Source organism: Triticum urartu, chromosome 5 (assembly GCF_003073215.2).
Source record: "Triticum urartu cultivar G1812 chromosome 5, Tu2.1, whole genome shotgun sequence".
Lineage (NCBI taxonomy): Eukaryota > Viridiplantae > Streptophyta > Magnoliopsida > Poales > Poaceae > Triticum > Triticum urartu.
Window position 1 is genome coordinate 465,477,421 of NC_053026.1, and position 69,633 is coordinate 465,547,053.

The 69,633-nt window shown below is 44.3% G+C and overlaps 2 protein-coding genes across 2 annotated transcripts; both read right to left on the reverse strand.

Annotated features, from left to right (window-relative positions):
• Positions 1 to 35,517: 35,517 nt before the first annotated feature.
• LOC125509879 (oleoyl-acyl carrier protein thioesterase 1, chloroplastic-like) lies at positions 35,518 to 38,936 on the reverse strand. Its single transcript, XM_048674903.1, has 7 exons — positions 38,439 to 38,936; positions 37,567 to 37,700; positions 37,363 to 37,476; positions 36,693 to 36,788; positions 36,405 to 36,492; positions 36,249 to 36,317; positions 35,518 to 36,006 (listed from the first exon to the last, which is right to left on the reverse strand). The coding sequence occupies exons 1-7, from the start codon at positions 38,760 to 38,762 to the stop codon at positions 35,755 to 35,757; spliced, it is 1,077 nt and encodes a 358-aa protein (XP_048530860.1). The 5' UTR covers positions 38,763 to 38,936; the 3' UTR covers positions 35,518 to 35,754.
• Positions 38,937 to 50,392: 11,456 nt separating this feature from the next.
• Positions 50,393 to 54,329, reverse strand: LOC125509880 (probable auxin efflux carrier component 5b). The gene is made up of 5 exons (XM_048674904.1): positions 53,545 to 54,329; positions 51,216 to 51,301; positions 50,952 to 51,109; positions 50,769 to 50,845; positions 50,393 to 50,658 (listed from the first exon to the last, which is right to left on the reverse strand). Exons 1-5 carry the CDS (start codon positions 54,246 to 54,248, stop codon positions 50,586 to 50,588), a joined length of 1,098 nt encoding a protein of 365 aa, XP_048530861.1. The 5' UTR covers positions 54,249 to 54,329; the 3' UTR covers positions 50,393 to 50,585.
• Positions 54,330 to 69,633: the final 15,304 nt, after the last annotated feature.

Here is a 69,633-nt window from a genome sequence, read left to right on the forward strand (position 1 = left end):
CCCTCTGCTCTCATGCCTTTGAAGACATGTTCTAGTGTCTTTGTTCACTCATTTCTGTGCGTATATGTAGTCATACATGGAGTATAATATCGAAAATCATCTTATATTTCTGAACGGAGGTAGTAATAAAATATGGTTTCTGTTTGAATTAGAACCAGGTCCGCGGTGGAGATGAAGTTCTCAAAGTCATGTCATGTGAACTGGAAGACCTGATGATGAGTTCTACTGCTGAACTATCCAGCTGATGTGTCCTTGTCGCCACATGTCCTGAACTAGTGTTTTCCTGTAGCATTGTTGTTAGGAGTGTTCTCGAGGCTGTACTTGACCACAACAATTTCCTGGCTGTGCCTTCGATTACGAAGGGTGTGGTTCTTGTAAAGCTTACCAACAAATCTGATGCGGCATGTCTTCATCATCATGTTTATGAGTGGAAAGACCACTCTGTTAGGTTCTCCAAGGTTGAAAAGATGGTGATGGTGCATGTAGACATCTCACACGAAGTCCATGGCCTAGTCAGTTATGCGGGGTTCATCCCATAGGTCGGTGGCAAAAAATAGTCTGCAGAGTTTAGTTAGTGCAACTTTGCTTGTCTGTAGTAAGTACTATTGTTCAGTACTTGATTTGTGTTTGTGAACCCTGTATTGTTTATTAGTACTGCCGCTTTTGGTGTGTGGTCAGTCCTGAGAACGGTCTATGTTAATGTCTGTCCACTCAATTCAGTCTGTATATTTTGAAGTATCCATATCATATTTTTTGTGAGGGCGGTCTATCAATTATGGTTACACTCCAATATCTGTATGCATTGCAGGGTTTATCGCACCCACCAGGATTTCCAGCCCCATGGATGTTTGGTCCATACGATTTGTCACGACCTTTGGACTGTCCTGCTTGTGGGAGTAGGCGGGGCCCCTACATGCCACACGTAGTTGGACGATCAATCTTCTGTTTAGTACTTCAGCATAGTGATTTCCTGGTAAGGATTCACTCGTGTCACATCAAGTAAATCTTATTGATTTACTATCTAAATCTTATTGATTTAATGTCATGTTTTCTTTCTTTTCCTGCAATTTTACGATGCAGGTTTTGCCATGTGACATTCATCACAGAATAAACCGTTTGGTTTGCTCTACGATGGCTATTTTTGCAGGTTTCACTTCTTATGTCATGTTAGTAACGAAGGCACTGTCCATCACTTATATTATTGGAAAAACTTGGATCAGTTTGTTGTCTGAGTACAAGCTGAATCCCTATGATGAACTATAGTTTGGTTTAACAAAAACGCCACAGTTAGTCCTTCTCGCGTTTAAAAGAAATGAAGAAAAAACCGGATCACGGTCACGGATCCTAGTCAAGTTAGAAAGCTGATCATAGCAGACCAGACACGATCGCCGCTGCCTCGCACAGATCGAGCACCGACAGTTGCTCTAGCACTGACAGCGGCAGCAGCTCAGTCTGATCCAGCTGAGGATTGGGCACCGACCGCGTCAGCGGATCAGTCTGATCTACCGGAGGATCGGGCATCGACATCGGCACCTGCTCCGACACTGGCACCAGCTCTACAAGGAGCACCATCTCCGGCAGCAGCAGCAGCTTCGGCACCTACACCAACACTTGCACTTGCATCTGCTCCGGCCCGTGCAGTTGCACCGGCAACAGACTGGGCTGCAGTTCACACTTCATATACCAAAGTCCTTACAAAAACCGACATGTCCACCTTCTTGGTAAGCATTGGTCGCCCAAGTGCTTCGTTCTTTTTTCTTTCCATGTTGTTTCACATGATTCACTGTGTTGATCTAACTGTTTGGGTATGTCTTCTTGTTTGCAAATAGAGAATTCCTAGAGCAACGAGGGAGTCGTTCAACAATCCGGGCGACCGCGGCCAAGTTTCTCTTACCATGCGCAGCCTTGGTGTGAATGAACCTGCTCAATATATTGTAAGTACAAAGGATGGTCGCATGATGATTGATGCTAAAGGATGGTCAAGGTTCAAATCTAAATCATATCTTGCGGTAGGGGATGATGTCAAAATCAAACTTTCTCGGCAAGGAGAGCTGGTCCAAATCAACTTTGAAATTCTTCAGTAGCAGCACGCAACTGCCTAACTGATCTATCCTCCGAGAGATTTTGATGTAATAATCTGGCATGGTGAAACAAGTGTCCTGTGTGTATAAGTAGTATGATAGTATTATTTATCAGATGGTATATCGTTGATAGAATTGCAACTCTGATTGTTGGTTAGGAACTGTCGTTCGATTTCATTCCAACAACTGTCGTGCTTTATTCAATTTTGTGTATTCGCCTTGCGACAGCATCTAAAACCAGCGCCGTACCGATCGCTTGCAATATGAAAAGCACTGAGGTAGAACGCATGGGCCCCCAAACATGCAGGGTCATCCTGCGGCCCAAAGTCCAGAACCTGGTTTCGAGAAGCACTAGCTCAATGCAGAAGTGGCGTCCTCCTCCTGCTGTGGGTTGGGCGAAGATGAATGTTGATGCTGCGTTATCTCGTAATGGTGAAAGGGAAGCCCTGGAAGTTGTGAGCCGGGATCATACAGGCTTCTTCCTTGGAGCATCGGCACTGGTGTGCGAAAGTGTTACTGATCCAGAGATCCTAGAGGCAATGGCATGTTGCGAGGGGCTATCTCTGGCTCTTGACTTAAACCTGCAACAAGTTCAGATTAGCACCGATTGTTCAGCAACAGTCAAGCATATCGGAGAGGCATACTTGGGGCCCAGCAAAGTTATTATGGACGAGATCAAGATGAAGAAGAATATGTTCCAAACCATGGAGATCATACATGAAAAACACGAGTGTAATGTTGAAGCGCATGTGCTCGCAAAAGCTGCTACTTCTTTGCCCTGTGGACGCCATCTTTCGCTCACAGGAACCCCCGAAATTATTTGTATACCTATGACTGTTAATCTTCAATAAAGCAGGTTTTGTCCCTCAAAAAAATCTGAGTATTATATTCTCAGCTGAACCCCCATAATGCCCGTGCGTTGCAGAGGGAGTATATTTCTCGGCAAGGTGAGCCTGTGATATAAAAGATTTGTATATTTCTTTACAGAGGGAGTATCTCTCTATCAAAAAAATATTTATGTGTAACTAGTTACTCCTATATTTCTAATTCCTTTCGCTGATATGTGGGGCAACCGGCAACGGGGTCCACATGCCATATGCACAAATTAGAGTGCACAACTTCACAGTAGACACACCCCGGTCGTAGCGCCGCAGTAATGCCCAATGAGCGGTCAAATCACAACCCCCCTTTCCAGCTTTAGCAGTAAGCTAGACGGACGAAGCGGCAATATTTCACTGGGCCTGAATCCCCTTCTCCCTCGTCTGCTTGTTCAGAGAAAACCCCCTCTCGGCGATTGCATAGGGTTTTCTCATGGAGAACCAGGTACGAATTCTTCATCCATCCCCGATAAACCCAAGTCCCTTGGTCGCAGGTAATCCTAGGATGGCAGCCGCCGCCATTGATGCATTTTTCTTCCTACTGAATCTAGTGTGTTTCATTTGCAGTGCCCGAAGTGCGAGTACCCTACAGGTTTCTGCGCCCTCGGCGAGACGCCACACTTGTTCCTTCTCATCCTAACACAGCATTTTGAAACGCGCATAGTATGTTCCTAGAATCCTCTTTTCTATCCGGGAGGGTGGGGTTTTTTTGAACATGTTGTGTTCTCATATTATTTTTCCTGCAGTGTATTATTTGCTCTGCCAAAACACATGTACTCAAGATGCTCGGCCTTGCCATAACTGAATACACTAGTTTAATGGTCACAGTGAAGACAAGCCATGGATATAAGTTCCGAGTTGGGTTCATGAACCAAGAAGATCGCTGCTTTTTTTATGGCCGAACTTGGATAAACTTTCTCAAGTGTTACGGACTGAAAGTTGGCGCACGAATGTTGATGGAAATAGCAGAACCTGATCTCATCTTCACTATGATCTTCCACCCCGACGTCGTTCCAATTGTTCATCCATGTTAGTTTTGTATCTGGTTCTTGCTTGTTGCCTCGATTACTTCTTAATCCACCTATTCTGTCTAACTAATCACAATTTAACTTTAGAAGTAGCAATGAATCTCTCACGAAGATGCTACTTCTAACTAATATTTTCTTATAATTGGTGGCACGTGTAGGTTTTTTCAGAGTTAAGCAGTCTGCTCGTTTGTTACTCTGTAATAACTCGGCTGTTACTAATGGCACTGAAGTTGACTGGATCGACATCCACAAGTTCCTACACTTTATTGATCGTCTTGAGGTCCTTGTGGGGCGTTTCAATGGTGGAAGGCCACGTGGGATATGTGTGCCACTGCTGCACTCGTTGAACAGGTCCAACTGTGTCGAGAAACTTATGGTACGAGCTGTTTTCTGTTATATATGTTGTTCATAAACTATTGATTATACACAGTTTTACAGCTGTGATCTTCTTGAAACAGGAACTGTCGAGTTCTATTGTTCCTATACAGATGCCTGACCATGGTCGGGTCAGACCTGCGCTTGGTCACAACATGATGTTTATGTCGACCTACTCAATTCCCCTTGGAGGTGAAAAGATACTTATTCATGGGTGGTCTCAAATAATGAAGTCCCGTCCATCTTGGAGAATAGGACAGAAGATTATGTTCATGCTTTTCCATGGCTCTAAAGCGAATATCCTGTTTATTGACCACGTTGCGAGATGAAACCGCTTTCAGAAGGTTGTGGATGCGCAGGGTGGCGCCTGGGCCTTGTCCTGGGGCTTGGCGGCCTCACCCTTGGTTAACTGTAGGCAAACTAGCATTGTTTGAGGCGTGCTTTGTACGGTTGAACCTGTATAAGTACTCATACTGCTTTTAGCTTTGGTTGTTAAGTGCCCCTGCTGGTTTCAGTTAAGATTGTTAAGTACTCCTGCTACTTTTACAGTCTGTCGTGCTTCTCCGGTCCTGTCTTCCTCCAGCCGCCAAAACCAAACCAGCACCAGCGGGGCCGCCTGCTTCCGCCTCCCACGGCTAGCTGCGCCTCAGCGCATGCATCGCCGCCCCATCGTCTCCTAAATCGTTAACACCGACGTCCTCCGTGCGCTTTGGTGCGCTCGCCGCGGAGCCGCCCTCTCACGTTGTCAACATGGTCAACAAACAATAGGAATCAGCAGAAGTACGTGGAGAGGATGACAGTAGGGGCTCACCACGTCAGCGTATGGAAAAATAAAATGCTTCCTCCTAGTGTTTTCCTGACATCTGGGACCCACGACATTGTGAGCATATATAGTCAATAGACAAGAGAACAGTACAAGATCGGCTGACACCTGAGACGTAGCTACTCGAGCAGTATTTTTTTGTTTGGTATTGTTGAGACGGAGCAGGGTTTGAACTGGGCTGTGGCCCGTCTAGCCCAGGCTTATATTTTATGTTCACCATGTGACCAGCCCAGCTATTTTTTCTTTGTGAAAATGAGCCCAGTTTATTTTTTCTGAAGAATACCCAATCCAGGCCTACTTATTTTTCTACGCCCTGATGGGCTGCAACTCTTTCAAGACGCCTGCAAATCTTGAAAGTAATATGAAATGGGTTGTAAATATAAAAACAGATGACAAATTGGCAATTACTTTATAATTTCTGAATTTTATTACATTTTCATATTCCTATTTCACTGGGCATTAACCTAATTTAAATATATCTTCAAAGTACTTTAAATCTGGCTGGACATTTCGGTATTAAAAATAGTTTGGAACCCACAGAAATATGTGAAATTGGCCCTGGCCAACCAAAAAACGACTGTAATAAATTGCATAAGAAGTTGCCATGAGCTATATATAAATTATTAATAAAAGAGGGAGTGGTCTGACTTGTGGGCCTGTTTAGTTGACGCGTATGCAAGATTTTTTTAGTTATTATACACATCAACAAACGATTCTAGCAGACGTAACCGTTGAATGTCAATCCAACGGCCGTTGTGTTTCTTCAATCTCTGATCTTCTTGCTCCAGCCGCTAAAGCAGCGCCGGCGGGACCGCCTACTCCCGCCTCCCGTGGCCGGCTGTGCTGCTGTGCAGGCCTCAGCGCCCCCTACTACTCCCACCGCTGGCCAGGGCATCCCTCTACTCACCCACACCCCCTGTTATTCTGCGGCGACGGTAGCCTCACACCGCAGCCAAACCGGTGAACGCTCGTACTCCTCTCAGGGTGGGCATCCACTGCCGCGTCTTCCCCGGCTCCGCGTCGTCCCCTTCCTATGCCTCGCTGTCGTCCACCACCGTGGTGCTCTCGGCGCGGCGTGGTTAATGTGGTCAACGACCGACTTCCATCAGAAGAGTACTGTACGTGGAGAGGCTGACAGCTGGGTCCACGGCAGCCGCAAGGAAGTGCCTCCTTATTACGCGGAAAATAATTATTCCTCCACCTGACAGCGGGGACCCACCGGACGGGCCACCAGTATTTTGCGAAAAAAATCATTTCCCCCTGACTGTTGGGACCCACCGGACGGGCCACCGTATTTCGCGAAAAAAATGTTCCCCCCGCTGTCAGCTCGGACCCACCGGAAGTGCCTCCTTATTACGCACAAAAAAATGAATACTCCCCCGGCTAGCTGGGACCCACCTTGGTGGGAGGCTGACTTGTGGGCCTACTAAGTTGACGGGGACGAAGGGCTTTGTCAACTTAGTCAATATGAACGATTCTAGCTCCAGTGACCGTACGATGTCCATCCAACGGCCATAGTGCTTCTTCAACCTCTGGTCTTCTTGCTCCAGCCGCCCAAAGCAGCGTCGGTCGTGCTGCATGCTCCTGCCTCCCATGGCCGGCTGTGCTACCGTGGAGGCCTCACCGCCCCCTACTATTCCCACCGCTGGCCAGGCCCTGCGGCGACGGCAGCCTCACACCGCAGCCGAACCAGTGAACCCTCGTACTCCTCTCCGCGCGGGCTTCCACTGCCGCGTCTTCCCCGGCTCCGCGTCTTCCCCTTCCTAGGCCTCGCCATCGTCCACTCATACATCTCCAACGTATATATAATGTTTGATTACTCCATGCTATATTATCTACTATTTTGGACTATATTGGGCTTTATTTTCCACTTCTATATTATTTTTGGGACTAACCTATTAACCGGAGGCCCAACCCAGATTTGCTATTTTATGCCTATTTCGGTGTTTCGAAGAAAAGGAATATCAAACGGAGTCGAAACGGAACGAAATCAACTGGAGAAGTTATTTTTGGAACGAAAGCCACCGGATAGACTTGGACTCCACGTCAGCAGATACGGGAGGTGCTCACGAGGGTGGGCCTCCCTAGGGCGCGCCCCCCTTCCTCGTGGGGCCCCCGTGGCTCCTCCGACGTACCCCATGCACCCATATATACCTACGTACCCTAAAACTTCCAGAACACAATAGATCGGGAGTTCCGCCGCCAAAAGCCTCCGTAGCCACCGAAAGCCAATCTAGACCCGTTCCGGCACCCTGCCAGAAGGGGCAATCCCTCTCCGGTGGCCATCTTCATCATCCCGGTGCTCTCCATGACGAGGAGGGAGTGGTTCTCCCTCGGGGCTGAGGGTATGTACCAGTAGCTATGTGTTTGATCTCTCTCTCTCTCGTGTTCTTGAGGTGATACGATCTTGATGTATCGCGAGCTTTGCTATTATATTTGGATCCTATGAAGTTTATTCCCCCCTCTACTCTCTTGTAATGAATTGAGTTTCCCCTTTGAAGTTATCTTATCGGATTGAGTCTTTAAAGATTTGAGAACACTTGATGTATGTCTTGCCGTGGATATCTATGGTGACAATGGGATATCACGTGATTCACTTGATGTATGTTTTGGTGACCAACTTGCGGGTTCCGCCCATGAACCTATGCATAGGGGTTGGCACACGTTTTCGTCGTGATTCTCCGGTAGAACTTTGGGGCACTCTTTGAGGTCCTTTGTGTTGGTTGAATAGATGAATCTGAGATTGTGTGACGCATATCGTATAATCATACCCATGGATACTTGAGGTGACATTGGAGTATCTAGGTGACATTAGGGTTTTGGTTGATTTGTGTCTTAAGGTGTTATTCTAGTACGAACTCTAGGGCTGTTTGTGACACTTATAGGAATAGCCCAACGGATTGATTGGAAAGAATAACTTTGAGGTGGTTTCGTACCCTACCATAATCTCTTCGTTCGTTCTCCGCTATTAGTCACTTTGGAGTGACTCTTTGTTGCATGTTGAGGGATAGTTATGTGATCCAATTATGTTAGTATTGTTGAGAGGACTTACACTAGTGAAAGTATGAACCCTAGGCCTTGTTTCCTAGCATTGCAATACCGTTTACGCTCACTTTTATCATTAGTTACCTTGCTGTTTTTATATTTTCAGATTACAAAAACTATTATCTACTATCCATATTGCACTTGTATCACCATCTCTTCGCCGAACTAGTGCACCTATACAATTTACCATTGTATTGGGTGTGTTGGGGACACAAGAGACTCTTTGTTATTTGGTTGCAGGGTTGCTTGAGAGAGACCATCTTCATCCTACGCCTCCTACGGATTGATAAACCTTAGGTCATCCACTTGAGGGAAATTTGCTACTGTCCTACAAACCTCTGCACTTGGAGGCCCAACAACGTCTACAAGAAGAAGGTTGTGTAGTAGACATCAAGCTCTTTTATGGCGCCGTTGCCGGGGAGGTTAGCGCTTGAAGGTATATCTTTAGATCTTGCAATCGGGTCTTTTAGTTTCTTGTTTTATCACTAGTTTAGTTTATAAAAGAAAACTATAAAAAATGGAATTGAGTTTGTCTCATACGCTTCACCTTTTTAATATCTTTCGTGAGTATGATGGAAAGGATAATTGTGCTCAAGTGTTAGAAGAAGAGATCTCTAAAATGTTTGGCACTAAATATTTGAATGATGAGCATGATTGCAATGTTGTTAGTACGAATTCTTTGAATATCCATGATGCTAATGATGATTGCACTAGTTATGATGAAAATGCCTCCTATAAACATGTCAATTTTTGTGGAGTACACTGGGTTTGCAGGTACACACTAAATAGGGAAGATAGATATTGCAAGAGGCATAAGTACTTAGAAACCAAATTGTTGCAAGAAGAGCTAGATGAATGTGCTGAAAGATTCAATATTTTTCGTGCCCCTTGTGAACTTTGCAATGAACATGGTCATTTAAAGCTCCAATACTATTTGTTTCATGATCAAGTCGTGTCCAAGCATTGTGATAATTTGATTACCCTTGAGCATCATAAAGAGCTTAGCCTTCTTTTGGGTTATGAAGAAATGAAATGTATAACTGAGGGTATTCCAAAGTTTAATCTTGATAGATTTCTTGATTTTGATCTAGAGAAAATTTATACGTATTGTGCGGTGAATTGTATTGAAAATCCTCATATTGCCAACTACATAAAGAAAAGAAAACAAATAGAGGATGAAGAGAATACTAATGAAAGGGAAGGGACTTCCCAATATCCTCCTATTATTTCTTATGATGAATCAGGTAACAAGGAGGAGCTTTCTATCCAACCAATCTCATTAATAAGGAGCTCCAAAAAGAGGATTGAACCCACACATGATGTGGTGAAGAAGAAGAAAAGAAAAAGGAAGAGAGGTAAAAAGGTATCTCTCCCAAATAAAGTTGCTCCTATTATTGCTGTGCCTCATGAAAATGATACACTTGATGATCTCATTATGCCTATTGCTTGTTGTGATGATTATGATTGGGAAGATAATGACACTTCTTATGATCTTGAAAATCTTTTTGGCACTTGCTTGGAAGAATATTATAATTGCTACACTATTGGTGCTATCTATACTATTAATGACGAGAGTGATTATGTTTATGATATGAAAAGGCCCAAGCTTGGGGAAACTATGTTTGATGAGGATGACATATTTGAGAATATATTTGCTGCAATTAATGTTTGTCCCAAACTTGGGGATGATATGTTTAATAATGATGATATTTTTAGCCTCTCAAGTTTTGATATGCAAAGTTGTTACGATGATAGCATGCCTTCTACTTACGATGATAATATTTATGAAAGTGGATTTGGAGAGGTCATGACTTTATTTAGTGATGTATCCACTATCTTGGAAGAGGTTTCAATCGATTATGATGAGAACAAAGTTGCTACTTATGATGATTATTGTGATAAAACTTATGCTATAAAGAGTAGTGATGATTATATTTATAAAACTTGTCATGATTATGAGTACCCTTTCTCTGAACATTACTCATTTAACGTGGAAACAATTTATAGTATTCAAGTCTCTTATGATACTCCCACTATTCCGAATGAGAAGAATTTTGCTTATGTGGAGAGTAGTAAATTTTCTATGCAAGTAGATCATGAAAAGAATTATTTAGGTGCTGGTTATATTGTTGAATTCATTCATGATGCTACTGAAAATTATTATGAGGGAGGAATATATGCTTGTAGGAATTGCAATAATATCAAATTTCCTCTCTATGTGCTTAAAATCTTGAAGTTATGCTTGTTTTGCCTTCCTATGCTAGTTGATTATTGTTCCCATAAGTTGTTTTCTCACAGAATCCCTATGCATAGGAAGTGGGTTAGACTTAAATGTGCTAGTCATATTCTTCATGATGCTCTCTTTATGTTTCAATTCTTATCTTTTATGTGAGCATCGTTGAAATCATCATGCCTAGCTAGGGGTGTTAAACGATAGCGCTTGTTGGGAGGCAACCCAATTTTATTTTAGCTCCTTGCTTTTTTGTTCCTGTTTAGTAATAAATAATCCATCTATCCTATGTTTATATGTGGTTTTATGTGTTCAATTAGTGTTTGTGCCAAGTAGAACCGTTGGGAAGACTTGGAGAAAGTCTTTGCGATCATGCTGTAAAAAACAGAAACTTTAGCGCTCACGAGAACTGCTGCAATTTTTATTTGGAGAGTGATATTTAGTTAATTATTCTTGAAGATAATTAATAGATAAATTCCTCAGGTCCATAAATTTATTTGAGAATTTTATGAGTTCCAGAAGTATACGTTTGATCCAGATTACTACAGACTGTTCTGTTTTTGACAGATTCTGTTTTTCATGTGTTGTTTACTTATTTTGATGAATCTATGGCTAGTAAAATAGTTTATAAACCATATAGAAGTTGGAATACAGTAGGTTTAACACCAATATAAATAAATAATGAGTTCATTACAGTACCTTGAAGTGGTGATTTATTTTCTTATACTAACGGAGCTTACGAGTTTTCTGTTCAGTTTTGTGTTCTGAAGTTTTCAAGTTTTGGGTAAGGATTCGATGGACTATGGAATAAGGAGTGGCAAGAGCCTAAGCTTGGGTATGCCCGAGTCACCCCAAGGTAATATTCAAGGATAGCCAAGAGCCTAAGCTTGGGGATGCCCCGGAAGGCATCCCCTCTTTCGTCTTCGTTCATCGGTAACTTTACTTGGAGCTATATTTTTATTCGCCACATGATATGTGTTTTGCTTGGAGCATCAATTTATTTTGTTAGGATTTGCTTGCTGTTATTTATAACAATGTTTTGCATCTCTTATTTCAATAAAAGTGGCATTGATAGCCTTTACTATGCCTATGTTACAAGTATACATGTTGCTGTTTGAGAACAGAAAGTTTACTGCTGTTGCAATAATTCCCTAGAAAAGTCAGAATGTGATAAAATGTTGAAACCTTTTGCATATTAAGATCTGATAAATTTACTACAGTGGGAATTTTATTTAATAATTTTTGGATCTAGGGAAGTATGGATGTTGTAGCATTCTTTACAGACTATCCTGTTTAGGCAGATTGCTGTTATGTTTGCATTGTTTGCATATGTTTGCTTCTTTAATGATTCTATTTGAGGATAGGACTATTAAATATGAAGAGGCATTTAGTATGAAATGTTGAATAATAATTTTAGTGATTTTCTACAGTAGAGTATGATAAGGTTTTTGCAATGGTCACTAACTTATCTCACGAGTCCTTGTTGAGTTTTGTGTGGATGAAGCTTTTGAGATTTAGGGAGACCGTGATATGAGAGGAATTAAGGAGACACAAAAGCTCAAGCTTGGGGATTCCCAAGGCATCCCAAGATAATATTTCAAGAACTCTCAAGCATCTAAGCTTGGGGATGCCCCGGTTGGCATCCCACCTTTCTTCTTCAACAATTATCGGTTAGTATCGGTTGATCCTAAGTTTTTGCTTCTTCACATGATGTTTGCTATTCTTAGATGTAATTTTATTTTGCTTTGCTTGCTGTTTGAATAGAGTACCAAGATCTTAAATTATTAAATGTTAGAGAGTCTTCACATAGTTGCATAATTATTCGACTACTCATTGATCTTCACTTATGTCTTTCGGAGTAGTTTGTCATTTGCTCTAGTGCTTCACTTATATATTTTAGAGCATGGTCGTAGTTTTATTTTGAAGAAATAGATGAACTCTCATGCTTCACTTAGATTATTTTGAGAGTATTAAATAGCATGGTAATTTGCTTAAAATCCTAATATGCTAGGTATACAAGATTAATAATAAAATTCTCTTATGAGTGTGTTGAATACTAAGAGAAGTTTGATACTTGATGATTGTTTTGAGATATGAGGATGGTAATATTAGAGTCATGCTAGTTGAGTAGTTGTGAATTTGAGAAATACTTGTGTTGAAGTTTGTGATTCCCGTAGCATCCACGTATGGTGAACCGTTATGTGATGAAGTCGGAGCATGATTTATTTATTGATTGTCTTCCTTATGAGTGGCGGTCGGGGATGAGCGATGGTCTTTTCCTACCAATCTATCCCCCTAGGAGCATGCGTGTAATACTTTGTTTCGATAACTAATAGATTTTTGCAATAAGTATGTGAGTTCTTTACGACTAATGTTGAGTCCATGGATTATACGCACTCTCACCCTTCCACCATTGCTAGCCTCTCTAGTACCGCGCAACTTTCGCCGGTACCATAAACCCACCATATACCTTCCTCAAAATAGCCACCATACCTACCTATTATGGCATTTCCATAGCCATTCCGAGGTATATTGTCATGCAACTTTCCACCGTTCCATTTATTATGACACACTCCATCATTGTCATATTGCTTAGCATGATCATGTAGTTGACATAGTATTTGTGGCAAAGCCATTGTTCATGATTCTTTCATACTTGTCACTCTTGATTCATTGCATATCCCGGTACACCGCCGGAGGCATTCATATAGAGTCATCTTTGTTCTCGTATCGAGTTGTATCATCGAGTTGTAAATAAATAGAAGTGTGATGATCATCATTCAATAGAGCATTGTCCCAAAAAAAGGAAAGAAAGGCCAAATAAAAAAAGAAAGGCCAAATAAAAAAATAAAAGGGACAATGCTACTATCCTTTTACCACACTTGTGCTTCAAAGTAGCACCATGATCTTCATAGTAGAGAGTCTCTCATGTTATCACTTTCATATACTAGTGGGAATTTTACATTATAGAACTTGGCTTGTATATTCCAATGATGGGCTTCCTCAAATTGCCCTAGGTCTTCATGAGCAAGCAAGTTGGATGCACACCCACTAGTTTCTTTTATTGAGCTTTCATATACTTATAGCTCTAGTGCATCCGTTGCATGGCAATCCCTACTTACTCACATTGATATCTATTGATGGGCATCTCCATAGCCCGTTGATACGCCTGGTCGATGTGAGACTATCTTCTCCCTTTTTTCCTCTCCACAACCACCATTCTATTCCACCTATAGTGCTATGTCCATGACTCACGCTCATGTATTGCGTGAAGATTGAAAAATTTTGAGAACATTAAAAGTATGAAACAATTGCTTGGCTTGTCATCGGGGTTGTGCATGATTTAAATATTTTGTGTGGTGAAGATGGAGCATAGCCAGACTATATGATTTTGTAGGGATAGCTCTCTTTGGCCATGTTATTTTGAGAAGACATGATTGCTTAGTCAGTATGCTTGAAGTATTATTGTTTTTATGTCAATATTAAACTTTTGTCTTGAATCTTATGGATCTGAATATTCATATCACAAGTAAGAAGAATTACATTGAAATTATGCCAACTAGCATTCCACATCAAAAATTATCTTTTTATCATTTACCTACTCGAGGACGAGTAGGAATTAAGCTTGGGGATGCTTGATATGTCTCCAACGTATCTATAATTTTTGATTACTCCATGCTATATTATCTACTATTTTGGACTATATTGGGCTTTATTTTCCACTTTTATATTATTTTTGGGACTAACCTATTAACCGGAGGCCCAGCCCAGATTTGTTGTTTTATGCCTATTTCAGTGTTTCGAAGAAAAGGAATATCGAACGGAGTCGAAACCGAACAAAATCAACTGGAGAAGTTATTTTTGGGGCCCCCGTGGGCGCGCCCCCTGCCTCGTGGGGCCCCCGTGGCTCCTCCGACGTACCCCCTGCACCCATATATACCTATGTACCCTAAAACTTCTAGAACACAATAGATCAGGAGTTCCACCGCCAGAAGCCTCCGTAGCCACCGAAAGCCAATCTAGACCCGTTCCGGCACCCTGCCGGAGGGGGCAATCCCTCTCCGGTGGCCATCTTCATCATCCCGGTGCTCTCCATGACGAGGAGGGAGTAGTTCTCCCTCGGGGCTGAGGGTATGTACCAGTAGCTATGTGTTTGATCTCTCTCTCTCTCTCTCTCTCTCTCCTGTTCTTGAGGTGATACGATCTTGATGTATCGCGAGCTTTGCTATTATATTTGGATCCTATGAAGTTTCTTCCCCCCTCTACTCTCTTGTAATGAATTGAGTTTCCCCTTTGAAGTTATCTTATCGGATTGAGTCTTTAAAGATTTGAGAACACTTGATGTATGTCTTGCCGTGGATATCTATGGTGACAATGGGATATCACGTGATTCACTTGATGTATGTTTTGGTGACCAACTTGCGGGTTCCGCCCATGAACCTATGCATAGGGGTTGGCACACGTTTTCGTCATGATTCTCTGGTAGAACTTTGGGGCACTCTTTGAGGTCCTTTGTGTTGGTTGAATAGATGAATCTGAGATTGTGTGACGCATATCGTATAATCATACCCACGGATACTTGAGGTGACATTGGAGTATCTAGGTGACATTAGGGTTTTGGTTGATTTGTGTCTTAAGGTGTTATTCTAGTACGAACTCTAGGGCTGTTTGTGACACTTATAGGAATAGCCCAACGGATTGATTGGAAAGAATAACTTTGAGGTGGTTTCGTACCCTACCATAATCTCTTCATTCGTTCTCCGCTATTAGTCACTTTGGAGTGACTCTTTGTTGCATGTTGATGGATAGTTATGTGATCCAATTATGTTAGTATTGTTGAGAGGACTTACACTAGTGAAAGTATGAACCCTAGGCCTTGTTTCCTAGCATTGCAATACCGTTTACGCTCACTTTTATCATTAGTTACCTTGCTGTTTTTATATTTTCATATTACAAAAACTATTATCTACTATCCATATTGCACTTGTATCACCATCTCTTCGCCGAACTAGTCCACCTATACAATTTGCCATTGTATTGGGTGTGTTGGGGACACAAGAGACTCTTTGTTATTTGGTTACAGGGTTGCTTGAGAGATACCATCTTCATTCTACGCCTCCTACGGATTGATAAACCTTAGGTCATCCACTTGAGGGAAATTTGCTACTGTCCTACAAACCTCTGCACTTGGAGGCCGAACAATGTTTACAAGAAGAAGGTTGTGTAGTAGACATCTTCCACCGCCGTGGTGCTCTCGGTGTGGCGTGGTCAATGTGGTCAACGACCGACTTCCATCGAAAGAGTACTGTGCGTGGAGACGCTGACAGCTGGGTCCACGGCCGCAGCAAGGAAGTGCCTCCTTATTACGCGCAAAATAATTATTCCTCCACCTGACAGCGGGGACGTACCGGACGGGCCACCGTATTTCGCGAAAAAAATGTTTGCCCCTGACTGCTGGGACCCACCAGCTACATCTTCGCACGCAAGGAAGTGCCTGACAGTCGGGACCCACCTGGTCGAAGCGTACGTAGCGTTGTCATTCTGGTCGTGAACGTGTACGTACATATATACTGGTCGATGTAGAGGCGCGCACGTGTCGTAGTACAGGCGTGCACGTAGCATGTACACGTACGTACAGCGGCCAGGGTGCAAGAAAGAAAATACGGTCACGTATGTGTACATACGGGCGGGGTCTCGAATGCCTACTCGCGCATATGTACGGCCAGGGCTCGTGTACATGGCTGGGTCGGAACGGAGAAACAGCGTCGTCGTCGTGTTCATGGGGAGGCAACGGAATGCATCGTGTTCATGGGGAGGCAACGGAATGCGTCGTGTTCATGGGGAGGGCTTGGACGGAACAGGCGATGGAAACGAGGCCTGGCGTATCGCAGAACGGAGGAAACGGCCTTGTGTTCGACCGGCCATGTTCGAAACGGGATCCTGTTCATCGGGAGGGGTTTGGGGTACCGCAAAACGGAGGAAACGGACCTCCTACGGTCGAAACGGGGGTCCTGTTCATCGGGAAGGGTGTGGCGTACCGCAAAACAGAGGAAACGGACTTGTGTTGGAGCGCTACGGTCGAAACGGGGGTCCTATTCATCGGGAGGGGTGTGGCGTACCGCAAAACGGGACTCCATGGGATACTGTTCATCTCCACCGTCGACCCCCTCCAGCCTCCACGAGCTACTGTTCATCCACCGTCGACCTCCTCTAGCCTCCACCTGCGACTGTTCATCCACGGGATCCTGTTCATCCAGCCTCCAGCACGCGCTACTCCACCGTCTACTGTTCAACCAGCCCTCTCCACGGGCTCCTGTTCAACCACCCCTCCACGGGCTACTATTCATCCTGCCCTCCACCGTCTACTGTTCATCCAGCCTCCAGCACGCGCTACTCCACCGTCTACTGTTCATCCAGCCTCCAGCATGCGCTACTCCACCGTCTACTGTTCATCCAGCCTCCAGCACGCGCTACTCCACCGTCTATTGTTCATCCAGCCCTCCACGGGGTGGTCCTGTTCATCCAGCCCTCCACGGGGTCCTGTTCATCCAGCCCCAACCGGCTCGATCGATCGGGGTCCTGTTCATCCAGAGGCAACACCACGGGGTCCTGTTCATCCACCCCCACCGGGAACTGTTCATCCAACCCCCCCCCCCACAACGCTCACTGTTCATCCAGAGGCAGCATCGATCGGCTTCAGTTAGTAGTAGTAGCGAAGGAATCGCTCGATCGGGTTCAGTTAACAGCCATCGATCGATCGCTCGGGTTCAGTAACGCGTAGCCTGCAGTGCAATCGCTCGGGTTCAGTTAGAGCCCAACGCCTCGCTCGGGTTCAGTCAGAGCCAACGCCTCGCACACATGTGCGTACGTGTACGAGAGAAGCGCGCATCGCTCGGCCCCCGACCTCCCACCGTAACCGGGAACTCCCCGAAATTTTCCTCCCCCTCGCTTCTACCACAGTTTTTTCCGTCATGCACGGCCCAAAGAATGTCATGCAGCTGCGTCTCCAGCCCACCCAGGACGAAAATCCCATTTTCTGTCATGATTTTTTGTCATAGAAGTAGGAGCCCACCACATCTATGATGATACCGGGTTTTGTCACAATTATCGTCATAGAAGTGTCATATGTATGACAGAAAAAAAATACGTTCGGCCCAAAATGTCACGGATGTGTCTTTTTTTGTAGTGAGAGGAGTATGAACCCTCGAAAACTTTCAGGTTCACACAGATTAAGGAAGGCATAGGTTCAACCCATCAGGGCATCTTAGAAACATATGCCACAAGCTTCGAGAGTAATTATCACCAGTTCAAAAGCGGAGCATGGTTGGCCAAATCGGAGAATAGGATTTACCGATGGCATTATGTATCAGGGAAAGAACTTCCAAAGTGATTGAATATGAGGGACGTTGTCAGATAAAATCCAACAAAGGATCCGATGGTCCTCAAGGGATCTGATGTAAACATCGGTACTCAAAGAGAGGAAGAAACAATGCAAAGGCATTGGATTCTAGAAACAACTAACTAATTCAAAGCTCAAATGCAAAGGAATTGTGATTTCCAAATCAAGGGATCAGAAGCAAACGCTCTGATTAAGGATGTATAAGTTGAGTAGGCTTAGGGATACCATCGATGGTAATTTGATTGGTCGAGACCCAGCTCATGTTTAAAATGACGTCTGAGCCGGAAGGATGAACTCTGGGTTGGATCGATGATTGCGAGCATTCGCAAACATATTGGATCAAAGACTCAAAATGACGATGACAAAGGATGCTCGTGAATATTGATGTACATATGGAAAGTAACCATAATGCAAGCAGACAAGTATTTGCAGAGCAATAGTTGGCAATGGGTTATCGGAAGACCGGATAGTATTTCAAAGTATCTTGTGGATCACATGATCAACTAGGAATGAACAATTCCTCGATGAGTGTGAGGAATTATCCGTAGATGTATTAAAGCGAAAATGGAGCTGCAAGGCAGCAGGCATAATGGATTCTCGGGATATTAGAATGTTTCAGGGAATCTTGTAATAACAAGAGCAATTGGGGATGAAGGTCTGAACGACAAATGCAGGTAGTTATCCATAACAATTTATCGGTGGTAGGGATTGCAATGGCAAAGGGCACAAGGGTCTCGGGAAAACATCCGAGAGTATCTTCGGAATCTTCTGGCACAGCAGGCGATCATCTATAATAAGGGGCTCTCCGGGAGGAAGTAGTTACGAGAACCTAGAGTCAGAGTTAGTAAAATCATTTAACCCAAATAGAAGGTATTTCAGAGATCCAGAGTAAAGATCGAGGAATAAAAGATCCTAATACCACCCAATGGCGACGTGGGCCCATAAGACACACAGTCATGTTAGTAAAAGTTTTGCAATGACTAGACTCGACTTCGGCCAAGGAGTTTGGAAGGGGGATTTCTACAGGCAGTCGGCTCTGATACCAACTTGTGACGCCCTCAATTCAATCGTACACTAATCATACACGCAAACGTATACAATTAAGATCAGGGACTCACGGGAAGATATCACAACACAACTCTAAAAATAAAATAAGTCATACAAGCATCATATTACAAGCCAGGGGCCTCGAGGGCTCGAATACAAGAGCTCGATCATAGACGAGTCAGCGGAAGCAACAATATCTTAGTACAGACATAAGTTAAACAAGTTGCCATAAGATGGCTAGCACAAACTGGGATCAGATCGAAAGAGGCGCAGGCCTCCTGCCTGGGATCCTCCTAAACTACTCCTGGTTGTCGGCGGTGGCCTGCACATAGTAGTAGGCACCTCCAGTGTAGTAGGAGTCGTCGTCGATGGTGGCCTCTGGCTCCTGGGCTCCAACATCTAATTGCGACAACCGAGAAGAAAGGAAAGGGATAAAAGGAGGAGCAAGCCAACCGTGAGTACTCATCCAAAGTACTCACAAGCAAGGATCTACACTACATATGCATTGGTATCAATGAAATGGGTAGTACCTGTGGACAAAACTGTAGAATGCCATAATAAAAGGGGGAAAGCTAGTCCTATCGAAGACTACGCTTCTGGCAGCCTCCATCCTGAAGCAGTAGAAGAGAGTAGATGGTAAGTTAACCAAGTATCATCGCATAGCATAATCCTACCCGGCGATCCTCCCCTCCTCGCCCTGTGAGAGAGTGATCACCGGGTTGTATCTGGCACTTGAAAGGGTGTATTTTATTAAGTATCCGGTTCTAGTTGTCATAAGGTCAAGGTACAACTCCATGTCGTCCTTTTACCAAGGGACACGGCTATTCGAATAGATAAACTTCCCTACAGGGGTGTACCACATAACCCAACACGCTCAATCCCTCTAGCCAGACGCACTTTCCTGAGTCATGCCCGACCTTGGAAGATCAACACGTCACAGCCCCACCTAGGCATAACAGAGAGGTCAGCACGCCAGTCTAAATCCTATGCGCGCAGGGGTCTGGGCCCATCGCCCATTGCACACCTGCACGTTGTGAAAGCGGTCGGAAGCAGACCTAGCCCCCTTAATTCAAGCGCAGGCTTACGGTCCAATCCGACGCGCGTCGCTCAGTCGCTGACGCCAAGAAGTCTTCGGCTGATACCACAACGTCGAGTGCCCATAACTGTTCTCGCGTAGTTGGTTAGTGCGTATAGGCCAGTGGCCAGACTCAGATCAAATACCAAGATCTCGTTAAGTGTGTTAATTGATGTAACCACGGACGCCGACCAGGGCCAGGCCCACCTCTCACCTAGGTGGTCTCAACCTGCCTTGTCGCTCCACTACAAAGGTCAACTCAGAGGGCCGTCGGGACAAATGTTCTTTCGGTCCCAATCCGTGAATCACTCGTAGGTACTCTATGAGCCAACCCGACTTTAGTCACCACATGTATCATATATTATGTATATAATATATACCCGTGATAGCATGGCAGACGAACAAGAATGTAAGGCCACTGATGGAATACTAGCATCCTATACTAAGCATTTAGGATTGCAGGTAAAGGTAACAACAGTAGTAGCGAAGACATGCTATGCATCAGAATACGATTAACGGAAAGCAGTAACATGCTACACTACTCTAACGCAAGCAGTAGAGAGAAGAATAGGTGATATCTGGTTGATTAAGGGGGGGCTTGCCTGGTTGCTCTAGCAAGGAGGGATCGTCAACAACGTAGTCGATCGAGGCACCAGCAGCGGCGTCAGTCTCGTAGTCTACCGGGGAGAAGAGGCGGAAGAAACAATAAATACAATGCAAACAGATGTATATCAATGCATGACATGACAAGTAACGGCGTCAGGTGTGCCCTAACGCTGTAGAAGGTGATACCAGCGAAGGGGGGAAACATCCGGGAAAGTATCACCGGTGTTTCACGTTTTCGGATAGACGAACCGGAGGAGGAAAGTTGTGTGTTCGCTATGCTAGGGATGTGTGGCGGACTAACGGACTAAGTATCCGGATTCGTCCCGTCTTTCTGGGTAAGTTTCATGTATGAAGTATTTTCGTCAGAGTTACGGATTATTTTATATTAATTTTTAAAGTTTTAATTCAATTTTTATAATCTATCTTAATTTGAAACTAAAAGAAAAAAATGCTAAGTGTACCCAGCAGGGTACACTGTGGCTGACATGTGGGACAGGGGGGTCCACTTGACTAGTCAAAATTTGACTGGTCAACAGGGGGTGGGGCCCCTGTCATACACTATTTTAACTAAGTAATTAGTTTACTTAATCAAAAAATTTTAAGTTGATTACTTATTTAATTAACTAGTTAATTTACTTAAGTTAATTCTTTAATCCTTTTTTATTTCATTTTTGTTCTTTGATCTACACAGGGGTGGGGCGGGCGGTAGCGAGCGCAGCTAACGGGTGCGAGGGGCCGCTGCCGGGCGGAGGCCTTAGCCCGACGCGGGACAACGGCAAGTGGCACCGGCAGCGGTCGGGGCGGCCCCGGGCAGAGGCAGCAGCTGCTGCAACAGCAGCAGCAGTAGCAGGCGACGACAGCATGATGGAGCGGAGCGGGAGGCGGCAGCAGCAGCAGAAGAAGTGGGCGGAGCAGGAGGCGGGCGCGCGGGGGGGGCAGGCCCAACGTGCGAGCGTGTGCGCGGGCGTGGGCTGGTGGCCACAGGGGGCAGAGGGGCACCGGGGAGGCGTGGCCTCGAACGCGGCGAGGGCAGGTGGTGCGGCGACAAACGGAGCAGGGGGGGTTGTCGGGCGAGGCCACGGCGGAGGGGCAGCGTGCGTGGCAACCGCAAGCGGAGGCAGCAGGTCGACTGGGTGCGTGCGGCGTGAGCGGCTGCAGGCGAGGCGAGCGAGCAGCGGGTGACGGCGGGTGCTCGGGCGCGAGGAGCGGTGGACGGGGACGAGCGAGGGAGAGGGGAGGTGGAGGCCGGGCCTCACTTGCGGTGCAGGGGAATAGCAGCGGGCTCGAGGAGGAGGACTGGGACGACGGCGAGGTCGAGGCGGTGGTGCGACGACGGGGCGGCGTGGAGCTCTGACCGACGGCGACGAGCAGCTACGGCGGGGTGGTCCGGCGATGGGGAGGTCTTTAGGAGGCAGTGGATGGGGCAGGGAGCGCCGGCGATGGCGGGCGGCGTCGGGTTGGGCGCCGATGTCTGGCTCGGGGGCGACGGGATTGGGGCGGTGTGCGTTGGGGCGCCCCTGATCTAGATCGCATGGGGGAGTGGGGATCGTGTGGAGTGGGGGAGTTAGGTTAGGGTTCCTCGGGGTGGGGGTATGTGTAGGCCGGGGTGGGCCGGCCTGGCTGGGACATGGCCTAGTTGGGTCGGGGGCTTTCTTTTTCTCCCTTTTTTTAGTTTTCATTTTTCTTTTCTGTTATTCACTTATCTAATGTTTCGTATATTATTTTGCTAGCTAATGAGTTTTGTTTAGTACAAAACTTCACACATAAATGTTATGCAATATTATTAGGTTGTACAAAAAGTTTGAAATATTTTTGATTAGTTTAAATATTTGTTCAATCGTAAATGGTTAAGTTAAATGAAGTTGGTTCTTGTTTTAATTAATTTAGAGACACATGATTATTTCAAAAATGTTGATTGATGCTCTATAATTAGTTAGTGAATATTTACAACCCTTTGAACATTTTTAAATCTCTGTTTGTTGAATTTTATAATTTGACTTGTTATTTAAATTTCAAATTGAACTCGGTTTGAAACGAGGTTTAGCAAAAATCAATCATGATGACCTGGCATCATTAGCAGGGGTTTATTGTAGCTTAACTATCAAGGTGTCACATACCCCGCTAGTGCCGCCGATTCTTGCTGCTGCTGCTTCCCAGGCTGATCGGGATGCAGCCAAGGCTCTTGATGATGCTGAGGTTGAGGCCTATGATCAGCAGGTATCCGCCTATTCAGATGATCTTTCGGTCTACCGCGATGATTTGTCTGCTTACACTCAGTGGTGCAATGATGATGCTCGAGCTGCTGTCGTTCTCACTGCGAGTGTCCTCCCTCAGTTTGCTTCGGAGTTTATGGGACCCGGCATAGTTGCAGCGATGTGGCCTTATCTCTGTCAGCGCTATCAGCCCTCTGGTGATGCTCTCTACCTATCTGTGGTGCGTCAGGAGCACGCACTCCAGCAAGGTTATTCCTCTGTTGATGAGTTCTATTCACAGTGCTCTGTCATTTGGCGCCAGCTTGATTCTCTTCGCACAGTTGTTTGTGGAACTTGTCATTGCTTCCAGACTACGCGATCTGATTTGGAGTTTCAGAGGGTCCATGAGTTCTTATCTCGTCTCCGTTCTGAGTTCGAGCCTCGACATGCTCACTTGCTTTCTCGTGGTCGTGTGCCCATCTCGGAGGTACTTGCCAAGCTTCGTGATGAGGAGACCCGCCTTCGCTCTACTGGGTTGCTTGCGATTCCATCAGTGTTGGCTGCCCGAGCTCCTGTGTCCTCTGCTCGTCCCACAGCTCCACCACTCCTGCCCACACCTACAGGGGGGTTGGTCGCCCTCTCTATGTCGAGAAGGGTCGGTCGTGCCGTGACACCTTTTGCGGCTACTACCCTCGGCCAGGTCACCCAGAGTCTGATTGCCGTGAGAAGAAGCGTGACCAGAGGCGCTCCTCTTCCAGTGGGACTCCTGGATCTCCCTCGACTCAGTCAGTCACTGACCAGGACATCGTGCGGCTCAAGCGCCTTCTGGCTTCCTCCAGTTCTTCATCGACGGGTTCTGCTACTGCTGTGACTGCTTTCACCACCTCATCACCGCCAGCATCTACACCGTCAGGTACATCGTCGTGGGTTCTGGACTCTAGAGCTTCCTCTCATATGTCCTCTGATCCTTCAGTGTTGTCTTCTCTTTGCCCTCTTGATTCTCTTATTAATGTTCTTACTGCCGATGGCACATCTCTCCCTGTTGCTAGTCTTGGTATTCTTTCTACTCCATCACTTTCGGTTCCTAGTGTTTCTCATGCTCCTTGCCTTACCATGAACCTTTTTTCCGCTGCCCAACTTGTTAATTCTGGTTGTCATGTCATTCTTGATACCGACTCTCGCTCCATTCAGGATCATCGCACCAAGGTTTTGGTTGGTGCTGGCCCCCGGCGCCGTGAGCCAGAGGGCCTTTGGGAGGTTTACTAGCTTTGTGTTTCTTCCGCTACCACCACTTCTGCCAATTCTCATGCTCTTGTTACCTCTTCGTATGTGTCCTTCCGGCAGTGGCATCATCGCCTTGGTCATATCTATGGCTCTCGCTTGTCATCATTAGTGCGTCAAGGCCTCTTAGGGTCTGTATCTGGAGATGTTTCTTTACATTTTAATGGTTGTAGACTTGGCAAACGGACCCAGTTACCTTATCCTATCAGTGAGTCGGTATCTCAATGCCCCTTTGACCTCGTTCATTTGGATGTCTCGGGTCCTTCTCCCTTTGATTCGAAAGGTGGTCATCGCTACTATGTTCTGTTTATTGTTGATTTCGCTCGCTACACTTGGCTCTACTTCATGAAATCTCATAGCGAGGTTCTCTCTATGTACAAACGATTTGCTACCATGGTTCACACCCAGTTTTCCACACCTATTTGTACTTTTCATGCTGACTCCGCTGGAGAGTATATCTCCCAACTATTGCGTGGATTTCTCGCGGAATAGGGTACTCTTGCCCAGTTATCTTGTCTTGGTGCTCATGCTCAGAATGGTGTTGCGGAAAGTAAGCACCGTCATTTGCTTGAGACGGCTCGTGCATTGATGATTGCTGCTACCTCTTGAGCATGCGTTGGTTTTCCCTTGAAGAGGAAAGGGTGATGCAGCAAAGTAGCGTAAGTATTTCCCTCAGTTTTTGAGAACCAAGGTATCAATCCAGTAGGAGGTAACACGCAAGTCCCTATTACCTACACAAACAAACAAGAACCTCGCAACCAACGCGATAAAGGGGTTGTCAATCCCTTCATGGTCACTTACGAAAGTGAGATCTGATAGAGATAATAAGATAAATATTTTTGGTATTTTTATTGTATAGATTGGAAAATAAAGATTGCAAAATAAACAACGATAGAAATAGCAAGTAAATAGTAAAATAGTATGATGGAAGATAGACCCGGGGGCCATAGGTTTCACTAGTGGCTTCTCTCAAGATAGCAAATTCTACGGTGGGTGAACAAATTACTGTCGAGCAATTGATAGAAAAGCGCATAGTTATGAGAATATCTAGGCATTATCATGTATATAGGCATCACGTCCGCGACAAGTAGACCGAAACGATTCTGCATCTACTACTATTACTCCACACATCGACCGCTATCCAGCATGCATATAGAGTATTAACTTCATAAGAACAGGGTAACGCATTAGGCAAGATGACATGATGTAGAGGGATAAACTCAAGCAATATGATATAAACCCCATCTTTTTATCCTCGTTGGCAACGATACAATACGTGCCTTGCTGCCCCTGCTGTCACTGGGAAAGGACACCGCAAGATTGAACCCAAAGCTAAGCACTTCTCCCATTGCAAGAAAGATCAATCTAGTAGGCCAAACCAAACTGATAATTCAAAGAGACTTGCAAAGATATTAAATCATGCATAAGAGAATTCAGAGAAGAATCAAATATTGTTCATAGATAATCTTGATCATAAACCCACAATTCATCAGATCTCAACAAACACACCGCAAAAAGAATTACATCGAATAGATCTCCAAGAGAATCGAGGAGAATTTTGTATTGAGATCCAAAGAGAGAGAAGAAGCCATCTAGGTAATAACTATGGACCCAAAGGTCGGTGGTAAACTACTCACACATCATCAAAGAGGCTATGGTGTTGATGTAGAAGCCCTCCGTGATTTATTCCCCCTCCGGCGGAGCGCCGGAAAAGGCCCCAAGATGGGATCTCTTGGGTACAGAAGGTTGCGGCGGTGGAAATAGGGTTTCGTGGTGCTCCTGGATGTTTTCAGGGTATATGGGTATATATAGGATGAAGAAGTAGGTCAGTGGAGCTGCGAGGGGCCCACGAGGATGGGGGCGCGCCCTCCTGCCTCGTGGCCTCCTCGCTTCTTTCTTGACGTCCACTCCAAGTATCCTGGATTGCATTTGTTCCAAAAATAACTCTCCCGAAGGTTTCATTCCGTTTGGATTCCGTTTGATATTCCTTTTCTGTGAAACACTGAAATAGGCAAAAAATACAGCAATTTGCACTGGGCCTTTGGTTAATAGGTTAGTCCCAAAAATATTATAAAAAGGTATATTAAAGCCCATTAAACATCCAAAACAGATAATATAATAGCATGGAACAATCAAAAATTATAGATACGTTGGAGACGTATCAAGTACCCCCAAGCTTAATTCCTGCTCGTCCTCGAGTAGGTAAATGATAAAAACAGAATTTTTGATGTGGAATGTTACCTAGCATAATTCTCAATGTAATTTCCTTTATTGTGGCATGAATGTTCAGATCCGAAAGATTCAAGACAAAAGTTTAATATTGACATAAAAATAATAATACTTCAAGCATACTAACAAAGCAATCGTGTCTTCTCAAAATAACATGGCCAAAGAAAGTTATCCCTATTAAATCATATAGTCTGGCTATGCTCTATCTTCATCACACAAAGTATTTAATCATGCACAACCCCGATGACAAGCCAAGCAATTGTTTCATACTTTTGATGTTCTCAAACTTTTGCAATCTTCATGCAATACATGAGCGTGAGCCATGGACATAGCACTATAGGGGGAATAGAATGGTGGTTGTGGAGAAGACAAAAAGGAGAAGATAGTCTCACATCAACTAGGCATATCAACGGGCTATGGAGATGCCCATCAATATATATCAATGTGAGTGAGTAGGGATTGCCACGCAACGGATGCACTAGAGCTATAAGTGTATGAAAGCTCAACAAAAGAAACTAAGTGGGTGTGCATCCAACTCGCTTGCTCATGAAGACCTAGGGCATTTTGAGGAAGCCCATCATTGGAATATACAAGCCAAGTTATATAATGTAAAATTCTCACTAGTATATGAAAGTGACAACAAAGGAGACTCTCTATCATGAAGGCTTGCTCACGAAGACCTAGGGCATTTTGAGGAAGCCCATCATTGGAATATACAAGCCAAGTTATATAATGTAAAATTCCCACTAGTATATGAAAGTGACAACAAAGGAGACTCTCTATCATGAAGATCATGGTGCTACTTTGAAGCACCAGTGTGGTAAAAGGATAGTAACGTTGTCCCTTCTCTCTTTTTCTCTCATTTCTCCTTTTTTCTTTTTTTTATTTGGACCTTTTCTCTTTTTTTATGGCCTACTTTTTTCTTTTCTTTTTTTCTTTTTCGTTCGGAGTCTCATCCCGACTTGTGGGGGAATCATAGTCTCCATCATCCTTTCCTCACATGGGGCAATGCTCTAATAATGATGATCATCACACTTTTATTTAGTTACAACTCAAAAATTACAACTTGATAATAGAACAAAATATGACTCTATGTGAATGCCTCCGGCGGTGTATCGGGATGTGCAATGAATCAAGAGTGACATGTATGAAAGAATTATAAAGGTGGCTTTACCACAAATACGATGTCAACTACATGATCATGCAAAGCAATATGGCAATGATGTAACGTGTCATAACAAACGGAATGGTGGTAAGTTGCATGGCAATATATCTCGGAATGGCTATGGAAATGCCATAATAGGTAGGTACGGTGGCTGTTTTGAGGAAGGTATATGGTGGGTGTATGGTACCGGCGAAAGTTGCGCGGTACTAGAGAGGCTAGCAATGGTGGAAGGGTGAGAGTGTGTATAATCCATGGACTCAACATTAGTCACAAAGAACTCACATACTTATTACAAAAATCTATTAGTTATCGAAACAAAGTACTACACACATGCTCCTGGGGGATAGATTGGTAGGAAAAGACCATCGCTCGTCCCCGACCGCCACTCATAAGGAAGACAATCAATAAATAAATCATGCTCCGACTTCATCACATAACGGTTCACCATACGTGCATGCTACGGGAATCACAAACTTTAGAACAATTATTTATCAAATTCACAACTAATCAACTAGCATGACTCTAATATCACCATCTTCATATCTCAAAACAATTATCAAGTATCAAACTTCTCATAGTATTCAATGCACTTTTTATGAAAGTTTTTATTATACCCATCTTGGATGCCTATCATATTAGGACTAATTTTATAGCCAAAAAAATTACCATGCTGTTCTAAAAGACTCTCAAAATAATATAAGTGAAGCATGAGAGATCAATAATTTCTATAAAATAAAACCACCACCGTGCTCTAAAAGATATAAATGAAGCACTAGAGCAAAATTATCTAGCTCAAAAAGATATAAGTGAAGCACATAGAGTATTCTAATAAATTCCGATTCATGTGTGTCTCTCCAAAAGGTGAGTACAGCAAGGATGATTGTGGTAAACTAAAAAGTAAAGACTCAAATCATACAAGACGCTCCAAGCAAAACACATATCATGTGGTGAATAAAAATATAGCATCAAGTAAAGTTACCGATGGACGAAGACGAAAGAGGGGATGCCTTCCGGGGCATCCCCAAGCTTAATTAGGCTTTTGGTTGTCCTCAAATTTTACCTTGGGGTGACTTGGGCATCCTCATGATTAGGCTCTTGCCACTCCTTATTCCAAAATCTATCAAATCTTTACTCAAAACTTGAAAACTTCACAACACAAAACTCAACAGAAAATCTAATGAGCTCCGTTAGTATAAAAAAACAAACCACCACTTATAGGTACTGTAATGAACTCATTCTTTATTTATATTGGTGTTAAACCTACTGAATTCCAACTTCTCTATGGTTCATACCCCCCGATACTAGCCATAGATTTATCAAAATAAGCAAACAACACACGAAAAACAGAATCTGTCAAAAACAGAACAGTCTGTAGTAATCTGTAGGTTTCGAATACTTCTGTAACCCCAAAAATTCTGAAATAAATTGGTGGACGTGAGGAATTTGTCTATTAATCATCTTAAAAAAGAATCAACCTAATCGCACTCTCCAATAAAAAAATGGCAGCAAATCTCATGAGCGCTAAAGTTTCTGTTTTTTACAGCAAGATCGCGAAGACTTCCCCCAAGTCTTCCCAAAGGTTCTACTTGGCACAAACACTAAATTAAAGCATAAAACCACATCTAAACAGAATCTAGATGAATTATTTATTACTAAACAGGAACAAAAAACAAGAAACAAAAATAAAATTTGGTTGCCTCCCAACAAGCGCTATCGTTTAACGCCCCTAGCTAGGCATAAAAACATGAATAGATCTAGGTATTGTCATCTTTAGTATGCAATTCTTCGATATAACACTTATAACCCTTAGGAGTTTCCTTCTTTTTATTAATGATCAAACTCCTAAGCAAGAAATCAAGAAATTCATTTGTAGCAAAAGGTTCCTTAATGATAGCGAAAAAGTTGGGGTGAACACTTATTGCTTTGAGAGCCGCATTTTGCTTACTAGAAGATTCACCTTTATTTTTAGGCACATACATAAACTTGGCAACTCTAGTAGTAGGAGGATTTGGAGTATTTTTCACGGAAGAAAAGGCAGGCCCTAAGTTGGTAATAATATCCTCAAGTTTATCAATTCTTGTGGAATCTTGATCTATCTTTTCGTTAACTATGGGTTCTTTTTCTTTAAAAAAATTCAGAGTAACTCCTACCTTAGATCCATATTGGGTAATCTGGTTGTGGATCCGTTTATCCAAATTCTCAATCAACTCTACAGTGGCAAGTTTATTTTCAATAATTTCAAGCCTTTGCATCACATGTTCCAAAGTTAAAATAGTTCCATTAACCAAGAGAGGTGGTGGCCCAAACAAAGTATGGCTACACAAGAAATTCCCTCCGGTAATGGTATCAAAAATATATCTATTCCAAGGGGTGATGCCTACATAAAAATTGTGAAGAAGAACGGAAGTGGATTGCTTCCTAGTGGATCTATTCTGAGCATTGCAAATTCTATACCAAGCATCTTTTAAATTTTCTCCCTCCCTTTGTTTAAAATTAAGAACTTCATGATCGGGAGTACTAACGATGATAGAAGGGCTAGCCATAATAGCAAAACCAATGATCTAACACACGGATACACAAGAAGCAAGCGAAAAGAGACGAACGGAAAAGAGGGCGAATAAAACGGCAAGGGTGAAGTGGGGGAGAGGAAAATGAGAGGCAAATGGCAAATAACGTAATGCGAGGGATAAGAGTTTGTGATGGGTACTTGGTATGTCTTGACTTGTGCGTAGATCTCCCCGGCAACGGCGCCAGAAATGGATTGTTGACGGGAGGTCAAATCTTGACTTGACTTGGTGCAACCTCCCCGGCAACGGCGCCATAAATCCTTCTTGCTACCTCTTGAGCATGCATTGGTTTTCCCTTGAAGAGGAAAGGGTGATGCAGCAAAGTAGCGTAAGTATTTCCCTCAGTTTTTTAGAACCAAGGTATCAATCCAGTAGGAGGTAACACGCAAGTCCCTAGTACCTGCACAAACAAACAAGAACCTCGCAACCAACGCGGTAAAGGGGTTGTCAATCCCTTCAAGGTCATTTACGAAAGTGAGATCTGATAGAGATAATAAGATAAATATTTTTGGTATTTTTATTGTATAGATTGGAAAATAAAGATTGCAAAATAAATAACGATAGAAATAGCAAGTAAATAGTAAAATAGTATGATCGAAGATAGACCCGGGGGCCATAGGTTTCACTAGTGGCTTCTCTCAAGATAGCAAATTCTATGGTGGGTGAACAAATTACTATCGAGCAATTGATAGAAAAGCGCATAGTTATGAGAATATCTAGGCATGATCATGTAAATAGGCATCACGTCCGTGACAAGTAGACCGAAACGATTCTGCACCTACTACTATTACTCCACACATCGACCACTATCCAGCATGCATCTAGAGTATTAAGTTCATAAGAACAGAGTAACGCATTAGGCAAGATGACATGATGTAGAGGGATAAACTCAAGCAATATGATATAAACCCCAAATTTTTATCTTCGATGGTAACAATACAATACATGTCTTGCTGCCCCTGCTGTCACTGGGAAAGGACACCGCAAGATTGAACCCAAAGCTAAGCACTTCTCCCATTGCAAGAAAGATCAATCTAGTAGGCCAAACCAAACTGATAATTCGAAGAAACTTGTAAAGATATTAAATCATGCATAAAAGAATTCAGAGAAGAATCAAATATTGTTCATAGATAATCTTGATCATAAACCCACAATTCATAGGATCTCGACAAACACACCACAAAAAGAATTACATCGAATAGATCTCCAAGAGAATCAAGGAGAACTTTGTATTGAGATCCAAAGAGAAAGAAGAAGCCATCTAGCTAATAAGTATGGACCCGAAGGTCTGTGGTAAACTACTCACACATCATCGGAGAGGCTATGGTGTTGATGTAGAAGCCCTCCGTGATCGATTTCCCCTCCGGTGGAGCGCCGGAAAAGTCCCCAAGATGGGATCTCACGGGTACAGAAGGTTGTGGCGGTGGAAATAGGGTTTCGTGGTGCTCCTGGATGTTTTCAGGGTATATGGGTATATATATAGGAGGAAGAAGTAGATCGGTGGAGCTGCGAGGGGCCCACGAGGGTGGGGGCACGCCCTCCTGCCTCGTGGCCTCCTCGCTTCTTTCTTGACGTCCACTCCAAGTCTCCTGGATTGCGTTTGTTTCAAAAATAACTCTCCCGAAGGTTTCATTCTGTTTGGATTCCGTTTGATATTCGTTTTCTGCAAAACACTGAAATAGGCAAAAAAACAGCAATTTGCACTGGGCCTTCGGTTAAGGTTAGTCCCAAAAATAATATAAAAAGTTATATTAAAGCCCATTAAACATCCAAAACAGATATATAATAGCATGGACCAATAAAAAATTATAGATACGTTGGAGACATATCAATTGCCGCTTCCCTTCCATCCCATTTTTGGGCTGAGGCTGTTTCTGCATCTACCTACCTCATCAACATTCAGCCATCGACTGCTCTGCAGGGTGGTATTCCTATGAAGTGTCTCATTGGTCGTTCTCCTAACTACTCCGCCCTTCACATGTTTGGATGTGTGTGCTATGTCCTTCTTGCCCCACGAGAAAGCACCAAACTGACTGCTCAGTCAGTTGAATGTGTTTTCCATGGCTACAGTGATGAGCACAAGGGCTATCGCTGTTGGGACCCTGTTGGTCGTCGCTTGCGCATTTCGCGTGATATGAACTTTGATGAGTCTCGCTCCTACTACCCACGTCCTTCTTCCTCGAGCTTCTCTGTGGATGATATTTCTTTTCTTCTCCTTCCCGATACACCTTGCTATGTGCCTCATGTTTCACCTCTCCCTCCTGCACCTCTCATTCATTCTCATTCACCATCGACACCATCTTCCCCATCCTCCTCTTCCACCTCTCCACCATCATCTCTAGTTTGTGGCCCTCTCTCCCTGTTTACTCTTCACTATACTTGTCGCCCTCGTGCTGAGGATGTTTCCTCTGATGCGCCTTCCATCTCTGGTGCACCTCTGTTCCCGCCTCCCCCGATTCATAACCTCCGTGCTCGGCATCGCCCCCTCCCCCCCCCCCCCCCCCCCCCCCCGCCTGATCGCTATTCTCCTGATCGGTACAGTCTCTCTGTTATTGTTGAGCCCACTTCTATCAGACTGCCATGACTCAGCCTGAATGGCAGCTTGCGATGGCCGAAGAGCTTGCTGCCCTTGAGCGCTCTGGCACATGGGATCTGGTTTCTCACCCTTCCGGAGTTCGTCCCGTCACCTGCAAGTGGGTCTACAAGATTAAGACTCGCTCTGATGGTTCTCTTGAGAGGTACAAAGCTCGTCTTGTGGCTCGTGGTTTTCAGCAGGAGCAGGGAAACGATTATGATGAGACATTCGCTCATGTGGCCCACATGACCACTGTCCGCACTCTCCTTGTTGTGGCTTCTGTTCGTCATTGGTCTATCTCTCAACTTGATGTCCAGAACACCTTTCTCAATGGCAAGTTGCGTGCTTAGGTTTATATGCAGCCACCACCGGGGTACTATGCTCCTGATGGTATGGTATGTAGACTTCGCCGCTCCCTCTATGGCCTTAAACAGGCTCCTTGCGCATGGCTTGAGTGCTTCGCCTCTGTGGTGACTGCCACTAGTTTCTTGCCCAGTGATCATGATTCCGCATTGTTTGTTCACAAGTCTCCTTGTGGTCAGACTCTTCTCCTTCTCTATGTTGATGACATGATCATCATTGGTGACGACTCTAACTACATTGCCTTTGTTAAGGCTCGCTTTCGCGGCCAGTTCCTCATGACTGATCTTGGTCCACTTTGCTATTTTCTTAGGATTGAGATCTCCTCGACCTCTTATGGCTTCTGCATCCCCCAAGAAAAATATATTCAGGATCTTTTGTGACTCCTATGGAGCTCAACGTTCAGCTTCGTGCCTCTGATGGTGACCCTCTTCATAATCCCACTCGCTATCATTACCTTGTTGGCAGCCTTATCTATCTTGCTGTTACGCGTCCTGACATCTCCTATCCTGTCCACATTCTGAGTCAGTTCGTTTCAGCCCCCACCTCTGTCCACTATAGTCACCTTATCCGTGTTCTACGATATCTTCGTGGCACGATCTCTTAGCGCCTTTTCTTTCCCCGCTACAGCTCTTTTGAGCTCCAGGCCTACTCTGATGCTACCTGGACTAGTGATCCCTCTGATCGACGCTCGCTGTCTGCTTACTGTGTCTTTCTTGGTGGCTCTCTTATTGTCTGGAAGACAAAGAAATAGACTGTTGTTTCTCGCTCGAGTATAGAGGCTGAGTTGCGGGTCATGGCTATGTTGACGGCTGAAGTGATCTGGTTGCGGTGGTTACTTGAGGATTTTCGTGTGTCTGCTACTACCTCGACTCCCTTACTGTCAGACAATACCGGTGCTATCAGTATTGCGCGTGACCCGGTGAAGCATGGGCTCACTAAGCATATCGGTGTGGATGTCCACTTTGTGCGTGCTGCTGTGCAGGATCAGACTCTCGCTCTCCACTATGTGCCCACTGAGTCGCAGTTGGCGGACTTCTTCACGAAGGCACAGACTCGAGCGCAGCATGGTTTTCTTCTTTCCAAACTCAGTGTTGTTGATCCACCGTGAGTTTGAGGGGGGGTGTGTTAGATGTGTATAGCCCATTTTCGGTTTATCCCCATTGTATAAGGGGTTTTCTGCATTTTACCACGCATGTATATGTAATGGCCTTTGGCCCTCCGTAAATACTAGTTGTTGTTTATCCAACAGATGTCATGTCCGGTACGGACTAGGAGCAGTCACCGATACCGACTAGGTATTGTAATAGGCTAGGTTAGCTAATATAAATACCTGGGTAGCCCTACGTTGTAATATCAGATCGAAAAGCAATAAACACATAGGACCGACACGGTCCTATTAGCCATCAATCTCAAGTTCTCGTGTGCGTGTCTTGCATAGCCAGACGTCTCGTCGGATTGTTTCTGGTGTGCCTGGTTAGCTACGGCTGCTGCGTACGTGCGCGTCTCCGCGGAAAGTACTCGTCGGAGTTAGTACGTACGGGACCAAGGCCAACACTATTAACAATGCCAAGAGGCCAAAGTTACAGATTCAACGGTCTCCCATGAATAAGAAGAGAAAACCAATGATAAAAGCATACTGTAAATTTTTAGAAATGCTGAATAAATTGTGGCATGCACATTTTAAAACATGCTAGTTTGTGTTCTTCGCAAAGAAAAGAAAAAAGAACAAGAGTTACTTAGTGCCTAGAGTCGCAACTTCTTTTGTGCAGTTAATTTGTCCATTTTCCACAGGCCTCACGAATACATTTGTTTGCATCAAGCTTAAAATCTGCACATGATACTTTAGTCATGTGTATGTATGATCTCCTGGGACTTGAAAAAACAGAAGAAGAAAAATACAGCCAGGCGCCCAAGCTCACCTAGTAGTTTCCGGCTACACGGCGCCAGAGACAGAGGCCCAAAGAAAGGCTGATTGCTCCAGCAAACGGCTGTAAGCTGCTCCACCGACCCTAAAACGAACCACGGGCTGGAAGTGTCCTGCTTTTTTCTTTCTTTCTTTCTTTCTTTCTTTAAACGGATGTGTCCTGCTTCTGGTGTGTGGTCAATTGGAGACGCTTCAGCATAGCAACTTATCTTCGATGTGTTTTGGTGCTGCAAAACACCACTGAGTGACCCAGTAGCTGTGATTATGGGGTTCCTTGATGGAACTGAAGTTACCCTGAAGGCATGTGATTGCTGAAAATGTCTTGCCCATTTCTCACGAATTTGTTGGCAGTAGCACACTCTGCTACTGTTTTTTTGCTTCAAACTTTTTTGCCAGTCTCTATGTTTTGAACCTACCTTACGACTTTGCTAGTTCCATGGAGGATCTGAGACGATGAATAATAACATGGCAAAAACATATGGACCGACCAAGTGGCACATTTTGACACCAACCTCGGTGTTATCCCAGAGAGAAACGAACAGAACACACCAGCATTTGGCAATGACCATAAGATCAACCCTTGATGCAATGATATACTTGTGGCGAACTTGCAATCAAGAATTGGACCAGCATGTCAATGGACCTCTTGTAGTCTTGTATACATACATATATTGCATAGTCCAAAACGGATGAACACCAGCTGAGGTCCAACATTTGCCACAGGTTGGCATTGATTGTTACACATGTCACAAAGGTAATCACAAAATTCCGGGTACAATTGATCCTCTCCTGATGCGGCGCCGGTCGCAAAGAGCAAAACGGTAAAACAAATGGAACAGCACAATACATATGAGCAAATACATATCACTTTCTATCTAGCCAGTTTCCTCCACACGGTGCGACCACGGTTGATCTCGTCCCCAGCCCCAGCAAATCTCAAGCAGTGCAAGAACTGACGCTGCTCTTCTGGGTGCGGCGCTGAAAACAGAGATCCATTAGAATTTATCTCCTCCTCCTCTATATAGGTGAGAGAATCGACTATGTCATCATGCTGGCATTCTCTTCTGTAGTCAAGAGTGATTGTTTGCAACTCGTGGGTATCAATAATATCTTGAGGTATGCTCTGTGGTTTGAGAGGAAAAAGAAAAGAGATATCAGAAACTATCACAAATCAACAAGGATACATTTATACATGATTCCAGCAAGTGATTGTTTACAGAAGGGAGTGTTAAGAAATAACCAAATAAGTGATAGTGAACTACTCGAGATATCTATCTCAATAAAGGAAGTTTGGAAACAGGATAACTCAGGCAAAAGGAGGAACGGTGAACTGATGATTACAAAAAGGGCTGCTGGAAAACTCACTTCGAGGACCCAACCAATGTAAGTGACATTATTGACATGTTGGTTCATGTCCAGATCAGCTCTTCTAGGCTGCAATTCAGAAGTTAAGGCATGTCAGCATTACAGTTGCTCAAGTGCAGGTCATAACAACCATCCATAAAGGGGAGAAAAACTAACCACTAGACCGAGCCTCGAGTGCTGTGCAGGATCTGTTAGAACAGGAATCTTCTTCAGACTACCATTATTTTCCTCAGGGAATGCTAATCTGCAGAATGGTAATTTGTTATCTGTGACTGACTAAAATGGGGAAAAAATATTACAGCAATTTTCAAGTTATTCAAGAACATTTATACATTGAATCACATAAGACCATAAGAGTGTGCAGTGGAGCACATTTGAATTATAAAAGAGGCGATATATCTCAGTTCAAGCCTAAAGAAGAGGAAAATATGAGTACCGACTTACCTTGGACTCTTTGGACAGTGGATAAACACCTCATCCCTGACTTCGTCACTGACTCTTTGAAGTCTGCGTGTATTTTGGTTCATCATGACCCACTTGCTGGAAAAACAAGTGATACGACTTCATTACTTGTGCTGAGCACAGTGAGAGATCTAGCTCTGTACTAAACTATTAAACTTCAGTTATGTAAACATATGTTGAACAGCCAAACAAAGTCCCTAACCGATCCTCCTTCTTAAGCATGGATCATTAGGGCTGCTATTAAGTCAACAAGCAGCAAATAAGTACAGCAGACCACATCAAATAAAGTATACTGCAAGAACAACTGGAAAGTCTGATTACTGTCATAGAAACTTACTTTGCCAGATTTGCATGGAGAAGTACATATTTTCATTATTGACATACTTTAATTTTAGTTGCTGAAACTCTGATGACTGTCTTAGAAACTAACTTTGCTAAATATGCATGGAGAAGAAAAGGTGCAGATAACAAGGTGGAGATGAAGTTAAAAAAGGCAAGACATATAGTTAGTTATAAAACAGGTACAAAACAATTACTTGTCTTTTTTTTTCTTCTTCCATTACACATAACAGTGGTTCTAACTGTGAACAAGCATGATGAGTATCTCTAACGGAACAAAAAAGCTTAAGCTTCACACTTGAGCAGTATGTACCTGGTAGCTCTACCAATAACTTCACCATTAGCTAAATCCTTAAGGATCCAATCACGCCGAGTACCGATCTTTCCATCAGCTTGGCACCATGTTTCGATCTCAACAACATCACCCCTATACGTAGAAGAATTACCCAAGTCAGGACTAAATCATGCTTCAAGGAGAACGGCGGGAACAAATATTATCTTTCTCTTGCAAATTTACCAAGCAGGGTATTTGTAGATCTCAATGTGCATCCTATTTGTCACCCAAATGAGTCCAAGTTCTCTCATTGTTGTAGTCGTGGCAAAACCGTCGGTGGAGAACCCAACGCTTTGTGCATGATTACACCCTACCTCCTGCAGTTACAAGAAAGCTTATCACAAATAGGCCATAAAAGAAAAAATAATGAGACAGTTATCGACAAGCCCACCATTATGCCATGACAGATGGATCATCCAGGACGTTACATTTCGTAGCGTACTTATAATGAAATGTTACTTGATTTATTTATTGTGAGAACGGAGATTAGTTGACTATATGGCAAAGCAAGCAAATCCACGAGATTCGGTAACAGCCCCACTGAAATTCTTGCAGCACGCAGAATTACTTAGACTGACTCGATCCACAATAGCACTGGTGTTCCCTATCAGATATTTGAGCACAGGATTTCAAGAGCCCAGGCTTTAGTTAACCATGGACAAAGGAAAAGTCACACTAGTTTTGAGCGTGACGCGCAATTCTGTGGGTGATATCACGGGCGCTAGGATAGCTAAATTGTTCAAGCTCGAGCTCTCAACTTAGGCAAAGGGCACCCAGCACATTTTTGAGCATAATGGCACTAACTAGGAACTCCCCTTGCTAAATTCTAATGGCGGCCCAGCAGCAGGAGCTCTGAATCTGCCATAACTCTGAAGGTACGAAAATTCAGATCCGAACCCCTAGCTAGCTCTTGAGAGCCCCAAGGGGGTGGGCGATGGCATCTCATTTCGCAATCTATAGCAGACAGGCCGGCAGGAATCGAGCTTCCTCCTTCCCGGATCTCCTCGGGGGGCGGAGAGAGAGAGGGAGAGAGAGTTGAGGAGCCGCGCGCGTACCTGGAGGAGGTTGGCGATGGTCTCGACGGTGGCGGTCTTGTTGATGCCGACCTCGTAGCAGCGGACGATGAAGCTCTCCTTGTAGGAGAGGCCGTCCTCGAGGAGGCTCCCCATCCGCAGCCGCTCCGCCAGGCCGGGCCGCTCCGCCCCCTCGCGCCCCTCGGCCGTGGCCACCGCCGCCGCGGCGACCTGCGCCGCCGCCGCCGCCGCCGCGGCGACGGCCCCACGCGACGGGGCCCGCGCGGCGCAGCGCACCGCCCGGGGCAGGCCGCGGCGGCCGAGCGGGGCCGGGCCGCATTGCGGCGGGATGTGGCAGCGCAGCATGGGGGGGTCGGTCGCGGGGGCGGTCCGAGATTCGGCCGCCGACGGGTGGGGTTTAAATGGAGGGGCGAGGGGTGAGGGTCGGGAACTCGGGATGGCGCGGGGGGGGCGGGGGGCGGTGGAGATGGGACGGGCGAAGGAACGAGGAAGGAAAGGGAGGCGCGGTGACGATGGGGAAAGAGAGAGCGAGCCCGAGCCCGAGGGAGATGAGATCAATTGCGGTGTCTTCTTTCTCCTGCGGCGTCCCTTCCCTGTTTTTCCTGCCTGCACCGTGACGCGCGGCGCGGTGCGGTGCGGACAATGGTTTGCGTCAATATTATGGCCCTTGTGATGGATGGACGGACGGACGGATCGCGGCGAGCACGTGAGCGAGATCTCGACGAGCTCTTGCCTAGCGCAGGCACGTGCCTCCGCACCTGAGTAATGGCTACACACGCTCGAGGCGAAGGCCAGTCGTCGATCGGTGTTAAGTAGTAGTAGTACTTAGACTAGCCACAATAGATAGTAACATATATAAACCTAGGAATAGTTTGACGTTCAAACTAAACCCAGCCCAAACCATATGACTACACCTACAGCAACCAAACCAAACCAAACCAAACCAAAATAATTAAGCTAGCATCCAAACCAAACCAAACCACATGCGTTTTCCACCCAGACCAATCCAAACCATATGTCATTTATGGATTTAACCCATAGTTTCAATCCATGGACAAGGAATATGAGTAGTAACCCAGTTTTACTAGGAAAAGGATAGCTTGCCCTTTCAGGACGAGCTAAAAGCACATGTAAAACTTACATTTTATCTGAATCTCTATTTTGTTTAATCTCTCACAAGAAGACCAGTTGCCGATTGCAAAAATACGATGGAGAACAATAATGGAGGCAGTATTTGATTTGGCCTCTGAACAAGAACAAAAATTGACCACTGCAATTTCCTTACTGCCATCTTACTTAAGCCTCTCGTCTTGATTTTATGATTTTATCGATCGTTGGTGCTGCTATTTCTCACTGTTCCTTCAAATGCAGAATCATCGATCATGTAGTTGGAGCTTCAGACCCAACACACGATTAAAGATAAGAGATTCAACAAGATAGTGATATGACAAATTATGGAGCTTTCTTGCTAACAACAAGAGAACAACTAGTACGGACATGAATCGATTAACATCAGCCAGAATGTACTTACTGGGAACATATACTTGAATGTGACTTAATTATCAGCACCAATCAAACATGGCTACATTAAGCACACATGCAGGAGTACTGTTCATCGGTTTTACATGGATTTAACTCACATCCTACCACGGCTCCATACTTTCAGGACGAGCGGTCACCGGCGACGGCCTCTTGATCGGCGGCGTCTCACCCTCACCTGCAGAGACGGGTGGGGTTCCGAGACAGAGAAAGAGAGGAGAGAGAGAGAGAGAGGGAGAGAGGGGGAGAGAAGGCTGGTGATGCATTGACCTGCCGAGCTCCAGCCAGTGGCAATGGCAGCGGCAAGTCGGCAACCGGTGCATCGTAGCGGTGACCGGCAGCCAAGCTCCAGCCAGGGAGGGGAAGACGGCGATCCACTGGACCTGGACGGATGGTGTCAGAGGGATGGGAAGGCCGCGACCAAGCTCCAGTCGGCCGGCGGGCGGCGGCGGAAGATCCCGGTTGGCGGCGGAGGGCGGCAGGCAGTGGAGGCGTTCCTAGCTAGGTCAGGCTGCGTTGTCGATTTGGTCCTCGATCCGGTTTCAGACTATGGATCGAAACGGTTTGAGGCCAGTTCGGTTCCTGTCCAGACCGGGCCAACCCAGTCCAACAATAGTTAAAGCCCAGACCAAATTAAACTAATTTAGGGATTTAGCCCATTTCATCCAATCCAAAAGCAGTCCAATACGAAAACTGACTGAAACTCTGGTTTCAGTCCAAACCGTTCCCAGCGTTAAACATATATCCCTAGATTATGTCACTATCTTCATAGTGGATAGTAACTTAAGTGTGGTAACATGTAAAGATTAATTTATTAGATTATAGACTCATATTGCATTGGGACATGTGATGTTACAGTAACTAGCTAAGTTACTATAACTACCTCTCTCTTCATTAACTCATTGTCACATAAGCAAATTTACTGAGTTGGACTCGATGTTACTGTTGAAGTTACTCCCATTGTGACTAGTCTTAGTAATAGTAATGGACGCAGAGGGTGGGCTCCTCCCGTTGTGCCATTTTGGTTGCCAGTGTCATTTTCAATGTGGGATTTAGTTTTTCATTTTTCAATGTGGGATTTAGTTTTTCATTTTTCAATGTGGGATTTACCCATTGAGTATCAAACTAAAGATTGCCATTGCTTCTTCCTGGTGAAAGTTTTACTACTCCAGTACTACACCGCTCTGGTAACGCCCGCGCACGTACGCCGTCGTCGGCGGCCCCTTGCCCTTACTCTGCCCCCGTTCAAGCCCTCCTTGCCACCTCCCGCATCCAGTTCTCTCACGCCGTCGCGCCCCTCCCGCGTGCGAACATCAGGGTCAGGTCAATCAAATCCAAATGTGCCTTTGTTGTCGCACCCGAGGCTATCCTCGTCTTTCGAGATGGTGGCCGACTCGCTCCCACCCTCCCCGTCCACCGACTTGGCTCCCTCGCCTGCCTTTGCCCTTTTGCATAGGCGCCTTGCCTCAAGTCCCTGGTGGTCCGGGAGCCCACTGCCACGATGTGCGCTACTAGCTGTCGCCCTGTTGCTTGGCTCGCTGTTGGCATGCCACTAAGTGCTTGTAGCGTGCGGGCTAGTACGAACGAAGATGTTGCTGCTACTTCGCCCTCCCCTCCGCATCCCCAACTTAATTCGATGGTAGTCTGAGACGACGCTATGGTGACTGGAGGAGGGGATTCGTCAGCTGACGCAAACCATGGAGGATGGGTTGACGTGCAAGGGAGCAGGGGATGCGTGCATGTTGCTAGGGGCAGTGGGTTACGTCATCGAAGTTGCATCCGGTGGTTAGACTGGCTGAGCGTGTCGCCTACCTCAAATGGATGGGCGGACGGTGTTTTTGTTGTCTCAGGCGCAAGCATTTCACCATGGACTACTAGGAACCGCTAAGTTATGGCACTCCTACAAGGATTTCCATCTTGCCATACAATGCCCTGGCCCCTTTGTTGAAGCAATCCTCGTCGGTGCCTCCCCCCGGCCGTTGGCTCAGTGTTGGGGTTGGCGGTGACGTGCTAGCCGGCCTTACTTCTAGGACACATTCGTGCGCCGAGGCTCTCTTGGTGCCGCCCCTTGGAGATCGCTTAGCTCATCCTACGGACTCCTGCATCTACCCTCACGTTCTCGACCAGGATATCCTTGTTGCTATGCTCTCGGCTAGGCCAGTGGGCATCGATCCCGTGGCACAGTGATCCTATCCTTGATGAACGAAAACAAGCAATGGAGCCTACTGTCTTGTGGGTATTGCCTACTGTCAACTGTCTTGTGGTTTGCTGTGCTTGGGGAGATGAGGTGTGGTTAACCAATGTTGTCTCGTTGGTGGGGTGAGGAATGTTAGAGATACGGCAGGCAGATCAACACAACGAAGAACGAAAACAAGCAATGGACACAAGATTTAACGTGGAAAACCCTCCAACATGGAGGGGGAAAACACGGGCACCAGCCAGCAAATCATCACTATATCATGGGAGGTTACAAACACTGGGGATTTACAACCGATAAACTTATTCCATGTGGTGGCTTACAAGAAGTATATATAACACAAGTGACCTAGGTCAATACTTACCCGCTTCGCCCAAGCCTACTGGCGACGGGCCTCGCTCCGCTCACTCATCAGAAATTAGTCTTTCACTTTATACTTGAATTTGGAGCATAACATAACAAGGAATTCGTTGGTCCAATGTGCTCGGAGGCTAAGTTCTGGTCATCCCACCTCAGTGAATGCTCCTCGTCTTTCGATGTGCAGTCCCTTGCACGTCTAATTGTTAGTTTAGAGGAGTCGCTTGGTTTCAACACGGGGTGCATGATGGGGGACTTCGACGAGTCTAGCGTTCTGGTTGAGGTGAGCAGTGTTATTGCGGAGGTGGCGCATGCTAAGGCACTATCATTATCTCCGGAGGATGTTCTCATCAAGGTTACTTGTGCAGTCACACACCCTCTGTTGGGGACCCCAACGCGTTTGCATGGGGAGAAGGATGACGGGTTGACGAAGCCGGCGTCTGGAAAAGAAGAACAAGGCGTGCAACATCCATACGTCCAAGCATGTGGAGCATAGGTTGTCGGAGACTTTTGGTGAGCTGTCAGAGGTTATCAAAGCGAAGCATGGCAATTGATCGTGTTTGAATCGGGTTGAGCAATATCAAATCCATATCCATATCCATGAAGGTAGTCCCTGCCCATCCATGAAAAAATCTATGGGCAAAAAATTATGACCATGTCCAAACCCCATGGCTCTCAAGACCTATACAAAAAACCGCTCTCACCACAAGTGATCAAGGCATTGAGAACTTTGCCAGCATCGCAGGGAAGTCAAAGATTGACCTTTCAGGATGATTTTTACACGATAATGTTAGCACATCATGCTTTCAGACCGAGACAGAAGAATCATTCGACATGGATGGTTAGTCACGATGATTTTCCACCACACCCTTTTTTCCTTACTAGTGGGCTTGTTTGCATATGTGCTAGGACTACTTCGTCATATGCGCTATACTTCCTTCGTTGCAACATACAACAGCACACATCAATGTACATGTCCATCCCGAGTTTAATTAGGTTCTTAGCATAAGTCAGCGGCGACAGAGAACATAAAGGAAAGAGAAAAGCAGCGAAATATTGAACGGTTCCATGCATCACTAGCTACTGTAGATGCCCATGTTTTCGTGGACTGGTCACACTAGCTACAGATCGAAATTGTCGATCGCCCGTACTCCAAGTTGGATTAATGCATAGCTCCATTATTTCAGGTCAAGGGCAATAAATAAATCTCGATCTGACGCTGCCTCTGGACCAAGTACATATACAGAGTTAAAATGCAGTTAATTTGGACGTATCTCTCGCTAGCGTACTTACTCTGAGTCTCTGACAAGCTGCCAATTAACGTATGCAGACAAGCAAAGCTAGCCGGCACATGAATTGACTGCAAAATGGATCGACGGCTCAGATATGCTGAATTCAGTCCCGATGGATACGGTCAATCCGATATGGTCGCATGCGGGCTGGCGGCTAAACCGAGTGCATATTCACTCTGAAAGAGATATTCCTGGCTGACGCCGGTATTTAGCTATGTCTATGTCAACCAACCAATCGATCTGCAGCCGGCTGCAGGCCTGCATGTTATACCATGCCACTGTTTTGTGGCGTGTGTGGACGCCATGCCCATGCATATACTCCTTAGTTTTCTCTTTTACTTTTACTCCGCGTATAAGATTTGTCTTATAAGTCAAATTTTAAAGTTTGATCGAATTTATATTAAAAATTATCAACATCTATAATACTAAATATATACAATATGAAATTGGTTTCATAATGCATCTAATGATACTGATTTCATATTGTGAGTGTTGGTATTTTTTACAAGGTTGGTCAAGCTTCATAAAGTTTGACTTTAGAAAAATCTTATAACAAGAGTAAAAGGGAACGGATGGAGTAGTTATGAATGTGTTACACGCATACGCTTTCACAGTCAGGACTTGTAGACAAGCTTAGGTTGCAAAAAAATAGAAAAAAAATAGGCCGCGGAAATCCAATTCGGCTCCAGGTGCACGTGCTCCTATGCGCGGAAAATGATTTTTAAAATGTCAAAGAAATCCCAACAAAAAATTGGATGTGTTCATAGTCACATCCAAATGCTATATGCAAATTTTTAGGTAAAAAAGTTAAGCATTTTGGCCTGCACAAAAAAAATTGAACCCCAAATGTTACAACCAAATTTGTTTTTTCACCGACGAAACACTGCTACTCCGTTTCACATGAAAATTGTCAAGCATGCTTGTGACACTAACAAGAACATCTACAAAAAAAAATACTATGTTTTTACTGTTCATGCGGGAGCAAATGCACCTGGAAGCCAAAACGCCCTCCCCGTTGGGCTGTTGGATTTCTAGTGGATGATGGTCAAGATTGGTCATGCAGAACCTAGTGTGGAACTCCTTTTTGTATATAGCAGTTAGTCATTTTTTTAAATGTATAGAACCCCTCCTGCATGATCACTTCAGGCCATCCATCGGAGATCCAATGGCCCACATACATTTTTTTTCTATTTTTGCACCTAGGAGTTGATTGAATTATAGTCGTTTCCACAAGCTGTAAGGTTTTCGATGAGGTTACATGAGTAAATTTGTGGCATCAACCATCTAGTCAAGGCATGTCAAAATGTCAGCCATCTGTCGCTGGTCAGTAGAAGGTTGGTGATAAAAAAGCGGAAGTGGAAATACTAAAGTTTCGTGTTTGTTGAGGCTATGTTATGTCAATTTCATTTGTTTTATTTGTGTTTTTATTTATTTATGAGAGAAGTGCATATTACACCCCCAACTCTAGCCCTAGTCTAATATACACCCCTTAACTCCAATACCGTCTAAAATACACCCCCAACTCTTAAAACCGGCTAGAATTCAACCCTCCCCTCCCCGTTGACCGGTTTTGACCCAGTTTGATCGGTTTTGACTGAGTGAACAGTAAAAATAAAAATTTTAAAAACAAAAAATTATTTTTTTGACAAAATTCAAAAAGTTCCAAGTTTTTTCACCGCATGAACAGTAAATTCAAAAAAAATCACCTTTTTAGCATGTTTGGACACCTGAGTAAATTTGAGATGTCCGTAAATTTGAAAAAAAATCAAAATTTTCAGCATTGTGAATAGTAATTCGGGAAAAAATCCAAAAAAAATCACCACGCGCTCAAACATCATCCATGCAAAAAAAGGGTTTGTTAAAAATATCGATTTTACTGTTCACCAAGCTGAAATTTTGAAAAAAAAGTCGAATTTACGGACATCTCGAATTTACTCAGGTGTCCAAACATGCTGAAAAGGTGATTTCTTTTAATTTACTGTTCACGCGGTGCAAAAAACTTGGAACATTTTTGAATTTTTTCAAAAAAAAGTATTTATGGTTTTTAAAATTTTATTTTTACTGTTCACTCAGTCAAAACCGGTCAAACTGGATCAAAACCGGTCAACAGGGAAGGGAGGGTTGAATTATGGCCAGTTTTGAGAGTTGGGGGGTGTATATTAGACGGTATTGGAGTTGGGGGTGTATATTAGACTAAGGCTAGAGTTGGGGGGTGTAATATGCACTTCTCTCTTTATTTATCTATTTTTAGTAAACCTAATGTAATTAGCAAAGAGAGATTGATGGTTAAACTGATATATAAAGTCAATTTCCTCGATTTCTTAACATGGTCATATTCATTGATTGCTTACTGGATGGTTGAACTACTGCCACTATTGTCGAAGAAAGATCTATGATTGGAAACCAATGCATATTCAACCAATCAGTCGGCATAGATTTGTTGCGTACATCATATGATGCATACGCCAAAGGTACTCTTAAAAACATTGATAGACATAGTAGCATAGATGAAATGACCGTTAAAAACTATTCAACGCAGCAGGCTACGTACGCGACCTAGCCGGCCGCCACCGCCCAAAAAGCTAGGGTTCTCCGCCTCCCGCCGGCGCCGGCGCCGATCTGTCCCGTCTCCGGTGGCCTTAGGGCCATGGAGGCGGAGTGGATCTCAGCCCTTACCGGTGGGAGGGCTCCGTTTTTAGATTTTTTTCAAGCTTTGTTAGGGTTTGTATCCTGCTCAGGAAGACGAGACGACGGCGGCTCCCTGAAGATGGAATAAAGGTCTCCCCGCCTAGCCCCCGTTCCGGTGATGCGTCGAGCATCATCGGTGGGCGTGTGGAGGTGTGTCTCCGGCGGATCTGTCTTTGGTGGATATGCTCGGATCTGTTCGTCGTTTGTTTTCGTTCATGTGTCTTCAGGTTGGTTCCTTCTGATCTACACTCTTCATCCGCGGCGGTTGCTGTTCTGGTGCGTTGGTTCTATGGGGCCTTAGCACGACGACTTCCCGACTGTCTACTACAACAAGGTTTGCCCGGCTTCGGCGAGGGAGGGGCGATGACAGCGGCGCGCCTTCGGCTCGCTTCAGTGCTTGTAGTCGTCGCTAGGTGGTCTATGGATCTGCATGTAATCTTTATTATTTCTAGTGTTCGTTGTACTATCTTGATTGAAGATGAATAGATTGAAAGTTTTTTCCGAAAAAAAAGAAATGACAGTTAAAAAAGAGATATACACAACTGCATTCGTACTTTAAAATTAATTAGTTGGTAGGGTTGCCGAAGAGAGTCGGTAGTTAAGGCTGGTAAACAAAGTCAATTTGGTCGATCACCTGCTAGACGGTAGACTGTCTGAGAGAGATTCATCCTTGATTATGTTAGGATTAATTAGGTCTTCATCACTTGCATAACAACAAACAATCTAGCTAGCGCGGCGGTAAGACATATAAACTTCTAGATAGAGGCAGTAGCTTTGTTCTAAGTTTCTAATTAATATTTAATATAACTAGATAGGAGTAGTACTAGCTGAATAGCTGTTCCCTAGCTTTTGCAGGTTTTCTTGAGAGATAAGTGGATGTTCTCTGGTGGGTTAGACTGCGACTGATGCGATCCGAGAGTTGGGTCGATAATATGAGCATGCCCACCGTACGGGACAGATGGACGGTGCCCATCCACCGGTCCTCGTGAGTGAGACGCGTCTCAGAGAAGGAACATAGTGATGACCGCCAGCGCAGCCCATCTTAAAACGTCATCAGGGTGGCTAGCATGGAACGGCTACTGCCCCCATTTAGGCCCGTCAGCGTCGATGCAGTTGCAACCAATTTGTGCGGTACATCATCAAGGCAGGCAGAGGCAGGTGCGTACGCGCACGATCATCTGAGAGGCACGTACGCAAGGAGAAGCATGCATCCAAGAGAGACCGCATTGCCTGCGATGCGATATTGCGAGCACGGCAATGGGGCGAGGGACGGCGATCGACCCGGCCGGGCAGTCGGCGTGGTAGAGACGAAAAACGCCACTGGCTAGTGGCTTAGTCTTTGAGACGCGCGCAAATGTGCTGACACAAATCATCATGTTTGGACGGACCCTACGTAAGCAAATGTGACCGAACATGTGTTCAATCTGCTAGATCGATCGTCCTCGATCATATCGATATATATATAATATAGCGCGCGCACGTAGCACGATCGATCGAGCTCATGCCTCGTGTTTCTATGAGAAATGGAGCCGGGGAGGTTGCCTCTCTGTTCATCTAAAAAAAAGCCCATGCATCGTGCAGTGCACAAAAGAACATAAAGGGCTCCTGAGCGTGAGAAGGCGAGGCGACACGCCGACACCGAGGCAAAACGGCGCGCCGGCCCACCGCCATGGCAGGGGTTGGTGGTTCAGATGGCAGGGGCGACGGCAACAGCGACGCGGCTAGAGGGACAAGAAGATTGCGGCCCATCAAATACGGATTGGACAGCGAACCAATCTGTGGTTGGATAGTCAGAGGAATTGTGGTATCCCAATCTATCAGTGTACAAATCCTGGTGCACGCATTTATTTCTGGATTTTCGGCAATGCGCATTCAGTGAGAGGGGACGTTCCTGTCAACGACGATGCGCCTATGATGACTTCGTAAATCTTAATATGATATGCCGGCTCAGTTTTTCAAAGGTGCTCATAGAGATAAGGTGTGTGTGTTTTCATAGCGGTGAGTGTATGCATGTGTATTTAAAGAAAATACGGATTAGACCATGAAGAACAAAGTGACCAACGAAAAAAAAAAGATGCTTCTCGTGCGCGGACGCAGCGACCCAATGCTAGCGGAGACCTCCTATTCCGCGTCCTACATGCGGGATAGAGATTAAAACGTGCACCCCGTCACGGTAGGCCGGCCCATTTACACATTTTGTGTTTTATTCGCATTATTTAGCTTTATTTATAGACATTAAAAAGACATTATTTATATAATAAAAATATAAAATAGTCAAAAAACTAATTTGAGTGATCTAAACACTCTTACATTTTTTACACAGGGAGTACTACAGAGAAAAAAATACGAATGTGCACATAACATGTCCAGCATGTATTTTTTAAAATATTTGTCACACTTTACAAAAATATTCACCACGTGTTTGAAAATTATTTATCACATATTTAAAAATATTTTCTGCATATTGTTTCAAAAAATTATCACAGTTTTTTAAAAAAGATATCATCACATATTAAAAAAATATCCATTAAGTATTAAAAATATCTCATGCATTTCTTAATGTTCACCACGTATTTAATTTTTTTTAGCATATATTATAAAAAATTAATTGGGTGTTATTTTTTCCACGTATTTTAAAAATAGTAATCGCTATTAAAAATGTCTACGGTCCATGAAATAATGTTCATTGTGCATTACTAGAAAGTCCATTTTTTAGATGGCTTGAAAAGCAAAATTATAAAAAAATAATAATAAAAAGAACGGATCGCGAAAGAGAAACTAGAAGATGCACAAAAACTGGGGGGAAAAGGAAATCAACGTCACCACCCAATGTCGTCCACACTCTTTTGGCAACGGGATCCACGGAAGGATAAATGCCATTGCTCAATAGAAATTGGGGAGCTCTAATTTGTTTCTACCGTAAATCTATAATCGAATCAATGGACGACACTTGCTGGATGCGGGTCGTGGTCAGATGCTACCACACTATTGCTGTGATTGAAGAGCCGAGATGCGAGGCGGAGCCCTGTTTAGTTTGCTTCTTGGCGGTACTACCTGGCGTAGGGCAACCACTAAAATGGCGGCTAGGCTGAGGGAGCCTTGTGTAAGATCCCACATTAGGTGAGATCTATGCGATCGATTTTTTTGAAAAAAAATACATGTTCAAACATTCTTAAAAATTTTTATAGACACACATCAATGTTTGATGTATGCCCCCAAAAAGTTTCAACTCCCAATTCAACTCACATTAATAGAAAGAAAAAAAAGACAAAATAGGATGTGATTAGTATAAAAGTACTATTCACCAAAAGTTGTCACTATTCACATTCGAATTTATCTTTTTGGAATCTCCAAATGTACATTGAGTTTTGAGCTGAATTTTCTCGGAGTTGTAGACATACCCTACATAGATGTTGTCAAATAATTTCGGATTTTTTTTGAGATATCTAAATATGAAATTTTGAGGTTGATCTCATGATCTCACGTAAATGTGAGATCTCACACAAGTCTCCCCTCGGCTAGGCTTTACAACTCGATTACAATTTGATGCCCTCTCCGGCAGGACTCTTAGGTTTTATATGGAGCCATTACACCGAAGAAGTAAAAGGTGAAAAAGAGAAAGCTCAATGTGACATGATCAGAAACAATAAAAGGCGCCAGCTAGGTAATTAAATGTAGGCCGTTGGATGAAGATCGGATATCGCTCACATCATCTCTGTAGTGGCCCGTGTACCGGTTCACTAGCTTCATCCGGGCCGTTTGATCTCGATCGGAGGGTCTTCAGAGCGTGCTGGAACTGATACAGCTAAATAAAGATAATAACAAGTGTAGATTCAGTAATGAGCCTGACACTCACGCACCCCACAAGTTCTTCGCCCCTACGATAAGTTTATCAATGAGAATAAACAGGTACATATGGAGCTCCATTTATTAACGAGGGACCTATGTGCGCAGTTCAGAGGGTGTTAGTTGTGATCATTATTTGCAGAAGAGCAAGTTACAACTTACAACCTAGTACACGCAGTTTACTCATCAGTTAGTCAGTCCCTAGGGTTAGGGAGATATATATAGAACTTGTATATAAGCCCTAATTAACTATCCAACGAAGCCTAGAACGATGTAGTACACGATCAACACGGGCAACGACGCCAGCGTCCCGAATATAACCCTGCAAGATTCAGCAAGGCACGCACAGTTTCAGACAACACGTACTACGCATTCAGAAATCAGGAGTAATTAACCAAGCGGACGTAGTTATAATACTACTCCATTACTTACGCGGTGCTGAGCACATCGGCGTGCAGGCCGTACTCCTTGGCGAACACAAACGTGGTGATGGACTGGGGGAGCGCAGCCTGCCGGTACATCGATCGAATCGCCAGGTGAAGCAACATGCGTGTCAGTCGATGTAGTGTACATCATTCAGAAATGAAAAACTTTTGAAGTAGATTGTGCTGTGACCTGTATGATGGCGAGGCGCAGGACGTCACCGCGGAGCCCCAGGGCGACGGCTCCGGCGGCGGTGGCTGCCGGGCCGGCGACGAACCGCAGCGCCATGCCCAGCGCGGTCAGGCCGGCCCCGCAGACGATGATCTTCTCCTGCAGCGCCATGAACAGGCCTGCATGCAACCAACCAACTCATAGCATCGACACTTCGACAGACAGAAAACACGCGCTGTCGGTAATTCCGTGAGTTCTGTTCCAAAAATTTGGTAGCTAGCTTACCCATGCTGAACATGGCGAGCCCGACGCCGGTCCTGGACATGATCAGCACCGAGCCTTCGATGATGCTCGGCGTCACGATGTGCCACCTGTATATGCACGGAACTAATTGAGGAGCGGCCGATCAAGAGTAGTACGTTCAGAAGGATGCCAGGTGCCAGTGTGCCGGCGTTCGGACAGGTCTATGTGCTACTTTGTGTGCAGCAGTGGTATGAATGCAAAGTGCACCGGATGCAACAAGAATCAATCTGATTTACCTGAAAGTTGATTTAATTATAGATTGTTGAGCACATGGGTGTTTATTCGTCTGTTCCACTAACAAGGAGTATTTGTTCTACCTCAATTATTTCTTAGTGTGAACCACCTAAGCTTGCTTAACACTTTGGGAGGGAACGACAGAGGGTACATGTTCCATTAACTTGGTGCAACTCTGCGTGATTATTATATGTTGGGATTATATTGTTGTGCTGTGAGTCGATCGTTCACAGTTTAATTGCAGGCCTACAACTTTTCAGTTTGTACCGCTCTTGCTACAACATTTACCGGTCTCTTCATAGAAAAAATCACATCCGACAGTATTAGAACATATTATTTTTTAAGTGATGCATTTGTGATTTCATGCGTGTTAAATTATTTGAGATATTTCTTGAATTAATTGATTTCCAACATAAATTTGTGAACCTTTTGGTTTTTAACATTAACAATTCCCAAATTGTACGTAAATACTTTTAAAATTTTACATATTTTGTTTCCTGTTTTTACCTTTCTACCTTTAATTTGATTTTGTCATCAGTTTTATTTATTTTTCATTTTCCCCTTCAAATCCTCCTGAAAATTTCTCTCCGTTTTCTAACTTGTCTTATTTTGTGTCTTGACGGGGCTACAATGTGTATGGTTGCCTCATATGACTGTGATCGTCACAAAACCAAATACGGCCAGCATTGAAAGTAAAGGGTGAAAGCTATATTGCATTGGATTCTAGACAAAAACTAAAAGTGGCCTCGAGACATCAAAAAAGGATCGATTTTGGAATAAATAAGGTTTGGATTCATGTTTGATTTTCCATGGAACTGATGTCAAACAGATGCATTCCTTTGGAATTTCTACTGTCATCCTAGCTATGATTTAAAGTCCTTTATTTACAAGACCTTTTTGCATGTCTCTATTTTTTTACCATTCCTTCTTGACTTTCTTGCGTGTTATGTTTTCCCTCCCTTCTTCGGCGGCACGTTGACGCCAAACATGCATATAAGGTTCCCCCGAGTCTCCCCATCACAACGATGTCGTCTACGACTGTGCCAGTGACTCGATGGCGTATTTTCAGGTTGGCCATTCTGGTCGATGAGATTATAGTTTGAAGGGCTTGTTGGCGCGGCGACAACGACTTCCCTTTATTGTTTGGTTCTCCGGCTTCGCCTCCACCACATTGCTACGGCCTCCAGTGCTTGTGAGGCTTGTGAGAAATAATGGAGGTTTGACTCTTGTACCCGTGGCTCTTTCAACGGTAACGGTTTCTTCTCCGCGATGTTGGCCTTGATGACTCCCCGTTCGCGATCGAAAACAACAAGCTGGCTCCGATGATGGAGCGGCATGAGGCAGGCGTCGTCTGCCTGTTCGGGTGATAAAGGCAGTCAACCCTCATGGACTTTGATGTACAATTATTCAGTGGTATTTGTAGTGGTTTATTTGACCCATATATCTTTTTTCAGAAAAAATAGACATAGCAAAAGAAATCTACCAAAATTCGATATAACTGCAAGAGTGGTTTGCTATCCTTAACCCAACCAATAAGTGTTTTTTCCATGACACATCCCAGTCACATTTTCCCATCATGTCATACCAGTCTTTGAATATATGTCAGCACCAAAACAAGGATGCGGACCAATATGTGGTTAGATGGTTAGGTGAATCGTGGACGGCGGTATCCCCAGGCCACTAGGGTTCAAGTTCTGATGCTCGTATTATCATGGATTCATTTCAGGATTTCCGGCGATACATGCTCAGTGGAAGGAGACGTTCCCCTTGACTACGAGGTGTCTATGGTGATTTTGTCAATTTCAAAATGATTTGCCGGTTCAGTCTTTCGGAGGTGCTCATAAAAATAGGGTATGCGTATGCCTTCACAATTCACAGGGATGAGTGTGCACACATGATCGCCTGTGTCTGTTCTTTGTTCTCAAAAACAAAAGGCACCAAAACGAGGATGTGATCCTGCCACACTATCGAGACCGTCTTGACGTCCGACTCGTGCGTAACAACATCACATCCTCCCAGAGAAAAAGTTGCACGTAGCTAAGTGTGGTCCGTGCATGCAGAGAAATACGGATCGTACCTGTTTGTGACGCAAGACCAGGCGACCCCGAGGACGCCCGCGTAAACGTTGGGATTCCGTGCCACCTTGAGCCAGACCGCTCTCACCAACGGCCATACCGGCTCGCGCCGCCTCCTCCCCTCCGCGCCGCCGTCCTCCACGTCGTCGTCGCTCGCTGAAACCGCCGCCGCCGCGTCAGGCTTCCCTGCGCCACCACCGCACGCACGCCTCGCCTCGAACGCCAGCAGCAGCAGCGGAAAGTAGACGATGATCTGCACCACCGATATCTGCACGACGAGGTCTCGCGCCCACCCGCCGTACATGGCGTCCAGCAGCGGCACGCCCACCACGAGCGTGTTGTTCAGCGTCGCCAGCGAGAAGCCGGTGATGCACCACGAGGAGGCCAGCTCCCCGCCGCGCTTGGCGCCGGCGCGGCAGCAGCGCGTGGACGCGGCGGCCCAGGCGGCGAGCGCCAGCGCGACGGCGAGCTTGGAGAGCGCGTCGGCGGCGAGGACGCGGTAGTTGAGCGCGTAGGGGTCCATGCGCGCGGCGAAGTCGAAGGCGAAGAAGGGCACCGCGAAGTAGGCCACGAGGCGGTTCACGGCGTCGCACTGGTCCGGCGTGAAGAGCTTCCACCACCGCACCGAGCCGTAGCCGAGGCCCAGGGCGAAGTAGAGCGGCGCCATGGCGGCCACCACCTTGTACACGTCGCCCCATCCGATCATCTCCTCCGCCACGCTCTGTTCGTGTGTCACAACTCACAACTCACAAGCGGGCGATGTGTTTCGGTGCCGTTTCTAGGTAGGTGCCTATATGTGGGGCTCGAGGTTGCAGTTGCATGCATGTATACGGAACATATTCTGATTTGCAGAACTTTGGCATCGAACAGAAAGTAAGAAAGGGATTCACAGTCAGCATCAGCATCATTTCACCAAGGATAGCCGTAGTGCGCAGCGCAACCTCCGCACTCTACCGCTATCGCTCATTCTTCTCCCTCCTCTTGTCTTTTCTTCCTCGCCGCCCACTGCCCCCTCCACTCCCGGTGATCAGGGCATTCTCTGCTTATTTTTCCATTCACGTCAATATGGAAACAATGATTATGTCTCAAGCATGGGAAGTATTAAGGCTTCTTTGGGAAGACCATCATGATTCATGCATGGCTAGGTTTATAAAATTAATCTATTGGAAGAACTTTTTAGGTCTCTTTTTATTTGCGGGTGAACTTTTAGGTCTCTTTGATTCAAAGGATTTTGAAAGAAATCTTAAAGGATACTAATTCTTAGGACCTTTTTCCTACATGGGTTGTTTGTTTCGCAGGATTATAATTCATACTATTTTTTCCTTGGGATTGCTTCATAATAGATTTCATAGAAAAATTTCCATCCACCTCGACCTTGTATGAAGATTACTATGTTTATCCTGCGCATAATCAAATGTCTATACAATCTCATGAGCCGCTCTTTTTATTTCTCTTGGAGAATGCTTAAATCGGCAAAGCAATCTGCACTGCCGCCGCACTACGCCTTGCACTGAATTACAGCCAATAAAGTTACGACTTAGAATAGTACACGCAACTCTAGAATTGTTGATCGAAATTAAGAAACAAAAGGCATATGTGCTTACTGCTTAGTAGTCGTCATGGCTCCTATTATGAGCGTCAAACGGGAATCCGGATTGTGCACGATGCTCCTCATGTCTGCCACTCGCAGGGTGCATGCTTGAGACAGATGCAGCTCCTACGGCATCCCAAGCAGTGAGAGCCACTGACCCTCTTGTACCATTCGACTGAGCTCACGGTTAAGATCGAGAATATATTATTCCTCCATCAGTGCGTTTTATTCCTGTAGATATCACAGAGCATGACAGAAGGAATCGTACAAAAGGTTTTTGTATCTCTGTAGCTATACGTTTTGCAGGTTCTTTTTAGACTTTTTACGGATTTTGTTAGAATTCACGAACTGTCAGGGGAATATGTAAGCGAGAGAACTGAGCACGCACAAACGAGCGAGTGTCATCACTGTACATCTCTTCTGCGCCAATTTTCTCCTGTGGAAGGCACAGGTCATGCTCGTTCTGTCTGCGCAGAACCCTCAATGATGGTCAAGGTGGCGCAGCAGCGGTACCATCAGGGTACCCAAGGAGGTTCTATCGAGCATAACCTGCATTTTCCAAGGAGAGAATTGGCACAGGTGAGATGAACGGTGATGAAGCCGATGAAGGGATGGTGGCGGCAGGGCCATATAGATGGAGCACCAGTAACGTGGGAGGTCATGCCACTCATGGATGATGGACGATGTGGCACGGGAGACATGAGATGAGGCCGTGGCTCTAATGTTAAATTGACAAAGATGGTTTTGCTCTCAGATGCTCCTTGGGAGTTTGCCTCCATTTATAGTCTCAACTTGAGAATCAAGATACAATCGAAACGAATAAATTACTAGGATATTGCGATCCCTACACAATCAAAAAATATCTCTAATTCATCATATGCCGAATACTACGAGATACTTACGCTAGCAACATGAACAAGGTGCACAAGTCCTGAGTCCAAGGAGAGCCTTCTTGTAAGTGAAGTAGATCATGGAAGTGTATGTGTGACGCATCCGTGTTTAGCATAAGCAACGAGTACAAGGAGTCGGTTGGTTTAGATTAGGCTTCGGTCTCATCATCAACCTACACAAAGAGGAGAACATACCTTACCCTAACAAATCAGATTACAACAAATTGAATGAACGCGTGCTACCCAAAAGCTCTAGAAGGTTTGGTTTATAATCCGCCATTCCTTCGCCGCCTCGGTCCCCTTCCTCTCTCCCTCCGGCGGTTTGTCCCCGGTTAGAGGGGTGGAGACTTGTCCCTTTTGTTCTTCTTCTTTTCCATAGATGTTTATTTCCCTAATTTCATCGGATGAGGTGGTGGCAGCAATGATACATTGAAATAAGGTCTCTCGGGCCTCTCCTTACCTTATCGACGTTTGGTTCGATGCCGATGAAGGGCAGGTGTTGTCATATTTGTTGTCTTTCTTTGGACCATGGTAGTTGGTGTGCAAAGTATGGGAGGCAGTTGGCTGGATCTTGGTGCGACGACTTTAACCTCCTTTTTGAGTTATTACGTAGCTTGGCCCGGTTTTCCAACCATCTAGACTAGTGGTGAAGGACTATATAACCTGGAATGTGTGTGTAGGGGGGGGGGGTGATGCCCCAACCGATATTACTTCAGCAGTTACTAGATCTCATTTCTAGTGTCGAGTGGCTATTTCGGCTTCAAAGTCTTGTATGGCTAGGGCATTGGTAGGTGTCCTTTTCCCTTACTGATTCTTCTTTGCATTTTTCAAGCTCCGACAGACAGTGTACAATTGAAGGAAGATGACGGCTAGGATGGTTTTCATTGTGATACTATTATTTGTTGGTCACATTTCATCTTGTTGTATTTCCATTGTATTGCATATTGTTTATATTGATCATATTCAGTAATAGATGCCCTTTGGGTGTCTTTTCTGATGAGAAAAGGCGGTGTTCCTTGATACAATGGTTAACACGTCCAATTTAACATGCCCACTCACATATTTACCATGTTGAGATTGGTTTTAAAATCTTCTAGTTGTTGTCTTTCTAAGGCTTTGGTGAAACCATTTCGAATTTAACCAACTGTGGAAACAAAATCACATTTTGGGTCAAGATGGCAACGGGGATGGAACCCGCAGGGTTTTGCTTGCTCAAACCCTCCGGAACATGCAGAAAACAGCAACCGGCACTAGGCACTGAGTTAATAGGTTAGTTCCCAAAAATGATATAAATATAACATATAAAGCACACAAGATTAATAATATAATAGCATGAAACAATCAAAAATTATAGATACGTTGGAGACGTATCAATAAGCCCTCTGAATTTAGAGTCTAACGCATAGTAATGGATCTATTAAATGACAAAGATAAAAATGTTTTATAAAGCTTGACTTGTTACTAATAGTTTATGACAAGATCAAAGGAGTTAGCTACTCCCTCCGTCTAGAAATACTTGTCATCAAAATGGATAAAAGAAGATGTATCGACGTATTTTAGTTCTAGATATATCTTTTTTTATCCATTTTGATCACAAGTATTTTCGAACGGAGGGGGTATAATGAAATTGTCTCGTCATGGCAATACTTAAAGTAAGTTCGGGTTAAACTAGCAGTTACTATATATTTCAGTTATGAGATATAATAGGTGGATGTCAAAAGGATTTGATGTAGGGTAGAACCCTAGTGGCCCGATCTTTCACGAAAGGAGCGGATCCCGCGAAGAACGCGAAGAACACGAGGAGGGAAACGAGGGGAAAATCACGAGGGGAACACAAGAGAACACTCAAACCAACAAGTATGATCACACATGTGCTAGATCCTCGAAACACAAAGAGAGATACAAGATCCAAAGTCAACAATGGACGATACAAGAGGTAACCGGTTCTTCTCCGTGAGGAGGTCTTGAATCCACAAGGGGATCTTCCCATGAGGGGTCTTGAATACAAGGTGGATCTTCTCCGTAGAGGGGCCATGGTCTCTCTCGTGGAGTAGATCCGATATGGATGATCAAAGCTCTATCTCACAAATGAGCAAACACAACGCTAACCCTAACTAGAAGGAGGTGGATGATACGTCTCCAACGTATCTATAATTTTTGATTGCTCCATGCTATATTATCTACTGTTTTAGACATTATTGGGCTTTATTATCCACTTTTATATTATTTTTGGGACTAACCTATTAACCGGAGGCCCAGCCCAGAATTGCTGTTTTTTGTCTGTTTTAGGGTTTCGAAGAAAAGGATTATCAAACGGAGTCCAAACGGAATGAAACCTTCGGAAACGTGATTTTCTCATCAGATAAGATCCAGGAGACTTGGACCCTCCATCAAGAAAGCTACGAAGTGGTCACGAGGGTAGGGGGCGCCCCCCAGGGCGCGCCCCCTGCCTCGTGGGCCCCTCACAGCTCTACCGACGTACTTCTTCCTCCTATATATATCCACGTACCCCCAAACGATCGGGGACGGAGCCAAAAACCTAATTCCACCGCTGCAAATTTCTGTATCCACGAGATCCCATCTTGGGGCCTGTTCCGGAGCTCCGCCGGAGGAGGCATCGATCACGGAGGGCTTCTACATCATCATCCAAGCCCCTCAGATGAAGTGTGAGTAGTTTACTTCAGACCTACGGGTCCATAGCTAGTAGCTAGATGGCTTCTTCTCTCTTTTTGGATCTCAATACAACGTTCTCCCCCTCTCTCGTGGAGATCTATTCGATGTAATCTTCTTTTTGCGGTGTGTTTGTTGAGACCGATGAATTGTGGGTTTATGATCAAGTCTATCTATGAATAATATTTGAATCTTCTCTGAATTCTTTTATGTATGACTGGTTATCTTTGCAAGTCTCTTCGAATTATCAGTTTGGTTTGGCCTACTAGATTGGTTGTTCTTACCATGGGAGAAGTGCTTAGCTTTGGGTTCGATCTTGCGGTGTCCTTTCCCAGTGACAGAAGGGGCAACAAGGCACGTATTGTTGTTGGGGAATGTAGTAATTTCAAAAAATTTCCTACGCACACGCAAGATCATGGTGATGCATAGCAACGAGAGGGAAGAGTGTTGTCCACGTACCCTCGTAGACCGTAAGCGGAAGCGTTAGCACAACGCGGTTGATGTAGTCGTACGTCTTCACGATCCGACCGATCAAGTACCGAACGTACGACACCTCCGAGTTCAGCACACGTTCAGCCCGATGATGTCCCTCGAACTCCGATCCAACCGAGTGTTGAGGAGAGTTTCGTCAGCACAACGACGTGGTGATGATGTTGATGTTCTACCGACGCAGGGCTTCACCTAAGCACCGCTACAGTATTATCGAGGTGGACTATGGTGGAGGGGGGCACCGCACACGGCTAAGAGACGATCAACTTGTGTATCTAGAGGTGCCCCCCTGCCCCTGTATATAAAGGAGCAAGGGGGGAGGCGGCCGGCCTAGGAGAAGGGCGCGCCAAGGGGGGAGTCCTACTCCTACCGGAAGGAAAGAGGAGGAGAGGGAGAAGGAAAAGGGGGCTGCACCCCTTGTCCAATTCGGACCAGAGGGGGGGGGGGGGCGCAGGCCTCCTTCCTTTTGGCCTCTCTCCTCTATTCCCGTATGGCCCAATAAGGCCCATATGCTCCCCGGCGAATTCCCGTAACTCTCCGGTACTCCGAAAAATACCCGAATCACTCGGAACCTTTCCGAAGTCCGAATATAGTCGTCCAATATATCGATCTTTACGTCTCGACCATTTCGAGACTCCTCGTCATGTCCCCGATCTCATCCGGGACTCCGAACTCCTTCGGTACATCAAAACACATAAACTCATAATATAACGGTCATCGAACTTTAAGCGTGCGGACCCTACAGGTTCGAGAACTATGTAGACATGACCGAGACACGTCTCCGGTCAATAACCAATAGCAGAACCTGGATGCTCATATTGGCTCCCACATATTGTACGAAGATCTTTATCGGTCAAACCGCATAACAACATACGTTGTTCCCTTTGTCATCGGTATGTTACTTGCCCGAGATTCGATCATTGGTATCTCAATACCTAGTTCAATCTCGTTACCGGCAAGTCTCTTTACTCGTTCCGTAATACCTCATCCCGCAACTAACTCATTAGTTGCAATGCTTGCAATGCTTAAGTGATGTGTATTACCGAGTGGGCCCAGAGATACCTCTCCGACAATCGGAGTGACAAATCCTAATCTTGAAATACGCCAACCCAACAAGTACCTTCGGAGACACCTGTAGAGCACCTTTATAATCACCCAGTTACATTGTGACGTTTAGTAGCACACAAAGTGTTCCTCCGGTAAACGGGAGTTGCATAATCTCATAGTCATAGGAACATGTATAAGTCATGAAGAAAGCAATATCAACATACTAAACGATCGAGTGCTAAGCTAACGGAATGGGTCAAGTCAATCACATCATTCTCCTAATGATGTGATCCCGTTAATCAAATGACAACTCATGTCTATGGTTAGGAAACATAACCATCTTTGATCAACGAGCTAGTCAAGTAGAGGCATACTAGTGACACTCTGTTTGTCTATGTATTCACACATGTATTATGTTTCCGGTTAATACAATTCTAGCATGAATAATAAACATTTATCATGATATAAGGAAATAAATAATAACTTTATTATTGCCTCTAGGGCATATTTCCTTCAGTCTCCCACTTGCACTAGAGTTAATAATCTAGTTCACATCGCCATGTGATTTAATACCAATAGTTCACATCATCATGTGATTAACACCCATAGTTCACATCGACATGTGACCAATACCCAAAGGGTTTACTAGAGTCAATAATCTAGTTCACATCGCTATGTGATTAATACCCAAAGAGTACTAAGGTGTGATCATGTTTTGCTTATGAGAGAAGTTTAGTCAACGGGTCTGCCACATTCAGATCCGTAAGTATTTTGCAAATTTCTATGTCAACAATGCTCTGCATGGAGCTACTCTAACTAATTGCTCCCACTTTTAATATTTATCCAGATTGAGACTTTGAGTCATCTGGATCAGTGTCAAAACTTGCATTGACGTAACCCTTTACGACGAATCTTTTGTCACCTCCATAATCGAGAAACATATCCTTATTCCACTAAGGATAATTTTGACCAATGTCCAGTGATCTACTCCTAGATCCCTATTGTACTCTCTTGTCAAACTCAGGGTAGAGTATACAATAGGTCTGGTACACCGCATGACATACTTTATAGAACCTATGGCTGAGGCATAGGGAATGACTTTCATTCTCTCTCTATCTTCTGCCGTGGTCGGGTTTTGAGTCTTACTCAACTTCACACCTTGTAACACAGGCAAGAACTCCTTCTTTGACTGTTCCATTTTGAACTACTTCAAAATCTTGTCAAGGTATGTACTCATTGAAAAAAAACTTATCAAGCGTCTTGATCTATCTCTATAGATCTTGATGCTCAATATGTAAGCAGCTTCACCGAGGTCTTTCTTTGAAAAACTCCTTTCAAACACTCCTTTATGCTTTGCAGAATAGTTCGACATTATTTTCGATCAACAATATGTCATTCACATATACTTATCAGAAATGCTGTAGTGCTCCCACTCACTTTCTTGTAAATACAGGCTTCACCGCAAGTCTGTATAAAACTATATGCTCTGATCAACTTATCAAAGCGTATATTCCAACTCCGAGATGCTTGCACCAGTCCATAAATGGATCGCTGGAGCTTGCATATTTTGTTAGCACCTTTAGGATTGACAAAACCTTCTGGTTGCATCATATACAACTCTTCTTTAATAAATCCATTAAGGAATGCAGTTTTGTTTATCCATTTGCCAGATTTCATAAAATGCGGCAATTGCTAACATGATTCGGACAAACTTAAGCATAGATACGAGTGAGAAACTCTCATCGTAGTCAACACCTTGAACTTATCAAAAACCTTTTTGCAACAATTCTAGCTTTGCAGATAGTAGCACTACTATCAGCGTCCGTCTTCCTCTTGAAGATCCATTTAATCTCAATGGCTCGCCGATCAATGGGCAAGTCAATCAAAGTCCATACTTTGTTCTCATACATGGATCTCATCTCAGATTTCATGGCCTCAAGCCATTTCGCGGAATCTGGGCTCATCATCGCTTCCTCATAGTTCGTAGGTTCGTCATGGTCAAGTAACATGACCTCTAGAACAGGATTACCGTACCACACTGGTGTGGATCTCACTCTGGTTTACCTACGAGGTTCGGTAGTAACTTGATCTGAAGTTACATGATCATCATCATTAGCTTCCTCACTAATTGGTGTAGGAGTCACAGGAACAAATTTCTGTGATGAACTACTTTCCAATAAGGGAGCAGGTACAGTTACCTCATCAAGTTCTACTTTCCTCCCACTCACTTCTTTCGAGAGAAACTCCTTCTCCAGAAAGGATCCATTCTCAGCAACAAATGTCTTGCCTTCGGATCTATGATAGAAGGTGTACCCAACTGTTACTTTTGGGTATCCTACGAAGACACACTTCTCCGACTTGGGTTTGAGCTTATCAAGATGAAACTTTTTCACATAAGCATTGCAACTCCAAACTTTAAGAAACGACAACTTTGGTTTCTTGCCAAACCATAGTTCATACCGTGTCGTCTCAACGGATTTAGATGGTGCCCTATTTAACGTGAATGCAACTATCTCTAATGCATAACCCGAAAACGATAGTGGTAAATCAGTAAGAGACATCATATATCGCATCATATCTAATAAAGTACGGTTACGACATTCGGATACACCATTACACTGTGGTGTTCCAGGTGGCGTGAGTAGTGAAACTATTTCACATTGTTTTAACTGAAGGCCAAACTCGTAACTCAAATATTCTCCTCCACGATCAGATCGTAGAAACTTTATTTTCTTGTTACGATGATTTTCCACTTCACTCTGAAATTATATGAACTTTTCAAATATTTCAGACTTTTGTTTCATCAAGTAGATATACTCATATCTGCTCAAATCATCTGTGAAGATTAGAAAATAATGATACCTATCGTGAGCTTCAATATTCATCGGACCACATACATCAGTATGTATGATTTCCAACAAATCTGTTGCTCGTTCCATTGTTCCAGAGAACGGAGTCTTAGTCATCTTGCCCATGAGGCATGGTTCGCAAGCATCAACTGATTCATAATCAAGTGATCCCAAAAGCCCATCAGCATGGATTTTCTTCATGGGCTTTACACCAATATGACCTAAACGGCAGTGCCACAAATAAGTTGCACTATCATCATTAACTTTGCATCTTTTTGGCTTGAATATTATGAATATGTGTATCACTATGATCGAGATCCAACAAACCATTTTTGTTGGTGTGTATGAACATCGAAGGTTCTATTCATGTAAACAGAACAACAATTGTTCTCTAACTTAAATGAATAATCGTATTGCAATAAACATGATCAAATCATATTTATGCTCAACGTAAACACCAAATAACACTTATTTAGGTTCAACACTAATCCCGAAAGTATAGGGAGTGTGCGATGATGATCATATCAATCTTGGAACCAATTCCAACACACATCGTCACTTCACCCTTAACTAGTCTCCGTTCATTCTGTAACTCCTGTTTCGAGTTGCTAATTTTAGCAACCGAACAAGTATCAAATACTCAGGGGATACTATAAACACTAGTAAGGCACACATCAATAACCTGTATATCAAATATACCATTTGTTCACTTTGCCATCTTTCTTATCCACCAAATATTCAGGGAATTTCTGCTTCCAGTGATCATTTCCTTTGCAGTAGAAGCACTCAGTTTCAGGCTTTGGTCCAGCTTTGGGCTTCTTCACGGGAGTGACAACTTGCTTGTCATTCTACTTGAAGTTCCCTTTCTTTCCCTTTGCCCTTTTCATGAAACTAGTGTTCTTGTCAATCATCAACACTTGATGCTCTTTCTTGATTTCTACCTTCGTCGATTTCAACATCACGAAGAGCTCGGGAATCGTTTTCGTCATCCCTTGCATACTATAGTTCATCACGAAGTTCTAGTAACTTGGTGATGGTGACTAGAGAACTCTGTCAATCACTATCTTATTTGTAAGATTAACTCCCACTTGATTCAAGCGATTGTAGTACCCAGACAATCTGAGCATATGCTCATTGCTTGAGCTATTCTCCTCCATCTTTTAACTATAGAACTTGTTGGAGACTTCATATCTCTCAACTCGGGTATTTGCTTGAAATATTTAACTTCAACTCCTAGAACATCTCATATGGCCTGTGACGTTCAAAACGTCTTTGAAGTCCCGATTCTAAGCTGTTAAGCATGGTGCACTAAACTATCAAGTAGTCATCATATTGAGCTAGCCAAACGTTCATAACGTCTGCATCTGCTCCTGCAATAGGTCTGTCACCTAGCGGTGCATCAAGGACATAATTCTTCTGTGCAGCAATGAGGTTAATACTCAGATCACGGATCCAATCCGCATCATTGCTACTAACATTTTTCAACATAGTTTTCTCTAGGAATATATAAAAAATTAAACGGGGAACAATATCGCGAGCAATTGATCTACAACATAGATATGCTAATACTACCAGGACTAAGTTCATGATAAATTAAAGTTCAATTAATCATATTACTTAAGAATTCCCACTTAGATAGACATCCCTCTAATCCTCTAAGTGAGCACGTGATCCAAATCAACTAAACCATGTCCGATCATCACGTGAGATGGAGTAGTTTCAATGGTGAACATCACTATGTTGATCATATCTACTATATGATTCACGCTCGACCTTTCGGTCTCCGTGTTCCGAGGCCATATCTGTTATATGCTAGGCTCATCAAGTTTAACCTAAGTATTCCGCATGTGCAACTGTTTTGCACCCGTTGTATTTGAATGTAGAGCCTATCACACCCGATCATCACGTGGTGTCTCAGCATGAAGAACTTTCGCAACGGCGCATACTCAGGGAGAACACTTATACTTTGATAATTTAGTGAGGGATCATCTTATAATTCTACCGTCAGTCAAAGCAAGATAAGATTCATAAAAGATAAACATCACATGCAATCAATATAAGTGATATGATATGACCATCATCATCTCGTGCTTGTGATCTCCATCTCCGAAGCACCTCCATGATCACCATCGTCACCGGCGCGACACCTTGATCTCCATCGTAGCATCGTTGTCGTTTCGCCAATCTTATGCTTCTACGATTATCGCTACCGCTTAGTGATAAAGTAAAGCATTTACAGGGCGATTGCATTGCATACAATAAAGCGACAACCATATGGCTCCTGCCAGTTGCCGATAACTCGGTTACAAAACATGATCATCTCATACAATAAAATTTAGCATCATGTCTTGACCATATCACATCACAGCATGCCCTGCAAAAACAAGTTAGACGTCCTCTACTTTGTTGTTGCAAGTTTTACGTGGTTGCTACGGGCTTAGCAAGAACTGTTCTTACCTATGCATCAAAACCACAATGATAGTTTGTCAAGTTGGTGCTGTTTTAACCTTCGCAAGGACCGGGCGTAGCCACACTCGGTTCAACTAAAGTTGGAGAAACTGACACCCGCCAGCCACCTGTGTGCAAAGCACGTCGGTAGAACCAGTCTCGCGTAAGCGTACGCGTAATGTTGGTCCGGGCCGCTTCATCCAACAATACCGCCGAACCAAAGTGTGACATGCTGGTAAGCAGTATGACTTATATCGCCCACAACTCACTTGTGTTCTACTCGTGCATATTACATCAACGCATATAACCTGGCTCGGATGCCACTGTTGGGGAACGTAGTAATTTCAAAAAATTTCCTACGCACGCGCAAGATCATGGTGATGCATAGCAACGAGAGGGGAGCGTGTTGTCCACGTACCCTCGTAGACCGTAAGCGGAAGCGTTAGCACAACGCGATTGATGTAGTCGTACGTCTTCACGATCCGACTGATCAAGTACCGAACGTACGACACCTCCGAGTTTAGCACACGTTCAGCCCGATGATGTCCCTTGAACTCCGATCCAGCCGAGTGTTGAGGGAGAGTTTCGTCAGCACGACGGCGTGGTGATGATGTTGATGTTCTACCGACGCAGGGCTTCGCCTAAGCACCGATACAGTATTATCGAGGTGGACTATGGTGGAGGGGGGCACCGCACACGGCTAAGAGACGATCAACTTGATCAACTTGTGTGTCTAGAGGTGCCCCCCTGCCCCTGTATATAAAGGAGCAAGGGGGGAGGCGGCCGTCCTAGGAGAAGGGCACGCCAAGGGGGGAGTCCTACTCCTACCGGGAGTAGGACTCCTCCTTTCCTTGTTGGAGTAGGAGAGAAGGAAAGAGGAGGAGAGCGAGAAGGAAAAGGGGGTTGCACCCCTTGTCCAATTCGGACCAGAGGGGGGCGGGGGCGCAGGCCTCCTTCCTTTTGGCCTCTCTCCTCTATTCTCGTATGGCCAATAAGGTCCATATACTCCCCGCCGAATTCCCGTAACTCTCCGGTACTCCGAAAAATACCCGAATCACTCGGAACCTTTCCGAAGTCCGAATATAGTCGTACAATATATCGATCTTTACGTCTCGACCATTTCGAGACTCCTCGTCATGTCCCCGATATCATCCGGGACTCCGAACTCCTTTGGTACATCAAAACACATAAACTCATAATATAACTGTCATCAAACTTTAAGCGTGCGGACCCTACAGGTTCGAGAACTATGTAGACATGACCGAGACACGTCTCCGGTCAATAACCAATAGCGGAACCTGGATGCTCATATTGGCTCCCACATATTCTACGAAGATCTTTATCGGTCAAACCGCATAACAACATACGTTGTTCCCTTTGTCATCGGTATGTTACTTGCCCGAGATTCGATCGTCGGTATCTCAATACCTAGTTCAATCTCGTTACCGGCAAGTCTCTTTACTCGTTCCGTAATACCTCATCCCGCAACTAACTCATTAGTTGCAATGCTTGCAAGGCTTAAGTGATGTGTATTACCGAGTGGGCCTAGAGACACCTCTCCGACAATCGGAGTGACAATTCCTAATCTCGAAATACGCCAACCCAACAAGTACCTTTGGAGACACCTGTAGAGCACCTTTATAATCACCCAGTTACATTGTGACGTTTAGTAGCACACAAAGTGTTCCTCCGGTAAACGGGAGTTGCATAATCTCATAGTCATAGGAACATGTATAAGTCATGAAGAAAGCAATATCAACATACTAAACGATCGAGTGCTAAGCTAACGGAATGGGTCAAGTCAATCACATCATTCTCCTAATGATGTGATCCCGTTAATCAAATGACAACTCATGTCTATGGTTAGGAAACATAACCATCTTTGATCAACAAGCTAGTCAAGTAGAGGCATACTAGTGACACTCTGTTTGTTTATGTATTCACACATGTATTATGTTTCCAGTTAATACAATTCTAGCATGAATAATGAACATTTATCATGATATAAGGAAATAAATAATAACTTTATTATTGCCTCTAGGGCATATTTCCTTCAATTGTATCGGTGCCATCGAGGATAACAAGATGGGTTTTTTATCATATTGCATGAAACTATCCCTCTACATCATGTCATCTTGCTTAAGGCGTTACTCTATTTTTAACTTAATACTCTATATGCATGCTAGATAGCGGTCGATGAGTGGAGTAATAGTAGTATATGCAAAATCGTTTCGGTCTACTTGTCTCGGACGTGATGCCTATATACATGATCATACCTAGATATTCTCATAACTATGCCAAATTCTGTCAATTGCTCAACAGTAATTTGTTCACCCACCGTAGAATACTTATGATCTTGAGAGAAGCCACTAGTGAAACCTATGGCCCCCGGATCTCTTTCTCATCATATCAATCTCCATCACTTTATTATTGCTTTGCTTTACTTTGCTTTTACTTTATTTACTTTGCATCTCTATACCAAAAATACCAAAAAATATATTATTTATCATCTCTATCAGATCTCACTTTCGTAAGTGACCGTGAAGGGATTGACAACCCCTAAGCGCGTTGGTTGCGTTGAGCTATTGTTTTGGTGTAGGTACGAGGGACTCGAGCGTAGCCTCCTACTGGATTGATACCTTGGTTCTCAAAAACTGAGGGAAATACTTACGCTACTTTGCTGCATCATCCCTTCCTCTTCGGGGAAATCCAACGCAGTGCTCAAGAGGTAGCAAGAAGAATTTCTGGCGCCATTGCCGGGGAGTCTGCGCAAAAGTCAACATACCAAGTACCCATCACAATCCCTATCTCTCGCATTACATTATTTGCCATTTGCTTCTCATTTTTCTCTTCCCCACTTCACCCTTGCCGTTTTATTCGCCCTCTCTCTTTCTCTATCCTCCCTCTATATTTGCCTCTTTTGCCTGTTTGCTCTTTGTTTGCTCGTGTGTTAGTTTGTTTGCTTGTCGTCATGGCTAGTCTCATATCTTCTCCGTTGTCTCCCGAGAATGAAGTTCTAAATTTTAAACAAAGGGAGGGAGAAAATCTAAAAGATGCTTGGTATAGAATTTGCAATGCTCAAAATAGATCTACCAGGAAGCAATCTATTTCAGTTCTTCTCCGCAATTTTTATGTAGGTGTTAATCCTTGGTATAGATATATCCTTGATACCATTACCGGAGGGAATTTCTTGGGTAGCCATACTTTTGATTCTTATAATGCTATGTTAGATTTATTTGGCTCACCACCTCTTTTGGTTAATGGAACTATGTTAACTTTGGAGCATGTTATGCAAAGCCTTGAAATTATTGAAAATAAAGTTGCTACTATTGAAAATCTAGTCAAAAAGATCCACAATCAAATTACTCAATATGGATCTAAGGTAGGAATGACTTTGAAAAATATTAAGGAAAAGGAACCCATAGTTAATGAGAAGATAAACTTAGATTCTACTAGAATTGATAAACTTGAGGGTATCATTACAAACTAGGGAACCGCTTTTTCTTCCGTAAAGAATACTCCATGTCCTCCTACTAAAATTTCCAAGCTTATGTATGTTCCTAAAAATAAGGGTGAATCATCTAGTAAGGAAACTGCGGATCTTAAATCTATATGTATTCATCCCAATCTTTTTGCGATCATTAAGGAACCAATTGCTACAAATGATTTTTTCGATCTTGTGCCTAAGAGTTTGATAATAACTACAAAGAGATAAATTCCTAAGGGAAATAGATGCCTCATTGAAGAATTGCCTACCAAAGATGGCAATACCTAGATCTATTCTTGCTTGTTATGCCTAGCTAGGGGCGTTAAACGATAGCGCTTGTTGGGAGGCAACCCAATTTTATTTTTATTCCTTGCTTTTTGCTCATGTTTAGTAATAAATAAATTATCTAGCCTATGTTTTGCTTGTGTTTTTTGTGTTTAATTAGTGTTTGTGCCAAGTAGAACCGTTGGGAAGACTTGGGGAAAGTCTTGTTGAACTTGCTGTAAAAAACAGAAACTTTAGCGCTCACGAGAACTGCTGTCATTTTTATTTGGAAAGTGATATTTAGTTAATTATTTTTGCAGATGATTAATATATAAATTACTCGCGTCCAGAAATTT

Bases quoted from the DNA above. Each gene is read 5' to 3' on its own strand.
- LOC125509879 (XM_048674903.1), bottom strand. From the start codon at position 38,762: ATGCTGCGCTGCCACATCCCGCCGCAATGCGGCCCGGCCCCGCTCGGC. The intron at 36,789-37,362 runs GTACATACTGCT...TTGTTTTTCCAG, and splicing joins GTTATTGGTAGAGCTACCAG to CAAGTGGGTCATGATGAACC. The intron at 36,318-36,404 runs GTTAGTTTTTCT...TCTGAATTGCAG, and splicing joins ACTCGAGGCTCGGTCTAGTG to CCTAGAAGAGCTGATCTGGA.
- LOC125509880 (XM_048674904.1), bottom strand. From the start codon at position 54,248: ATGATCGGATGGGGCGACGTGTACAAGGTGGTGGCCGCCATGGCGCCG. The intron at 51,302-53,544 runs GTACGATCCGTA...GTGCATATACAG, and splicing joins TGGTCTTGCGTCACAAACAG to GTGGCACATCGTGACGCCGA. The intron at 51,110-51,215 runs GTAAGCTAGCTA...GGTTGCATGCAG, and splicing joins GCTCGCCATGTTCAGCATGG to GCCTGTTCATGGCGCTGCAG.